Source organism: Hoplias malabaricus, chromosome 16, assembly GCF_029633855.1.
Source record: "Hoplias malabaricus isolate fHopMal1 chromosome 16, fHopMal1.hap1, whole genome shotgun sequence".
NCBI classification, from domain to species: Eukaryota; Metazoa; Chordata; class Actinopteri; order Characiformes; family Erythrinidae; genus Hoplias; species Hoplias malabaricus.
Genome location: NC_089815.1, coordinates 6,851,572 through 6,915,471, shown reverse-complemented (window position 1 = coordinate 6,915,471; position 63,900 = coordinate 6,851,572). Strand labels below are relative to the sequence as shown.

General features: G+C 41.5%; 3 protein-coding genes across 8 annotated transcripts; 2 read left to right on the top strand and 1 right to left on the bottom strand.

Moving 5' to 3' along the window:
- Nucleotides 1–4,345: 4,345 nt before the first annotated feature.
- On the bottom strand, nucleotides 4,346–10,723 carry dhcr7 (7-dehydrocholesterol reductase). 2 transcript variants are annotated; one of them, XM_066647456.1, is made up of 8 exons: nucleotides 10,640–10,723; nucleotides 9,491–9,605; nucleotides 8,675–8,897; nucleotides 8,421–8,511; nucleotides 7,987–8,200; nucleotides 7,475–7,679; nucleotides 6,939–7,070; nucleotides 4,346–6,859 (listed from the first exon to the last, which is right to left on the bottom strand). In XM_066647456.1, exons 2-8 carry the CDS (start codon nucleotides 9,601–9,603, stop codon nucleotides 6,395–6,397), a joined length of 1,443 nt encoding a protein of 480 aa, XP_066503553.1. In that variant the 5' UTR covers nucleotides 9,604–9,605; nucleotides 10,640–10,723; the 3' UTR covers nucleotides 4,346–6,394. The 2 variants fall into 2 exon arrangements, with proteins under 2 accessions (XP_066503553.1, XP_066503552.1); XM_066647455.1 differs by having other exon boundaries at nucleotides 9,491–9,609; nucleotides 10,640–10,719.
- A 728-nt stretch (nucleotides 10,724–11,451) lies between these two features.
- Nucleotides 11,452–27,273, top strand: nadsyn1 (NAD synthetase 1). The gene is made up of 21 exons (XM_066648078.1): nucleotides 11,452–11,611; nucleotides 11,996–12,056; nucleotides 12,709–12,825; nucleotides 13,393–13,446; nucleotides 13,558–13,647; nucleotides 13,783–13,834; nucleotides 14,434–14,522; nucleotides 14,992–15,109; nucleotides 16,255–16,386; nucleotides 17,095–17,166; nucleotides 17,443–17,567; nucleotides 18,145–18,193; nucleotides 19,305–19,407; nucleotides 19,642–19,810; nucleotides 21,281–21,416; nucleotides 22,453–22,559; nucleotides 23,349–23,480; nucleotides 24,973–25,042; nucleotides 25,439–25,567; nucleotides 26,562–26,738; nucleotides 27,131–27,273. The coding sequence occupies exons 1-21, from the start codon at nucleotides 11,527–11,529 to the stop codon at nucleotides 27,167–27,169; spliced, it is 2,106 nt and encodes a 701-aa protein (XP_066504175.1). The 5' UTR covers nucleotides 11,452–11,526; the 3' UTR covers nucleotides 27,170–27,273.
- A 1,453-nt stretch (nucleotides 27,274–28,726) lies between these two features.
- Nucleotides 28,727–49,619, top strand: tpcn2 (two pore segment channel 2). 5 transcript variants are annotated; one of them, XR_010795761.1, is made up of 27 exons: nucleotides 28,727–28,840; nucleotides 28,970–29,137; nucleotides 31,394–31,449; nucleotides 31,539–31,615; nucleotides 31,717–31,894; nucleotides 31,981–32,097; nucleotides 34,152–34,258; nucleotides 34,376–34,448; nucleotides 34,645–34,744; nucleotides 35,511–35,576; nucleotides 35,665–35,729; nucleotides 35,841–35,947; nucleotides 37,402–37,483; nucleotides 37,578–37,664; nucleotides 38,955–39,074; nucleotides 39,578–39,637; nucleotides 39,753–39,881; nucleotides 40,069–40,118; nucleotides 40,738–40,837; nucleotides 42,264–42,335; nucleotides 42,453–42,526; nucleotides 43,647–43,752; nucleotides 44,106–44,188; nucleotides 44,288–44,369; nucleotides 44,478–44,569; nucleotides 46,089–49,047; nucleotides 49,149–49,618. XR_010795761.1 is itself a non-coding variant. In XM_066647928.1 (26 exons), exons 2-26 carry the CDS (start codon nucleotides 28,993–28,995, stop codon nucleotides 46,165–46,167), a joined length of 2,307 nt encoding a protein of 768 aa, XP_066504025.1. In that variant the 5' UTR covers nucleotides 28,727–28,840; nucleotides 28,970–28,992; the 3' UTR covers nucleotides 46,168–49,619. The 5 variants fall into 5 exon arrangements, 2 of the variants coding, with proteins under 2 accessions (XP_066504025.1, XP_066504026.1); XR_010795762.1 differs by having other exon boundaries at nucleotides 46,089–48,279; nucleotides 48,926–49,604; XR_010795763.1 differs by having other exon boundaries at nucleotides 46,089–48,064; nucleotides 48,926–49,603.
- The last annotated feature ends 14,281 nt before the right edge of the window (nucleotides 49,620–63,900 follow it).

The following is a 63,900-nucleotide window of genomic DNA, read 5'->3' as shown; positions in this document are numbered from 1 at the left end:
GCAGCGTAGAGAGATGGATGTCGCACACTTACCATTAACTTTGTTAAAAAAAAACATAGGGACCAATCAATACATATTCTATTACCATGCGCCACTTAGGTCCATTATACTCAGTGTGAAGCATCTTATCAGTGGCCAGGGCCTGGACAGAATCTTACTTACAGGGCGTAATGGAGAGTTAAAACGTGTTCCTTAGCTGATCAAATGTAGTCATGGGTTCATGATTCTCCTCTCTCATCATTTAAATGACAAATAAAACGTGAAATTCAGTCAGTTACCTATAATAACTATGTAATTACACTGTCACTGTCACTGTCATGTCTCTCTCTCTCTCTCTCTCTCTCTCTCTCTCTCTCTCCTATAAACAGACGTGTTCAGTATCAGTTCTGTATGTTTGCTTAGTGAAGTGCTGATAAAAGAAGAGGAGGAAGTATTTAGAGAAAAAAACAACAGAGACCTTCGCAGTCGTCCACTGTGTTTCGGTGCTGTGTGAACAGTGTGTCAGTTAATAAGTTTACTTACACTGAAGCCACAGCCATTACCTGAAACTCTCTGAACTAACCAGAGGTTTGTGGACCTTTTGATCATCAGTGCCACAAGCTTCATTAACGTGTGCCCCTACACAAGGCTATGATCACCGTACCATGAGAGTACAGCCCCTCAGCACTGGGCATCATTGGGGATGACTTTGCCTTTGAATTCTACCAAACTCTCACAGCAATGTGGCTCACAGAGTCTTGATGAAACATGTCTCGGCTAAGCAAATGTACTTGCTGTGACCGCCGCGATCTTCGCTTTCACCGGACCCCCGTTCAAACCCAAATGAAGATACGCTTAATTAAGGCATTTGACCCTTTTCTTTCTCCCGTTTCATTCACATTCACTCAAAGGCCAGACAGCCTGTCTGCTGTAATGCAGCGTAGAGAGATGGATGTCGCACACTTACCATTAACTTTGTTAAAAAAAAACATAGGGACCAATCAATACATATTCTATTACATGCGCCACTTAGGTCCATTATACTCAGTGTGAAGCATCTTATCAGTGGCCAGGCCTGGACAGAATCTTACTTACAGGGCGTAATGGAGAGTTAAAACGTGTTCCTTAGCTGATCAAATGTAGTCATGGTTCATGATTCTCCTCTCTCATCATTTAAATACAAATAAAACGTGAAATTCAGTCAGTTACCTATAATAACTATGTAATTACACATTGAAGGGGGACTATTCTATCCATTTTCCCACAACTGAACGCAGTTCTGGGGTCAAAATACCACATGGATCCAACACAACAGAGGGGACTTTTTTAGCACCTGTTCCTTTAAATGTTAATGAGCCCTGGGTTAAATTTTTGCTCAGTTCTCTTTCATCTCTGTTCTCATTTTCCCAATATTTACTTAGTGCTCATATTTCTGCACTCGTTGTGTTTGTTTTGCTCTGTTTAACCTCGTCTTTGCACTCTCGCATAAACCCGTGTCCAGCGCTGTGATTGGAGAGATTCAGACAAAGAGGCGGGACAAGTCTAAAGGATAAGGACTGATATTATCCCATGATGTCTGAATTAGACCACCCGCAAAACACCGACTGGTGGTCTTATTTCAAACGTCCACTTAAACCTGGTCACATCACCACATCTCCAAACCTTTAACTGCCATAGTTCTAAAGCCTTCTTGCCCTCAATGACCTGCTTGAGCTTTACAAACCTCAGCACACCCTCAGATCCTCTTCTACATGACTCAACTTTCCCTCTGCAAACCTCCATAGCTTTGGTAATAGGACAGTCTCCATATCTTACTCCCCACTTCTTGGAACCACCCCTCCCATCACACGTCCAACAGTCAAACTCCCTGTCTTTGTTCAAAACATACCTTCTCTTGCCTTCTCTCCTGCCATGGCTCTGGAATCTGTTGTAACTCTGGTTCTTTCCTTCAACTCCCAAGTCCCCAGATGAATGCCAACACATGTTGGTTCCTTAATTGTGGGTATTTAACTTTACATTTTAACTTGGTAGAAACTTCAATCCAAAGCTGATTCATTATGACTCTGCCCTCTAAGCAATTTCCGTACCCACAGTACAATTGGGCCCATGATATGATGTGTGTCTAACAACTATGTAGTTACATATTAATAATACGCTTAACAACAATGTAATAACTGGTGATACATTCATTGTTAACGGATGGACAACACTAGTATAGCTCTTGTAAATACATGTGTATCAACTTCAAACTGGAATTGTATAATTACATGTAATAATATAGTATTGTGTGGTAAATTCCTGTTGCCTTAGAATTACGTGAAACACATTGATAGTCCATATTTAAACTGATGTTGCATGTGTTGTTAATGTGCTATTACACAGGTAATAGAGAGAAAATAAAACAGAGAGCTATCACAGTCAGAAAAGTCTTCAATTAATGCAAATTACATTATTATATAATGTTTATACATATTAAACATTAAGAATACCTGTTACAACAATGTAATTACTGATAATGAATATTTTATATATATAATGAATGGATAAAGGTGGCACCAGTGGCCTTAACTGAAGTGTAAATAATCACAAGTCCGACACACAACATGTCTTTGCTTCACTGGCGTTTGGGGATTGGGAATGTTGATAATGCAATGACTTTTTAGCAAACAATACACTGTCCATCACTGGAGCTTGGCAGTGCATCAGGGACCTACAGTAAGTGCTTCCACATTGTCTTAGAAAAGGCCTCAGCGTGAAAGTGCAGGCTGTTGATTTACGATCTGGTCGGTCATGCATTGTAGCGAGCACACACATGTTTATTTATGAGAAGAGGGAGAGGCGGAGTGTGTATTTATGTGTGGAGAGGGAGTTGTGGATCATGAACACTGTTTGTGTGATCGCCTAAGTGGTGCATTGTGTGAGCGCATGTCTGCATCGGTTGGAGAAATAGTTTGTTGTGTATTACTTAATGCTTATTGTATTTCTATGATAATATTTGCTCATGTGTTTGTGACTCGACCGAACAGTTTGACTTCCGTTGGGCTTTGGAGGCTAATAGCTACAGAGGGACAAGCATTAAGTAGAATGAGGATGCCAAGCTGAACGACTTCAATCAGTATGCTAATTTAAAACATTCACTAAAACATGAACAGAATCAGAAAGATTGTTGTTTATTCAGAACATTTTAGTTTGCGACATTGTAGAAAACGTTTTTACATTTTAAATACAGATTAGTGTATGTTTGGTGCAGTGTGATGGCATTTTGACCTCAGTGTGTCAATGCGTTATCAGTTTTCTCGCATTTAAACCACTGCCATTGCCTCAAAACTCCTGAACTGACCAGAGATTGTGGACAGTTTGGGTATGGTACACATTATATTGATTATTACATATAGATATATGTAGTGAGGTTGGAGTGAGTACTTAACAGCACCTGACCTCATTGATGCCTTTGTGACTGAATTAAATATCTGAATTCTCACTCAGTTCTCCCTGTGTCTGCGTGGGTTTCCTCCGGGTGCTTTGGTTTCCTCCCACAGTCCAAAAACACACGTTGGTAGGTGGATTGGGGACTCAAAGTGTCCGTAGGTGTGATTGTGTGAGTGAATGTGTGTGTTGCCCTGTGAAGGACTGGCGCCCTCTCCAGGGTGTATTCCCGCCTTGCGCCCAATGATTCCAGGTAGGCTCTGGACCCACCGCGACCCTGAACTGGATAAGGGTTACAGATAATGAATGAATGAATGAATTCTTACTCACATATCCAAAGCTTTGTATTAGAGATACCCTCTATACTATAGGCTTGAGGTCACTAAGGTCACCATGCTCAAAGCCAAGCATGTGAAGTCTGTCAATAATGGGCTGACAAATTGAATGCCGTCCTCTGGAGAATTGAGCACCATTTGGGACTAACATGGGCATGATGATGACCACTGAATAATTTTCAATCTATACTTAAGCTGGCAACATTTGCCAGGATGTTGCTATAGCTCCATACTGTCTTTATGCTCGCAGATGTTTTATTAGTTCAGTTGGAAACTTTTGGGAATAATTTATCTCATCACACGCAATGGCTAAGCCTTAAGAATTCATTCATTCATTGTCTGTAATCACATGTCCTCTTCTGGGTCGCGGTGGGTCTGGAGCCTACCCTATGGTTTAGGGAAAACTCTCCATATGTTCATATGCACCCTTACACATTTTCAGCACAGTGTTGATAAGAAAGCTCTATTTAAGTGACCTGAGGACTTTCTTTCCCCTTTTGTTCTAGCCAGACTGAGAAGATCATGGTTTAATCGTTGAACCCTCCTGCCACCTGCTGGCCACACCAGCCATATTCCAGTGAATAAATGAAAGAAACAACGACTGAGTAGGTTGATTTAATAAAGACATTGGAAACAGCTTATTGGATTTATAACAGAACAGAGTAGGCGTACGCAAAATGTTTACAGCGTAAAATGTGCCTGGAAACTCTATATTCAGCCACAAATAGCAACTACACCGTGTATAAAAATAAAGCATACATATAAAAGAAGCGGCTCAAGAAAATGCTGAGATCCCCTTCAACCAGGAAATTGAGAAAATCCATCCGACTCACAGTAGAAAAAGGCTGAATTAAAGTGAAGCCATCTGGTTACTTCTGTGTCTGTTTACAGTGTCATTACAAATGTTCTTATAAAATAGCAATTTAAGTGCCTTTCGTCATGTTGATAGCCGTGTATTAAAACACACATTATACCACAGTTAGTTCCGACCCTGCAATGTGATTGGCTGAGAGACGTTCCAGGAGTGCCAATATTAAACGATAATGGCATTCCGACCGAAGCTCTTCAGATATCACACAAAATTCATGTACCCTAGCAACGCTGGAGAGAACCAAAGTTCAGAAATTCTGGACGGGTCCACCATCGCACACATTAAAGATCCATAGTTCGTTGAAAAGATCAAAAAAGAATATTGTGGCGGAAGGGGACTATTTTACCTCGCGGAATGTTGATAAAACAAATTCTTTTTCACGGTGTTCTTTATCTTTAAAACTAATAATAAACGGCGATAACGAACTGTGGTATAATCACAATAATACACTCGAGGTACGTGCTATAACGTGAGATATCGGTACTAGTGTACCGAACTTCCGCACAAGGCCCTCTCTGGTATTATTGAGTAATGAGGAGGTGGTGCAAAAATAATGCTACCGAATATTATCACTGTTACTTGCCAAAACAAATTCAATGAGGTAGACAGCTTTAAATAAAACTGAACTAAATATTACACTTTAAAACTGATTTCCACCAAGTCATTTACACAAAGAAAGGCAGCGTTTGTACTTAACTGAATATTAGGTCAGTTTCTACACACCTTGGATGGCTCCTGTGTGCGTGTTGATACATATAGGTTCAGTTTTTTTTTTAAATGGCGATTTTAAACTAAAACATAAATTATATCACATTATTTTTCAGGATATAATGGCAGAGAAGCTAAAGATTTAAAGGTTGACTCATATCGAGTTTCTTGAGTTTGTACCTCAGCATATTCCTCATTTATGGTTTTACTCTTCCATGATTAAAACATGTCTTAATCGTGGCCTGTTTTGTGTCTGTCCTCTGGGTTTAAAGTGGTAGCTCATTTTGAATTGGCGCTAACATGAAGCTGAAAGAAGAAATTAATGACCCAAAGAGCCTGTGAAGAGAGTAATGAACCCTGTGTCGATTTCCCACTTTACGGCTGCTACTCTACTTGACACTACATGCTTTTAAGCTCTTGTTTCTAACACCTCCTCCTGAAATGTAAAAAAAAGGTGTATTTGTATGAGCTGCTGTTGGGAGTCAGATAAAAACAAACAAAACAAAACAAAAAAGCAGAGTCTAGTCGAGTGGAATGGGTACCATGAGGTGGAAAAGTGCCAATAGTTACACTTATAAAGTGCTTTTCTGGACAGTCTTAGAGCTTTACATTCTTTGAAACACTGGGGAGTCGCCTCAACCACCAGTGTGCCACATCTACACCTCCTTCGTAAGTTACATAGTGCAGTTTCTGCAGTGCTGAGCCTGGAGTAGCAAAGACAGAGGCTCTATTCTCCCAATTATAGCTCAGTGAAGCTTCACAGTGATATTGAAGCTGTAATTTTAAGGTAAAAATACTACCTAGTGTTACTTTAATGGGTGAATATGTGATGATCATGAGGTTAATGAGGCAGAGCACATACCAAATGTCAGTGTGAGCCGCAGTCAGATTTGGGTGATGTATTGCAGGGGGTCATATTTTACCTTGTGTCTTGGCCCATTAGAGGAGCTATAGATATTTCAGTATTGGTTCGCACATCCCTAATGTCTATAGCAATTTAAACAATAATAATATTTTCAGCAGGACCCATCCACCTATCTATCCCATCCTATACCTCTTTCCATATTCCCTGTTTCTAGAAGATCCCTGGAATGAGACGCTGTGGAACGGCATCTGTGTAGCGTTTCCAGTCCTTGCTGTACTTGTTGCTGCAGCGGTGTTCGTCCCGGATGCAGCGGTGGACCAGCAGGATGGTCATGTAAATGATGTAGAAGTAAGGCATCAGGTGCTGACCACCACAGGCCAGGCAGTAAGCCAGAGAGCCCATCAAATCCCCCGTATAGTTCATGTGGCGGGTCACACCCCAGAACCCTGAGGTCAGCAGCTTGCTCTTATGGACGGCACCGTCCCCCGAGCGGTAGGAACACTCGATATAGCAGGGCTTCCGGCCCCAGATCTTACAGTCGCCGTCTGTCCGGCGGAACAGATCCTTCTGATGGTTGGCAGAACGAAAGATGTAGTAGCCCATCAGTCCCAGGGTGAGGATCGCAGCACAGTGAGGGGTGGAGAGCTGGACGGGGTTGTAGACCAAATACAGACCCTGCAACACAAGAGTGAATTAGAGAAGCATGGGACAAGACAATGCTTCTCTAAACCCATGGGGCCTAGCAGAGAAATACCTGCAGTGTGTAGAGGAAAGGCAGCCAGACACAGTCGCCCCATCCCAGATACCAGCCAAAGTGATCATGGCAGATATCAATAGTCTTTAAATACCAGGCTTCATTCCAGAAGAAATCCAGAACGTAGATGGCCTGAGTACAGAAGAAAGATACACCACAAGAGTGAAGGCATGATGTATTTATATATTTATCTATTTTTCTGTTTCAGTTTTCCTATGTATTTATGACTTAATAACTTTACTTAATACAAATAAAAAATACGTAGAGTATCATCATTGTACAGCCGATGATTTTATCTGCCGCGTGTGACATCAAAATACTAACAAAATCATGACTAATTTATTATATTAGAAACAAATGCAATATTTTTGTATTTAATAACTTATTAATGACTTAATAAATTATTGAAAAACTATTATTACAATTAATTAATAAGAATACACTGAGAAAGCCAATGTAGTTTACTCAGTGGTGATTTGTAATGTGGGAACTCCTTAACCCAAGAAAACAAATAGCTCCATCTAGCGTCCACCCACCTGCAGCACATTGACCAGGATCATGGAGTTGGTCACATAGCCGTAGAGCTGCTGCTGCTTGGCTGCGTAAGACAGATTAATCAGTGTCCAGGCTATGATCCCAGGCCGGCCGTTGAAGAAGAGCTTAAAGTCGAACCATTTTCCGATCCGTGGATTGAACTCGATGCCCATCATGTAGTTGTAGAAGATGTTTCCTGTGAATTTGCTGGAAAATAAAACACAGAAATGTATTCCCTTTTTAAAGGTATTCCCTTTATTTTACATCTTAATGCATCTCAAACTACCAATTCCTGTAATAACAGCCTGCGTTAAACTCATCAGACGTTTGGTTCCTATCACGACCTTTGGAAAATTCAGACTCGGTAAGTTACTATTAAACAGAACAATGCCCATCAAACCACTTTCTATCTTAAGCACTTGGTAATTAAGAAACTCTGAAAAACTGGTGGAACTGCCCTTCAGCTGGTAGCTGGAGTGGACAAGCAATGGTTAATGAAATCATGAATTCTCACCAGTCTTCTGGGTTAGTGGGGAAGAGGTAGGCTTTGATGAAAGCGAAAGTGGACACAGAGTAGCCGAGGATGTTGGTGCACCACAGCAGCGGGATCCAGTTGTCAAAGATGATGGTTGGAGAAAACCAGTGGAAGTGGTAAGCGTTGGCCGCCCATAAGACATGAGTGATAATCCAGCACTGCAGACCGTTAATTTCGTATCTATTAATCAGACCTGTAAGAAAGCAGCAGAGGTGACGTAAGCTATTGGCAAAGTGAAGTGACCTTGCCTTGGGAGCCTTGTCTTGGGTGACATCTGTATTAAGGTGGACAGGATTTAACCAAACTACCACTTAAGCCCTTTAGGTCAGGTTTGGAAATCATCTAATGGTTGTTTGTAGAACAAATTTCACAACACTTCCACCTTTAGATCTTAAGAGTGTTGACCCCTTTACCTGCTGGTGTCCGTGCTCCATCCTGGACCCCGCCCACATAGCCTGGCAGGATATTGTGTGTAAAGTCTGGAATGCATATATACAGCACCACCTAGAGGAAAGAAGCCAGGCTCAATGTCAGTCACAACACTAAAGAATTGACTTATTACTCAAACACTCACCCGCTCACTTTTAGCAGGCTGTGAAATGTCCACTAGGGGGCAGCATTAGTAGTCAGTTATTAAAGTGTCAGAAGTTTTTTGAAGCTTCCTTACCTGGAAGGTAACCCAAGAGGCGTAGATTTTGGCAGCGGTCCAGGTGAAGGAAGGGGCTCGATTCCAGATGGTCAGCGGGGAAGTGTCTCCGTTGTATATGTCCAGGACCACGTGGCTGACTGAGCACTGGTACTGGTCACAGGTCACGATGAAGAAGAAAACGATGAGCGGGGCAAAGCACAGCAACAGTATCACTCCAGTCAGCGAGAACCAGTCCACCTCCCTGAACGTCAACAGAAGAGAAAAGGCACTTCAAACTTATACCCACAGGAATGCTGTTCCTTAGAAACACGCAGCAAGCGCCAGGTAAGTTTCAGCCACTGGACTGTGGGAGGAAACCGGAGCACCCGGAGGAAACCCACGCTGACACAGGGAGAACACACCAACTCAGTGCTCGTTAATATATGTACGGTATATGTATAAAATCGGTTATCGGCTACAGCCCAGCATTCCCATATCAGTGCATCCCTAATTTAAACTGCACTGATGTTACTGAAGCCATGTTTATACACTGTATGACCAGTAGTGAGGTCAGGTTCTGATGTTGCATGTTTAGTTCTGGATCACAAACACCACTCCAACCCATTCCTGAGACACTCTTAATTCACAGACCAATGCTGGGGGGACTGATAGCCCTCTTGCTGACATTTGGCACTGGTCATGGTGATTGTAGGCTCATGTGTAGCTGCTCCAGAGCGTCCCATTCCATTTGCCTGCTTTTCTTTGAAGTCTATACAAACTGTGCATGCATATAGTGCATTGGTAAATGTTGTAATTCTTGTAGCCTGTTTACCGAATCACTCAGAAGCGACTCACCATGCTCTTCCCCACTTGCCCAGCTCCTCTTTCTGCCCTTTTGTGCCAGATTCAGTGACTTTTTCATTCAACCTGGCCTTCTGTCGCTTCCGCACAGACTCTGCTGGTGCCATGGCTGTCTGACAGAGAAAGAGAGAGAGAGGCTTAGAGAGAGTTCCATTATCTGTCTGCAGTTACTTTCACAACACTCTCAGGGGCAAAGGGAAATCAAAGGGCATTGGGTGGACTGGAAAATGAAAGATAACGCCGAGCCCCTTGCAGTACTGTGTGGGTAAAGCAATTCGTAACGACTGGAATTAGAATTTGAAAATGCAATATAATTTGAAATGAATCTGAAGCAGTTTGAAAGTAAAGACAGCCCTGCAACATGAGACCTGCAGCTAAGACAAGCCAGAACACTTTTCAGCCCTACGACCCTTGATACACTTGTTGCTTGTTTCCACAGGTGATAGAACCTTGTACATTGTGCTGTTTTGTAGGTTTATGGCATCTGTCCATAATAAAACACAAGGATTTTAAAGTTATACTACTTCTTAATTAGGCCCCTTAGGTGCACTTCATATTTTAGCTCATATAATAACAACCTGACCGCTTTGCACTCTCTTCTTCTATGACCAGGACCCCCAGAGGTGCAGATATATATAATTTGGGTGGTGGCTCATTCTCAGCACTGAAGTGATGCTAACTTGGTGGTGGAGTGGATCAGACACAGCAGTCCTGCTGGAGTTTTTAAACACGGTGTCCATTCACTGTCCACTCTGTTACACCTACTTTGTTGGTCTATATTGGTTAGTGGACCTTTCTCTGCCCAGCAGTGACACGGAGGGGTTTATAGGCTCCAGCAGCACTGCTGTGTCTGATCCATTCGCACTGCAGCACTGAGAAAGATCAGAGTACTGGACTACTCTATAACTGACCCTGTAGTTATGAAGCAACCATTACTATCCATCAAAGGGGACATTTAATGTGGCCTCCGTTTATATTAATGGAACTGAACGTCGTGATACATTTGATAGTAAATAAATAGTGGCTGCTCTCACGCCCACTCTGCCCTCGGTTTTTGAATGGAGGATTTTTTTTATCTTCTAGATCAAAGCACTGCACCCAAGAGAGCGCTACAACAAGACTATAACAATAAAACAGCGTTACCTTTCAATATGAAAGTAATCGTAATTTTCTACGCGCAGTGATCGCAGCAGAAGCTCCTCCAATGTCAGCTCTGCCCAGATGTTGATGACGAAACGCAGACGAACGGGATTGGGTTTAAAATATAACTCCGCCCATTCAATGTAGGTAAATCCTATTCACCAACCAGAGCAAAGCGTTCGGAACATTACGTTCTCCGATTGGACAGCGACGATCTCAACCCACCAGCGCCCGATGAGGCTTCATCACCTCTCCCTCAAGAGGCGCATGTCTGCGCTACATCTGCGCAGACCCCTCCAAATTAAAGCACTACACTGACAGAATAAATAACTCTAAAATGTCTAATTAGCATTCAAACTGAGTTTATTCATGTGTGTATTACATTACATGTAACATACCCCACACAAACAAAAATTAGATATATACATATAACCAAAGGAAAAAAACCCATATATATTTATCATTTCTCAGACAGAGATATACCCATACTGTACACACCTATATAGTACAGCACACTACAATACATCGTGAAACTATATCATTAACACTTCACTAAACCGTAGGTTAATTATTACTATGTAGACTAAGCTTTTAATTATTTGAATTGTTTGACTATCTGAAGTAATGAAAGATTTACTAAACAATTTGGTCAACATTTGGTTTTGATAAATCATATTTATACAAACGCTGAGAATTTATCTCAAGAACAAATATTTCATAAATAAATAAATAATTAATTAAGTCTAAAATATAAAGCCCTGGGACTTTTATTTTGAAGCATGTATTTGTAGATCAGTTGTAAATGAGCCACTGAACTGCAGAAGTACGCTCTTTGCTCTTAATTTCATTCTCCGCTATTTGTGTTTTAGGGTGGTTTACAGTTGCAAACTATGGGGCGCAAAGTTACTTTAGCGACTTGCTCTTTGAACCAGTGGGCTTTAGATTTCGACGGCAATGAAATGAGAATTCTAAAAAGTGAGTTTTTAAGTTTTTCATTTTTAATGGAATACGTCTGTGCTGTGATTCTCTACGTTTACAAGGCGACATTAAATAAAGAGATGTGAAAATGACTGAGTATCAGTTACAGAGCCCTTATTTGGGCTTCGTCTCGAATGGCCCCATACTGCCTACATAGGGGACTTTTATTTTAGTTTTTTTAAACCCATATACAGTTTTATATATTGAAGAGGCGATTGTAAATCTTATTGGTTTATCTTAATTGCTCCCTATTTGAGATAGCAGTATTTGCGTTTAAAAGTTCTTATTTAATTAAAAATGTAAATGCCCTACGTAGGGAATAGGGAGCCATTTGGAATAAAATCCCCTGGTTAACCCTGACCTTGCTCCCCTCACACACAGGTATTGAAATAGCCAAAGCCAAAGGGGCCAAGTACAGACTGGGACCAGAACTGGAAATCTGGTAAGTCATTCTGCTCCAGAACATTGCAGTCAATATTTATTAAAGGTCAGGTTGTTATTATTAATCTAATATTATTAAACTCGATGTATCAGCAATTCTGCACTAAAACCATTTTGAAAATTAGATTTATAGTAAAGGGCGGCACGGTGGTGCAGCAGGTAGTGTCGCATTCACACAGCTCCAGGGACCTGGAGGTTGTGGGTTCGAGTCCCGCTCCGGGTGACTGTCTGTGAGGGGTTGGTGTGTTCTCCCTGTGTCAGCGTGGGTTTCCTCCAGGTGCTCCAGTTTCCTCCCACAGTCCAAAAACACACGCTGGTAGGTGGATCGGCGACTCCAAAGTGTCCGGAGTGTATGTGTGAGTGTGTGTTGCCCTGTGAAGGACTGGCGCCCCCTTCAGGGTGTACTCCCGTCTTGCGCCCAATGATTCCAGGTAGGCTCTGGACCCACTGTGACCCTGAATTGGATAAATGAATGAACGAATGATTTATAGTAAAATGTTAATGATAAATCATTAAGTATTTTTAAAAAGACATTATGTAATGTAATTAATTTATCTTATTTATCGATTTACATTATGTGGTGACAAATAATAACACCAGTCCTGTTTTGTTGAAGTTTGATGTTGCCCTTGTTCCCTCTTTAATTTTATTAGTGGATATGGATGTGCTGACCACTTCTATGAGTCAGACACACTTCTCCACAGCTTCCAGGTCCTTAAACAGCTACTGGAGTCTCCAGTGACCCAGGACATCATCTGTGATGTTGGCATGTGAGTGTCATAATCAACTAAAATATATCCAAATTTACATGATGTAAAGCTAAAGCTTTCTGTATCTTTTATATTAATATCCTATTTATAATTAGTACAGATTTGATTGATGAACTATTTAGTATTTTGTTAAATGATAAGTTTATTACGTGTTTTTGAGGAAAAAAAGACAAATAATTACTAATAATGTTTATCAATATGTTTTTTCATACATTAAATGCAGTTATAGGAGAAGAATGTGTTTCCTTTTTGTTAAAGTGGCAAGATAGATGCACAGATGTAGCATAACATGCATAACATATTAGCATAAAACTGGGTGTGTCCAGAATGTTCTGATCCTTTTGTAAAGAGCAGCAGTAGGACAATATAAACAGAATATGTTATTACTGTTTATTTTCACGCAACTGATCAATTTTAATGGTTATTTATGCACTGATCAGAATGAATATGACCTTTAATAATGCGCTAATTATACTTCTTATAATAGTTTGTAATGAACTAATTATTAATGCCTATGACACTTATTAATGCACTGATTATCATTGTGCTCATGTCTTCTCTTCACAGGCCTATTATGCACCACAATGTTCGCTATAACTGCAGAGTCCTTTTCCTCAACAAGTCAGTGTTGAGGAAACCCTCGATTTTTAATCTTTTTAAATATATCACTTTGAAGACTTCATTTACAACCTGCTACAGGCAAGTTTAACTGCTTTCTCTCTGCGGTTACAGGAAGATCTTATTGATCCGGCCAAAAATGCTTTTGGCCAATCATGGCAACAACCGGGAATTTCGCTGGTTTTCACCTTGGAGTCAGCCCAGGTTCATAAACACTGCACTCACTCATTACCTTTAAGCAGAGTTCATTTAAGGCATTAACAGAGGCCTAATTTACAGAAAGGACACAGGACTCTTGTGTAATTCTACAGCATTTGTGCCTATTCTTTATTCTCACAGACATGTCGAGGAGTATTTCTTGCCGAGAATGATCCAGGATGTGACTGGACAGGTAAGGTATGCCATTTCACTGTGTGGTAATGCAGCACATTGTGCAATTCATAACAGCAGAGCAGAAACATCTATCTAAGGACGCAGAGTTATGACTATCATTTATGGCCTCTATTTTCAAAAACCTTTAAAATGATTATTAATCTTTTGCCTAAAGTAGCTTCTGCTGCATTACATCTATATTATACACTACTATTGTTTATAAAAATATGTTCTTATTTACAATAAAATATGTGTATTGGATCTATATATTGTCCTGTGTGCATGTTTTGAAATAGATGGACCCCTAATCTGCTTGTGCTACCACAGTCCCAGGCCCCAAGGCATTCCCTCGCTTAAGGGCAAGGCCACCCTGTTCCTCCAGGTTGGTGATTTCCCGACATGGGGAATCTCGAGTTTGCGAATTTCAGATTTCTTCAGGGTGCAGTGGGACGTGTCTGTGGTAGCACGAGCAGACTTGGACATATAGAACCTCTCTAGCATCTCTGAAAAGCACAACACCCAAACAGAATGTGTAAAGCATTGCACTCTCTCTTTAAACAGAGTAATTAAGTTTTTTTTTTTTTTTTCAAAATTCTATGCATTAACCTCCTGCGTTAGGTGACAGTGCCGTTTGGAGATGCGGTTCTTTCCGCCCTAGACACCTGTATAGGAAGTGAGATCTGCGCCGAGTTGTGGAATGCCAGGAGGTACAGGAACTATTCTATACACAGCTTTGTAGATGCTTCATATAATTAACGAACAGTGGAAACTTGTGATCAGTTATTGACCACACAGCTTGAATAATCTCCAAATGAAATGAAATCTGCACATGCCTCTGTCACCATGCCCAAAACCAAGAGTGGGCTAGAGGGGTGTAAAGCCCCCAAAAAGTGGAACTATATTCTCTGGAGTACCATTAACATCAGTTTCCTGAGCTCAGTAATGACCTGAGGCTAAATCAAATCTAAGCTCAAACCTTTACAGCAGTGTTTGCAAAAAAAGGCAACTAAATGTTTACATTATGCCACGCACTGAAACAACAAACGCAAAAATGCAGTTATTAAGTTCTGTCTTGAGAGCGACTATTAAGCAAACAGTTCAAATGTTACAATGTCACAATGTATCACAGTGTAATGTTAGCAGTGTGTGTAGTGCTGAGCTCTGCATGTTTTTCAGTCCTCATGTTGACATGGGTCTAGATGGTGTAGAGATCTTCACAAACTCTTCAGCCAGCTACCACGAGCTTCGCAAGGCTGACCACAGGGTGAACTTGGTGAAATCGGCCACCACTAAGGTCAGTCACACAGGCTTGCAGTGCTTAAAGTGGTGTCTGCAGAAGTGACATAATCTTAAGTGTATTCGGTATGTCTGGTGTTCATTGCGAGGTTATGAGTAAGAGTGTTATCAAGACCCTTTAGCTTGTTTCTAGACTGAAAAATATCAGTCGTGAAAAAAACATAATGAACGCTATTTCATGACACAGGTCAAATGTTCTCCCAATGGAATTATTCATTCATTCATTATCTGTAACTGCTTATCCAATTCAGGGTCACGGTGGGTCCAGAGTCTACCTGGAATCATTGGGCGCAAGGCGGGAATACACCCTGGAGGGGGCGCCAGTCCTTCACAGGGCAACACAGACATACATACACACTCACACCTACGGACACTTTTTTGAGTCACCAATCCACCTGGACTGTGGGAGGAAACCGGAGCACCCGGAGGAAACCCACGTGGACACGGGGAGAACACACCAACTCAGGCAGTCACCTGGAGCGGGAATCGAACCCACAAGGTCCCTGGAGCTGTGTGACTGCGACACTACCTGCTGCACCACCGTGCCGCCCGCCAATGGAATTAGACTCTGTGATTTACTCTTTTGTCTGTAATCACTTTACCAGCTTACGTAGTGTAAATGGGCATGAGGCATGATCACACGCTCATATCTGTGACCATTCACAAAATACAATCCATCTACTAACGTGTGTCTGGATTATGTGAGAAAACTGCAGCATCCAGAGGAAACCCACACACACACAGGAAGAACACAGCAAACTCCTCACAGAACCGGGAGGAGGATGGAACCCAGAACCTCCAGATCCTGGAACTGTGTGGAAGTGACGTTAATTGTAGTACCACAATATGGCCCACATTTCCATGGCTAAAAACAAACAAACAAACAAATAAAATAAAATAATCTTATAATATACTTACAACAATTTTAGTGTGAGAAATATTATTATATTATATAAGGTATTATTAATAAAAGCATTTTTATATTCTTTTACTATTATATTGATTCAACTGGAGATAATTTCACTGGATATGGTGTTATTTACTGTGTAAAATGTCCTGTCACAGCTTTTATTACATTTTGAGATCTAGTTACTAGGGTTTGTTCCTCAGTGTTTGGCTTCTCAATGTTCTTTGTTGTCACAGAGTGGTGGGATCTATCTGTTTGCGAATCAGAAAGGCTGTGATGGAGATCGTCTCTACTACGACGGCTGCTCTATGATTGCCATAAATGGAGATCTCGTGGCTCAGGGTGCTCAGTTCTCTCTTGATGACGTGGTACGCTTTGATACTTTGGATAATTTGATTGGTACAGTGTTGCCTAACTGTGTTAATGTTATATTGACACATACTTTGACCAGCATGTTGGCAACATGGCGAAAATTCATCAATGCAGTACTTAAAGGGACAAGGCATAATTGCCACCAAAAGTGATTTATCCAAGAATATTTATGAAAGTGTATTATTTTGACATTTTGTTCTGTGTAGTACATTTAGATAGAGCCGCAGAGGCAATTTAGTTTGTAATTCCTGAAAGAACCAGTTAATGCTCCATAGTTTGGGTTCCCCACAAGGGGGCGGCCATGTTTAAAGTAAGTTTGTACATGATCTACATCCAGGCCACTAGATGTCAGCATAGTGGCTCCATGTAGCCTTTATAGTTTCATAAAATGAAGAAAATGATTGCTCTATTAACCACTGCTTTTTTATGATAAGTAATGTTTTGATTAATGTTTTGAAGGAGTTTTTAAAAAATGACATAAAACTATAATTATATGAGATTTTATTCAGCTTTTTAAATACTGCACATGCACTAAATCCAGTGAAACCGGACTGGTCAGTGTTGTTGATGTCCCCACAGTGGCACAACGTATATTCAGATGGTATCACGTTAATGATGAATAATAAATGTGGTTTAATTGCATAGCTCTATTTTGAGTCAAGGCTAGAACAAATAGCTGTTTGCATGTGTTTTATGTGTTTCAGGAGGTCATCTCAGCCACTCTTGACTTGGAGGATGTGCGGAGCTACAGAGGAGAGAGATGTCACCCACACATGGTGAGGCCCTGTGAGGAATGTTAAAGAGAACTCACACGTCGACACCAAATGCTCACCGTACAGTAATTCTGCTCCTTCTTTCTCTTTCAACTTGTGTCTTCTCTCTCTCTTTTTCTCTCCCCCTCTGACTTTTTTTGTATATTTCCTCCCTCTTCATCACCCTACCCTTTTTTCTCTTTCTCTTCCTTTTCTCTTTGTCATCCCATCCTACTCTCCTTCCTTTTCCTCACCCTATTGTCTGTCCTTCTGTCTCTCTCTCTCTCTCTCTCCCACCAGGATTATGAACACAAACCATATCAAAGGATCAAGGTTGATTTCTCTTTGTCAGACAGTAGAGACATCTACTTGCCCACTCATCAGCCTGTGGACTGGGTCTTCCACTCTCCTGAGGAAGAAATCAGGTGCGACTGTCCTCACTCTGTTATAGCTTCTTAATGCTGTCGTGCCGAAAATTGCCAAAAATCCCAAAATAGCAGCGAGAGTGTGTGATTCTCAAAATGAAAATACACGACAGGAACTGAAATTCAGGACATATTTTGATTGAAAGGGAAAAAAGCTAGTGATAATCCCACAAAAATATTCTAAACAATCTCTAATGGAACCATATTGAACGGTACATTTGTATTTGACATCAATGGTAAAATATCGATGTATTCTATAGATGTGTGATTTTATTTCTGCTTCTGTTTTGCTGTGTTCTGTGTATTTTGTGGGATGTTGTGTATAAATAAGTGTAAAGAAACCTAATTATACTAATGAAATCAGAACGAGTGGTAGATGAGCTAATGGCCAAACATTGTATGTGGTCTGTACGGTGTACTTCACTTTGCCTCCCCTTCTGTGGATTTTATGGGGCTGCCGTCAGAGAAGTAAACAAATATTAGAGGAGCATGACACAGGGGAAGTATCTTTTACAATGTTTCCATCAGTACAACGTATGCAACATTTTCAGGTTATTGTTCCATTGTTGTTTCTCAGTCTTGGTCCTGCATGCTGGTTATGGGACTATTTAAGGAGGAGTGGTCAGGTGAGTATGTTTTGTTTGTATTTTTCTGTTGAAAATCACATCTAAAAAAACAGCAGTGAAGCAGTTTATTTTCATATTTATTATGAGATTATATTAAATAATCAAAAAGGAGTTTCCAAGAGGTGTAAAGTAAATGGGACTCCTGGGGTAAGACCAGCAGCACCGGGCACTGGAGCAGTGGAGTTGTGAGTTTTCTCATGTGCGATGGAGCACCATCCAATGCCTTGATGAGGTGGAGTGAGGAACTAACCATTCAACAAGCATCAGTAACTGACCTCAGAAATGCTCCCAGGGCCTCAGGAAATCAAAGCTGCGTCCCAGTTTCACAATGAATCATAATCAATTAATAGTACCTAGTGTTTGAGTGTGTGGTGTGTAGTATAGATACTAGGGTCAAAGTTAAGCATACTAAGAAGTCCACAGTGCGTACTCAGAACCAGTCGATTTTTGAGTACGTTAATGATTGACACTATTGTCCCACAATCCAATTTGAAACAGAAGCTGGGGGGCTTCACACAGCTGAAAAGTGTAAAAAAATCTGTGTATTTTAAAATTTTAAATATTGCCCTACTCCCTACATAGTGCACTTCACTTATTATAAAACTAATACACACACTAAATGTAAAACAGGGAGATGTGAAACCCATTATTCTATGACCTACACTGTGCACTACATAGTGTGGAGGGCGATATTTGAGTTTCAGACTTTGGAAAAAAAATGGCAGACAGTGCTGCAGCTGCATGTTTGTTAATCATTTGTGTGCTAGCCTTCCAAACATACACTTTTAAGGTTAGTACATAGTATGTACTATATAGTGCTTGTGTGCAGTTCACAATTGGGATGCAGCCCTAATGTAAAGTCTTCCCAGAAGACTGGAGGCTGGTATTGAGCACAAAAACAAACAGGACAATATTCCTACTGATGCTGTATAGAATGTACAGAAACATTGTCTGTATGGACTCCATGAGTCAGAACCAACTGGACCGCACTTAAGGATGCTAATAATAATAGGTACAAGGTACACATCCACTTTTCAGAACTTCCCAGCGGTTGAGAGTCATGAAGTCTGCTGTATGTAGAGATAAATGCTTTCATTATCTGTTCTTTTAGGCTGGCTTCCTGCTTCCTCTAAGTGGTGGAGTAGACAGCTCTTCCTCAGCCTGCATTGTCTACTCCATGTGTGTACAGGTCTGTCAAGCGGTTAGAGACGGAAGTAAGTCTGAGATAAGCAATGTTTATACTTGGTTTAATCATATGTCTCTTGTGATCTGGTCAGGGAGGACGGTGAGATATAGACTTGCCTCCACTGTTCAGATGATAAGAGTTAACTCATTAATGGAATATGCATATATATGGAATATGTCCCTAATACTAATTCCCAGCAGTAATTGTAGCAACTTTTACTAAAAGTAAGTGCTTTCACCCATCTCTTCTCGGACCTGTACAGACGTGCAGGTATTGGAGGATGTCCAGCGGCTGGTGTATGATCCGTCGTACCGACCAGAAGATCCTAGGGAGCTGTGTGGGCGGCTCTTCACTACCTGTTACATGGCAAGTGAGAACTCCTCTGTGGACACCCGCAATCGTGCCAAAGATCTGGCCACCCAAATTGGAAGGTCAGTGCAGTGGAACTGTTTGGGATGGATCACGCTCCACTGGACGACTTCTCATTATAGAAACAATAAGTCATTTTTACCACAAAACATGGCAAACTATACTCATTATAAGTGTTATATAAATAAAGCAAATTGCTCTGTAGTTTCTTAAGTGAACCGTTTCATGCCTCATAAACCTCATAAAGTGGGCTCCCCATAGGGATTTCCAAGTGGCCAGCTATAGGGACTCATGAGTGCTCCCCATAGTGCCATAGGGTCTTCTGAGTGGCCCGTGGTATAAATGATCACCTGTCATTGGTATATCATCGATTCAGACTCAGGTTCAATCTCCATCCAAGGCTGGGCTCACCGTCCCTGTGCTGAAGGCAGCGTATGTGAAAGCGGGAGTTAAGCTAATAGCGTATGGAGTGTAATGGGAGATGACTAAAGATTTGGTGAATACATATGTATTTTTTTTTTAAAAGTGTGGTCTCTGCTACATCCAGGCCACTGGGTGTCAGTATATGACACAACAGACGTATCTTTCGTGGCCCTTAGTTACCCACAATTTTCTGTGCATGTACAGCGCGTTCATTCATTCAATATCTGTAAGCGCTTATCCAGTTCAGGGTCGCGGTGGGTCCAGAGCCTACCTGGAATCATTGGGCGCAAGGCAGGAATACACCCTGGAGGGGTGCCAGTCCTTCACAGGGCAACACACACTCACACATTCAAACCTACAGACACTTTTGTTTTTTTGAGTCGCCAATCCACCTACCAACGTGTGTTTTTGGACTGTGGGAGGAAACCCGGAGGAAACCCACGCGGACACGGGGAGAACACACCAACTCCTCACAGACAGTCACCCGGAGCGGGAATCGAACCCACAACCTCCAGGTCCCTGGAGCTATGTGACTGCGACACTACCTGCTGCACCACCGTGCCACCCATGTACAGCATGTTGTAGAAAATAAACAAAACATGGCCAAAAACTGACCTACAGAGTTCGTTTACCTTTTAAAGTGTAAAATAACGTATCAAGTAAATTATTTGTCTCCATATACCATATTTAATCAATACGCTTATTGGCAAATTACAGTACCACAGTGTGTTATATTTAATCCCAGTGAAATGGTTTAAAGATGATGTTTGAGTGTTTATAGGTTGAAGTATGAGTCCTAATTAGACAGTCCTAATAAGCAAATACTTATTTTAACTTACAGTCATGTTAAGTTTAACTTCATCTTTCAAATGTAGTGCTTCAAGGCAGATAAGACCTATCCGTTGACGTCACGATGAAGCCTACTTAGACCATTTCATTTGTGTGAATGAGTTACTAAGAAGGAGTCTTCAGAGGAGAGTCCTACTGAGGACACGTCCTACCTCGGCTGCAGCCTTGGCTTTGGGACGCAGCTGCCGTTTTGTCATGATGCTAAGTGATGATGTAGGTTGTAGAGGTAAAGACCTGCATATTTTTGTTCATCCTTACAGCAATCATCTGAACATCAACATCGACATGGCAGTGAAAGGCTTGTTGGGAATCTTCTGCATGGTGATGGGGAAGATGCCGAAATTCTGTGTGAATGGAGGGAGCAGCCGAGAGAACCTGGCTCTGCAGAATGTGCAGGTGGGCTTAAGATATATAAGCCACTTTAAGGCCCAATGTTTGTGGGGCTCCGTTTATATTAAGGGAATTTTAACTGCTTTAAGGTGCACCCACTCTGGTTATGGGTGTTGTTGCACCCACACACACACAGCTTGTGGTCAGTACCAAGTGTTGAAATTGGGTTGTTCAGCTGTGGAATTGAATGGTCTGAAGACATGGGGCACCACAGAGTTCTACATAATAGTCATTTAATCATGAAGACCACCATACCTCTTTCTCTGAAACAGAGAAATCCTTTAAGCCAATCTTAGCGTTTAAATGGCCTATCAGATGTACTCATTGACCTGGTGTGGTTGACCCCACTGGACTGGCTTATCTGACTGCTTATCTGACTCATCCCATCAGAAAAGCCCGGGCAAATTGTGCTGAGTGATTGTTTCACCTCAAGATGTTTGCTTACAGAGTAACACAGCCTTACCACAGCATTCACACAGATGCTGGTCCGTTTGACGCTCTTCACCCCAGAGATTTGGGTGTCCGAGAGAAGCTTCTTCATTTGCACGTTCATAGTTTGTTTAACAGTGCCCACCACACATCTGTTCTGCTCAGCAGTATTTGAATGCACGTGCTTTGAGTGCATATAACGAGATTGTCCTAGCTGTTTCTAAAAGTCTTGGACATAGAATGTACGCATATCTCTTTTACAGTTCACACTATATATATAAACCTTGGTTGAAACCTTTTATATATTTCAGATACTGAATGTATTTAAGGTGCTCCCACTATGGACACATTCTGATGTTCAATATTACACATAGAAAATTCTCCATAGAAAAACATGAATTGAAATGGGACACTCCAGAGCAGATACATTTCAGCCTGGAGTCGCCATGCTCAGAGTTGACGAGAGGGGTATAAAAGCCTTCAGAGCTGTTGAGCTAAGAGTGAAGGCTCTTCCCAGAAGTGCAGAAGCTGTTACTGCAGCAGCTGAGGTGAGCAACCTCAATCCAAACCTGTCAGATTCAGTATGTGTGTGTGTTTTTTTTTTAACTCCCAGGCTCGTGTGAGGATGATTTTGGCCTACCTCTTTGCTCAGCTCTGTCTGTGGGCTCGAGGGAGGCCTGGTGGCCTGCTGGTGCTAGGCTCAGCCAATGTGGATGAAAGGTTTGTACTGTAAAGACATAGTTTTCCAATGCCTTTCCTTTATTTTCTGAAACAGACATTATACTGTCACCTAGTGGCCTGGAGGCATTAGAATCCCTACACTAATCTAATCTTATCTAAGCCTTTTTTTCACAAATTAAAATAGTTTTCTTGGGTCTTACAGAAACATCTGTGACATGCTTTGGTCAAAATACCAAAAGGATCAAACACCACAGCAGTTTTCTCCCCCCTGTCTAAACACCCCAGTTCAGAATGAGAGGATTCAGTGCTTGTTCTTTTAAATAAGAATGAGGATCTGTTTTCCCTGACCCATGTGCACAGCAGTGAGAAGTGGGCGAGCATTTTTGCCATTTTTGCTCAGTGCTCTTATTTCTCCACGCTTGGTGTGTGTTTTGCTGCTTTTAACCTGGCCTTTGTGCTCTCACATAAACCCAGTACTCAAGCCTCTAAAATAGACGTCAGAAACTGAGACTTACTGGGTTAATGGTCTTGTTTCACAGTTTGTGGGTTGGTACTAAAATGAATTTGCATATGCACTGAAAAGGTGATTTTATATTTATAATATATCCCCTTATAAACATGGCTTCCTCGTGTGATCGACCCGCTCTGTGGAGCATAAACTTGTTCAGGCAGGGACTACAAATTGAATTTTAATGTTTAATGCCTTTTAAATGAGAATATAGCCTATTGTTCCTTTAACTAAAACACAGTTTCATTTTGAGTAAGTGTGATTTCACAGTTACCCATAATGATGAGTAATATATAAGTAAACCACCCTTGTCTTCTCAGTTTGACTGGCTATTTCACCAAGTACGACTGCTCCAGTGCTGATATAAACCCCATTGGCGGCGTCAGTAAAATGGACCTTAAGCGCTTTCTACAGTACTGCATGGAACACTTTCAGCTCACTGCATTGCAGAGGTATATACACATACACAGACATCCCACCTCTCCCCAAGGTTACAGCAACAACATTTAACTAAGGACTCCCTGAGGCCTGGAAATTACACAAATTCTCCCAGAAATCAACTGTATTTTGAGATGCAAGTGAGACACACACATGTTGTTTGCACCATACATGCTTGGACTTTCCATAGACAGACCCTAACCCTAACTTCAACTGAAATTACCAATAGGAACATTTTTTTCCCACTATTATTGGAATAAAAATTAACAATAACTTAACATTGACCTGGAAAGTGAGTGTAATTGCTGGAATTTTGTCTTCACATTTAATGTAAATCAACAAACAAACATGCACACACAGTGATACAGTGACGAGCACCCTGATTGGTCTCTCTCATGCTTATTAGAGTATAAAGTTTCTCTGTGGTTGGGGATTTACAGTCCAACACTTTTTCCCTTGCCAGCAGTTTAGAGTCATGCAGCGCTATGACAGAGGAATAGGGCTGTCCGGATTGTTATCAGCGCAAAGTTTAAAAGCCAGCATCTCTGATGGTTTGGGGGTGTGTTAGTGCCCATGGCATGGGTAACTTGCACATCTGTGAAGGCACCATTAATGCTGAAAGGCACATACAGGTTCTGAAGCAACGTATGCTGCCATCTAAACAACGTCTTTTTCAGGGACGTCCCTGCTTATTTCAACAAGACAATGCCAAGCCACATTCTGCATGCGTCTTACAAACAAAATCACCATGTTTATTGACACAGGTTGCTGTGAGTTTGAGACGTCTGGCGAAATCTCATCTTCTTACAACCTCATCTTAGTACAAGGAGCATTTGCAAAAAAATAGAATAACCGTTAGCATTGAGACTGCCAAACAAAAAATAATAAAAGGATATATATTTATAAGTGTGTAAATAATCTCAAATGAGTTTTTGTACGGTGGGATGTCTGCATACACCACATGCACATGTATCAGACACCACTACATTATTAGCAGAGTTACTATTACTAGACATTGCCCCAGTGCTTACCATTGATCTGCACATTTTTGTATTTTGTCAAACGTAAACTTTACATTAGCTGTAGGAACATTCCTTCCACAGGAACATTATCCAGGCATCCCTAATTTATGAATTTGGTTACTTTAATCTACACACATTACTTTGGTCAATGCTTTTCCAAAGTGTTGATCAAAACAAAGCGAAAGGGTTGTAAAAACCCCCAGCGTTGAGCTGTGAGCCTGTAGAGATATGTCCTTTTGAAGTGATGGATCACCATCTAATAGATTTGGAATGAGCTGGGCTCATATCAGATCCTGATCTCACTAATGCTCTCATGGGTGATTTCAAACAATCATCACAGCATTCCTGTAGCCTTTCTGTTACTGCAGCAGAGTGGGGACATTTGATAAGGCTTTATTGTGCTGTATACCACAAAATGATATTGCTATGTTCATTCATTACTTATTTCTTTTATCAATTATGTCTGATTCTCTGCCAATTTCAGCATCCTGGCTGCTCCTCCCACTGCAGAGCTGGAGCCTCTCACTGAGGGTCAAGTGTCTCAAACAGATGAGGTAATTAGAAAGAGAGAAGAAGAATAACGGCTTTTAAAGCAGCAATAAAGGAATAGACAGGATTTCAAAATAGAACATTTTCTAATATAGCATTTGTTTTAAGGAACTTTCCAAAATTACAGAACTACGTATATAAATTGTGCTTTTTGGATGGCATTACAATGGCCAAATAATTCACTAGCCAATTATTCTGTTACTTCAGGTTTGTACGGTCAGTTCTCTTTTTATTAAATATGACTTTCCTCTTTCCCACACCTTGATAAAGAGGTTTGTATCGCTTCCCTGTTCCTCTTTAGGTACACACAGAGGCTAATATACATGTGGTGTGTGGTATGAAATTTTTATCATGTAATACAACCTCTTCCTTGTTTACAATTTCCTCGAATATCTTCCCAGGGTGATATGGGGATGACCTATTCGGAGCTATCTGTGATCGGCAGACTCAGGAAAATCTCCAAGTGTGGTCCGTACAGCATGTTCTGCAAGCTCATTCACTCTTGGAAAGAGACCTTCTCCCCTTTACAGGTCAGGCTAGCTCTACCCAAGTCTGGGATACACTACATGTGCAGGAGTGTGAATACATCCCTTAGAATGAGTATATACACATTGGAGACACATTGCTTGCACAGCTTGTGTGATCTTCATAGGAAAGCAGAAAAAAAACCAGGCTAATCTAGAGCAACCGCACATGAGGTTAAGTATTCTACGCCCAAATGCCAACCACCAGCAGGAGGGGTATAAATGTGGTATTATCTAATATCAGTACCTGCACTCATTCATGTAGTTTTGACTGAAATAAACTGTTTAATGGTCTGATGAGAAAGTCGCCAACTTATGTATTAATAATTCAAACTCAGTATTCCAGGTAGTTGCTAGGGTGTTGTATTTTTTTACACAACTGGTGGCCATTGTTTTCCAGGAGATTGCAAGGTTGTTACTGTGTGGTTGGTAAGCTACTTTGAGTGGTTGCTTTGTTCACATGTTATCCCAGGTGGATGTTAGGTTAATTCAGATCAAATTATATACTTGATTTAAACATGGGTGGCATGGTGGCACTGCGAGTAGTGTTGTAGTCACACAGCTCCAGGGTCCTGGGCTTGTGGGTTCTAATCCCGCTCCCGGTGATTGTCTGTGAGGAGTTTGGTGTGTTCTCCCTGTGTCTGTGTGGGTTTCCTCCAGGTGCTCCGGTTTCCTCTCATGGTCCAAAAACCCATGTTTGTAGGTGGATTGGCGAGGCAGAAGTGTCCATAGGTGTGAGTGAGTGTGTATCGCTATGCGAAGGACTGGCGCCCCCTCCAGGGTGTGTTCCAGTGATTTCAGAACTGCATAAGCGGTTACAATGAATGATTGATTTAAACATTTATACTTACTCTATTGTTAAGCTTATTTGGTATATCACCATAGTCTTGTGGTTTATGTTATTGAGTCATGTATAGCTTCAAGTTTTAAATGAATTTTTTTTTAATTTATTATAAATCCGTACACATCTGTTTTATATTCTCTGTCTCTGTGTAATCAGGTGGCGTTCAAAGTGAAGCACTTTTTCAGGATGTATTCAGTGAACAGGCACAAGATGACCACAGTGACACCGTCCTACCACGCTGAGAGCTACGGCCCTGACGACAACCGCTTTGACCTCCGTCCATTTCTTTACAACACACGCTGGTCCTGGCAGTTCCGTTGCATTGACCATGAGGTTAGACTTGCCACATTTAATCTGGTCTGAGTGCTGCTATTCAGCCTTGAACAGCAGTTTCACACCATTGTTATAAGACTAACTGACTTTTAGAACCAGAGTTATGATGACGTAAACCTATATAAAAGAGGTTGTGTATTCATTTTTGCACATTTTAACCATTGTGTTGGCTTGCAAACATAACCTCCCATTACCATAACACTTTTGGTGTTATCGCTTACCTTACACAGGGATGTATTAAGAAAGTGGCAAAATCTGAACAACTGAATATGTTAATTATATTTTCACTGTATTTTGAGAATGTTGTTTATTAAGATTACAGTTACATTGGTATTGTTTATTTATATATTCATGGTATAAATGGTTCCTGAGTTATGTTCTCTCTTCCACAGGTTTCCAAGATGGAGGGGGCGCATGCACAGTGTATCTAAGATTCAACTTTCCAAAACAGAGCTTTTGTCATTGAACTATTTACTGTAATTCATTTCATATCTTACAATGTTGTGAAATATTATGAACTGTTTAAAATAAAATAAAAGCCAAACACACCAGACGTGGGGAAGGTAGTTCTGTGAAGATTTGTTTGTAAGGGTCAGTAATGAACCAGATTAATACAACGTTCGTGAGAAAGGGATATTTAACGTTAATTAGTAATCACGTTTTAGTTGTTGTTGTGAGTTATTACATCATAAAAATTACTCTTACCACATTTCATCCTCAATATGATCCACATGTATGAATAAGAGTGAATGTTGGAAGTCTTCCATCTGCTCAACAAGTCCAAGACCCTGACAAAAGAGCTGCATAAGAAACACAGGGTACAGTGCTTATTTACTCATCACTGACCTTTGCAGGGCATAATGCACTTTCAAAAAAGCTGCAAGGTGTGTGGATTTGTGCGAATGTGCTCAGGATGTGGATGATTTTGTGGCTTTAAAAGTGACTTCCTTCACAAAGAAGTGTGACTGAGTCAGACCCCCAGACATTCAGCCTGTGAACGTCACACCATTGTCTTACTATGCTTTCTTACTTTCTTTTTATGCTTGCCTGAAATTAATTCAAATCATTCTGCTGTACAGACCCATTAGTTAAATTATAGTGTATTAAGTTAAATTATATTAAAGTTTAATTATTTTACAAAATCATAACATTTCCAAACCCACAGCAATTTTAGCACAATTTTATAATATATACAGATGCATATGCATTTTTATATGCATTTTATTTGTAATTATTTTAACAATACTTATTTACTGCAATACTGTGCCAGGTGGTTGCTATTCAGATGCTTTTGTGGTTGCTATGACTTCCCATATCAACCACAAAGGAACTAGATGGTTACTTTTGCTCTGGATACTTGCCCAATTCTACAAAGACTATCACCAGACTATCACTGGGCAGGTATTTGGGTAGGGGAGCACCTCCATGACATTGACACATATGTGGAAGGACAGTTTGTTGCTCTGATTGGATCAAACAGCAATGCTCCTTGAGATTTTAAACACCGCACTGTCACTGCTGCACAGAGAATAGTCAACCAACAACTAATATCCAGTCAACAGTGTCCTGTGATGGACTAGAATATGACCAACACAAACTGTTCTTTGTCTGATTTACAGACCGGTAAGGTAGGTGTCTCAGAGAGTGGAGACTGTGTTTAAACACTCCAGCAACAGAGATTATATAATGGTCAGTGAAGCTGATAAAATCAGTGTAAAATGAGGTCATTGCACTATTTCGATAGATCAGTGTAAATGCAACACAGTTTCAGGCATGAAGTAGCTTATGACCTTGTCTGTTTTCCTATCACGTATACACAGTCAGCTACTGATATTATTATGACTAGTATGACCATGTATTGCTTACTAATGACCTTAAGTCACGCGGGGGTGTATAAAGAAACAGCAGTCAGATTTCTCAACTCTCTAAGAACTGGGCGAACGACAAGAGGACAAGCCAACACAAACGCCAAAACGTGACAGAGGAGGAGAAGATGGGCGGAGTTGTCCAAACAGCCCTCCTCCTCTTGTCGTCGTGAACAGAAAGTTGGAGTCAACAAGGTGTGAGAGAGATAGTTTGACGAGTTTGAGGCGTTTTCTTCGGTGAGGGGCCCATGTTGACTTGTTCTACTTTGATATTGAGGGAACACTGTCGCGAGGACTACAGTTTCCCGCTCTTTTGACACTATACGTCAATCAGCAACTTCACTCGCAGTTTTTTTACATTTCCAGGGGCTCCGAAGTTCCGCGGGTTCATGGAGACGGAGCCGCTGTTGTCCGGGAATATTAACCGGGGTTCCGTAGATTATGGCTCCCGGCACAACAGCAGTCATTCGGACCCGGAGTCCGCGGAGTCTTCGAGAACAAGAACCCCTACCTATTCAGCCAGTGACCAAGAGCGTAAGTTCACTTTTAAGCGTCTCACTTACAGCGTAATGTTAGCCAATTTAGACTAGTAATAACATACAAACAGCTAAGCTGCTCCCACAACAACGACAACGACATTCAACACACCCTTCAGTGTGAAAGTAAACAGTAAACCAAATATTTGTTCTTGTTCACCGTTCTTTTGGGCTCCTTTTAAAAACCAACACTACTCTGTATGGAAGCTTCCGCCCATTGGGAAAAATAGTTACCCAGTAAGTCATTATTATGAGATGGTCAGTTAAAAGACTGAGAATATTTAATTATGAGGTGGTATGTCGTAATTGTTATACTGTACGTAAATTAAAAGGTGGTAACTCATGAATAAGTATTAGTATCTCGTAATTATGATTGTGACTTAGTCCAGTGGTGGAAACAGGCTTCCAAACACAAACCTGCACTGAAAATCAACTCCAACCCTACAGTTTCTTTCTGCTTCAAAGTGTCCAGCCTTAAAGCCGAATTCCAATGCTTTTCCAAAATTTCCAAATGCTTAAGATAAAGCAGTCATTCAGAGTTCTTTGGCCTGAAGACTGATGGACAGTGGGGGGACATCTGAATTATGGACATCTCTAGAGCAAGGATCTGTTTTAGACAAATGACCCCAAAGACTTTAAGAATGTTCCGCAACCCCAAGTTTGCGGAGTGTCTAATTTTCTATTTCAGATTTACAACTAAGGACTATTTTAACTTAAACATTGTGTCGTTTATCTCACACATGCACAAGAAAAATGACAGCTAACAGACAATGGAAACGTATTTTGCGCTGATATTCTCAAATGGATAAAACAAATATTAGTGTATTATCATTTCTGTCATGACCCCATTTTTAAATCACACACTATGCGAATTGCCAGGCACTCATTTGGGGACCACTATTCTAAAAACTTGAAAGCTGTTACATAAATAAATTACGAATGAATAACAGATGTTTCACATCTCAATCAGTGTGTGATACAGTCATCTAGAGAAATCAGACGTTTCTTTTAAGGTGTGGAACTATAGTATTATCAGTTTAATAATAGGATTATGTTCTCAGTATATAGAGGGACTAGTAGGGACCTGTTAGGGAGAACACCCATTTCAATGTGGAAGTGTCTGTTCTGTCAGCAGTAGTGTTTCCAGTGTGTATCTGATGGAAAATTGTGACTCATGTAGTGAGACTAGGACAAAGTCTGTGTTAAACTGCAGGCAACCCTTCTGATAATTGTGATGACCATTGAAGAAGTAAAGAGGGAACCTAAGGTCATGCACATAATTTGTATACACGACTTCCAGCTTCAAGGTCTTCTATGTGGCAGCGCTTTAAAAGGGTAGCGTTTAGCTCAACAGTTATGATTCTTGCTGCTGCGGCACTGAGACTATGGTGCTGTGTTTTACGAATTCTCACTCAGGCAGATAGGCCTTTGTTTTCTCCCAGGCAGGGATCGGCTTGTTCTGCAGGTAACTCACTTTCATTTTGAAAGTAGCGTACGCTTCAACTTTGGCACGTTTGTCACACGCACTGTTAGCTGAGCATCACAATTCAGTTGGGCGTGCAATTCACAGAAATACCTACTCTACTCACATATCGCTTACACTACAGTAAGATTGAACATACGTTGTTTCTCTTTTTTCAGATTCTTAAGGAGACGTAATGTCAGGGGTACTTCCTGGTTTTTAAAACCTAATTTTATATTCAGCAAGAGCTTTAAGTCTACATGCTTATCCTTTATGATCTATGGTATCATATTCAGAAGGTTGGACATACCTGTAAGCCCTCTAATGGTTAATACTAGAATTTCAGGCTTGGTGTTAGATCAAAGAGAAGTCAATGCCTATTGAGGCGAGGATGCAAATTTACAACAGTTATCAATAATACTACGGTATATTATGTGTTACATTTTTATCGCCTTTGTCCTTAAAGAGTGATGAAGGTTACGGCTATGCACATGCACACGGAAAGAAAATAATGCTGACTATTTTTCCGAAGGGAAGTGAATTGTTTTTGTGTGTTTGTAACGGCAGAACACACGCACAAGCTTTTATAAGGCACGTTCTGACCTGTGAGTTTTCTAGTTCTCAGCATTATATAGTTTCCACAAAACAACCCCGTGATCCCACTGTACGCACGTTGTTTGTGTGGGGTGTTTAGATGCACAAAGTACAATAAAAGTACATCACAGGAATATTTCTATCAATGATATTTTCAGATGTTAATTGATATGTTTCTTTTGGTCCTCCCTTGAACAGATGATGGAGATCTCTACGTACAGCAAGCAGTTGTGTTCATTGAGGATGCCATTCATGTAAATATTCATGAATAAAATGTTGCTACTAATTGTGCATTGTTTACTTTGTTGTTTCTTGTGTTTATTTTGTGCATTTGCCTTCACAGTATCGGTCCATTAATCATAAGGTGGATTCCGAGTCTTTAAGGATATACAGATGGTACTACTCAAGGTTATGTCGGTGGTAAGTAAGCAGGGAAAGAAACGCAAGCAAGAAAATGTATTCCACGCAAACTGCATATGTGTTGATCAAATTAACCCATGTCCTCTGTGTGTGTGATAAAGGGGTCTCGGTTTCACAATTGCAGTCATCTTGGCTCTGGCCTTTGTGGAGAAACCCTCCTCCATCACTTACACATCAGACCCTCGCTTCAGACCTGCCCCGTGGGAGCCCCCATGTGGGCTAACAGAAGCTATAGAGATAGTCTGCCTCATAATATTCATCACAGATGTTTCTGTCAAGGTATGTTTATTAAAGTTGTAAAAGACAAAGAAGTAACAAATTAGTTGTATGGCATACGTTATATTTGATTATATTTATTTCCACAGGGTTATCTCATCGGATGGGAGGAGTTCCGCTTGAATAAATGGCTGATTGGCTACGTGCTAATAATAGCAGCGTCAGTGGTCGACTGGTCTATAACTGTCGCTATGCTGTGTAATGAGGTAAGTCTAGATTATTGCGGTAATAACAGTAGTTTAGATTGTGAATGAATGAGATTCTCTATGTATTTTGATGCATTTCTACATATGATTCTACATATGAAGGTTTTCTGCTGCTGAGACATGCTTTTTTTATTCTAACAGTTTTAACAGTTCACACATTTTTCAGTGAGTCATGGAAGAGACTTGAAAGACGTTTTTACGCATGCACTAATCCCCCTTCTGGAAAACAATTAAAATGCAGTACATGCTATTAGCGAAGTTGCTCTGGAATTCACCTATTGTTGCTTATGGAAAACCATGGAGTGCTTTTTTAACAGCACAATTCTGAGCCCTTGTTGTTTGCTGTATGGAAAATACAGAGCATTTTCCTCAGAAATGATGTTTAATGCTTGGAAACTCCCAGCATGTTTTTACATTGTGGGCTGGAGATAGTTTATAATTAAGTCAATTTAAATGTAATTATAACTCTAAATTATACTGAATTTACCTGGTAACGGTTTATTATCTCACTACAATGATTGTTACTAAAGATATTTAACAGTGTACAAACCCCTTTTCCAGAAAAAATGCAATAACACTGGAATCTGTAATTTGTTCAATTACTTGAAATTTAATAGAAAAAAGGCAATGAAAAATATTTCAGTGTTTTTCATGATGAGCTTAAATCTGTTAGTTACATATAATAAATTTATACATTTCTGCATGCAACACACTTAAAAAAGATGGGACAGAGCTGCTCAAGAATATGTGGTCGCTGTTGTCTGATGTCCCTCCATGATGTGGTATACGTCTTCAGTAGGAGACAGATTTGGACTGCAGGCAGGGCAGTCAAGCACACACTGTCTCTAGGAGGCCACACTGTTGTAAGTTGTGCATAACAAGGCCTGACATTTCCCTGCTGAAATAGACACGGAGTTACTGGGAAATTACGTCTTGATGGCAGCATACGTCTCTCCAAAATACCAGTATAAGCCTCAGATGCTGTTTTTTCACTTTTTGTTGGTAACAGTCTGGATGGTTTTTTCGTGCCAAAGATGGAAAACACCAATGTTAGTTTTTCCTAAGAACAAGCTGAAAACTGGATACATCTGAACACACACATATCCATGTTCTTTCAGTCAGTCTCAGATGACTTTAGGCCCATGAACTCACCAGTGTTCCTGCACTAAACAGATATATTGCTTCATTTTATAATACAGTTTCAGGTTGCGTTTCTTAATGCAGCGGTGGACTGTTTTAAGTGACAATGATTTTCCAAGGTCCTCATGAGCCCATGTCAATCTGGCATCAAAAATGTTCTGTTTCAACGGGTTGTGGATTCTCTCACTATTTTTTTGGCAATAAATTATGAGCAACTCTTTACTCATTTTATATTTTTCATATTCACCTGTTTATAGTAATGCTTCAGAACATTGCGGCATGAATTTTCTATGCATTTTTCATGTTTATTTTGCTCTGTTCCCAACACTTTTTGGGGTGTGTTGCAGGCATTAAATTGTAAATCTGGGCATGAATCACAGAAAGCCAACCAGCATTAGGAAATGAGTCTTTGTGAATCAACTGAGACAATTGGGATGCGTCTAAGAATGGATTGTTTTCTTACCTTTATTTTAAAAATGAAAATCCTTGTATTTCACTGGGGCGGCACGGTGGTGCAGCAGGTGGTGTCGCAGTCACACAGCTCCGGAATCCACAAGGAGGTTGTGGATTCGAGTCCCGCTCCGGGTGACTGTCTGTGAGGAGTGTGGTGTGTTCTCCCCGTGTCACTGGGTGCTCCGGTTTCCTCCCACAGTCCAAAAACACAAAATTGGCGACTCAAAAGTGTCCGTATGTGTGAGTGAATGTGTGTGTCTGTGTCGCCCTGTGAAGGACTGGCGCCCCCTCCAGGGTGTATTCCCGCCTTGCGCCCAATGATTCCAGGTAGGCTCTGGACCCACCGTGACCCTGAACTGGATAAGGGTTACAGACAATGAATGAATTTCACAACATATCTCTTCCAGAAATTAAATCCTGATTTTTTTTTTTTTGTTTTGTTTTCTTTTATTAACCTGCAGACCATACGAGTCAGAAGATTGATTCGGCCCTTTTTCCTTTTACAAAACTCCTCCTTAATGAAGAAAACTCTAAAATGTATCAAGAGGACACTTCCAGAGATTGCAAGGTGAAAGCAGTAACACAAACAGAACTGCCTGTGTCTGACTACTTCATTTTGAAAATGACATTCAAAACCTTTCAATGCAAATCCAGCTCATTTCAAATTCACATTTCCCCTTTGTAGTGTGATCCTGCTCCTGGCGCTCCACCTGTGTTTATTCACCATGATCGGAATGCTGATCTTTCCCAAATCAGAGGTAGTTGTTTACCCTGTTCTCTAACACATGAAATTACAGCAGCTGGGCTCAGCTCAGTTGAATGGTGTCATAGAGACAAAAATGTCGCTACAAATACGTATAGCAAAGATGGCGTTTCTGTCATTTGAAAGTTAGAACACTAGCTACGTTTGTGAGGAAAAGTTATGAACACTAACCACAGACCTTTCTAACGTAGGATGCAAAGGAGAATGGAGAATGGGAGACTTATTTCAGGAGCCTTCCCCAAGCCTTGTCTTCTCTGCTTGTGCTGCTCACAACAGCTAATAATCCAGATGGTAAGATTGGACTAACGTTTCATGATTATCATTTCAGCTGGTAATTGTACACCATGTGGTCAGATGTTTGAACACTCTTTTTTAGCATTTAACATTGAACATTAAACAAATGAACTGGATTCTGTTGACGTTGGATGGAACACAGTTCCTCTGCTCTATTAATGGAGGCCTTTCCCCCGTCTTGTCAATGCTTGGCACTGGGTATAAATCCCTTAGATGAAGCAATTCCTATACATCCTGAGAAAACCTCTGTGTGTAGAACAATTTCACTTATTATAACGTGTCTACAAACTTTTGGTAACACAATGTGTCATCTGTAGTGCCATAGAAACTGTTACTTCAGTCATGTGCAGAAGCGAGACTGGCAGGTTTGTCTCAGAGTTTTATACATAGCTATGAAAAGCGGAAAGTTTTATATGTGAAGCGTGTCAAAATGTGCCATTCAGTAACCATGAGTTCAGAGGGGAAGACAGTGCAGTTCCTCTGGAATACAAGCGATGCCTTGTTTATTGAGTGTTTCCTCCTGAAACTATTATTTACCAGCACTAGATACCGCTTTGAATGCCTTAATATTTATTTATATTAATAATTAATATTAAAACTAATACTTAATATTTATGGTGTTATATATATATATATATATATATATATATATATATATATATATATATATACTCTGTTATTTCTTTAACCTCAGGTGTATTTTTATTTATTGTTTTACTGCAGTTAATGGACATGCCTCTTGTTTTTTTCTCTCTCTCTACAGTGATGGTGCCAGCGTACTCTTTGAACCGGGGTTATGCACTATTTTTTATACTTTTCAGTGTGTGTGGTAAGTTTTGTAGACTTTTACATACATTTGCTCCTAATTTAATGCTCATTAATTAATCATATTGACAAGGTGCGTTTGTGTATTCCAGGAACATATATCCTGATGAACTTGCTCACTGCTATTATATACAACCAGTTCAGAGGGTACCTTCTGGTGAGTGACTGGTTCTGTTTAAGCAGTTTTCATTCTCACTTACAGTGAATATGTTCTTTTAAACGTGTTACTTGATACCAACATTGCTATCTCCATCTTTTTCTCTTTCAGATGTCAGTGCAGGCGTCTATATTAAGGAGGCAATTGGGAATCCGTGCTGCCTTTGAGGTGCTGTGCTGCCAGGGCCAAGGTCATGGTGATGACTCTGAAGGGCATGTGTAAGTCTCACTACACAAACTCACTCAACCAACCACCCACCCATTCACTCAACCAACCACCCACCCATTCACTCAACCAACCACCCACCCATTCACTCAACCAACCACCCACCCATTCACTCAACCAACCACCCACCCATTCACGCAACCAACCACCCACCCATTCACCCAACCAACCACCCACCCACCCATTCACTCAACCACCCATTCATCCATTCACCCACCCACCCATTCACCTAACCAACCACCCACCCATTCACCCAACCACCCATTCACCCAACCAACCACCCACCCATTCACCCAACCAACCACCCACCCACCCATTCACCCATTCACCCACCCACCCATTCACCTAACCAACCACCCACCCATTCACCCACCCACCCATTCACCTAACCAACCACCCACCCATTCACCCAACCACCCATTCACCCAACCAACCAACCACCCACCCATTCACCCAACCAACCACCCACCCACCCATTCACCCAACCACCCATTCACCCATTCACCCACCCACCCATTCACCTAACCAACCACCCACCCATTCACCCAACCAACCAACCAACCACTCACCCATTCACCCAATCAACCAACCACCCACCCATTCACCCACCCACCCATTCACCTAACCAACCACCCACCCATTCACCTAACCAACCACCCACCCATTCACCCAACCAACCACCCACCCATTCACCCAACCAACCACCCACCCATTCACCCAACCACCCATTCACCCAACCACCCATTCACCCAACCAACCAACCACCCACCCATTCACCCAACCACCCACCCATTCACTCAACCAACCACCCACCCATTCACCCATTCAACCACCCATCCATTCACCCAACCAACCAACCACCCACCCATTCACAGAGAGCCATCCTGGTCACCAGCAATCATTCAGTTTATTTGCCACAGTTTTAACATAATACATCAAGTCCAAATAATGAAATAAATAGCTGTACTTCATGCAACGTTACATACAGGACTTCTGCTAATGCATAGTGTACAGCAGGCATTACATGCAAGAACATTGCAGTTCTTGTTTTTCCATGCCCATGCCCCATAGCTTGCATGTTTAGGCTCTCATGCTTATTTGGTACATGACACGCAGTATGTTTCCTGTTTGTGCCTCAAATGGGGGAAAAGTCTTTGGACGGTGAAGTGTACATATACGTGTTTAAGCGTTTGAGTGTAACGTATAACTGTAGTTCAGGATTCAACTCCTCTCCTGTTGTTTTGAAATGTTATGGTAATTGTTGGGTAGTGTTAAAATGTGTTAATTTTATGAGTTCCGTCAAGAAAAAGACCTACAAAAGCATGTGCATTGATTTGTTCTTTTCTTGTGGATAAAACTGACATAAAATGAAAGTCACATTCATTCACGGTCTAAAACCGCTGATACCAGTAAGTAATGTGTAAATATGTGTTCTGTCTCTGCTTAGAGGGAAGGTGCGAGTGCACAAAGTGCTGGAGGTGATGAGTAGAGTTCAGATGAAGTCTTTTTATAGGGAGGCTGTAATTAAGGTGAGTCCAGGAGTTTAGTCTAGATTTAAGAATCTGTTTGTGCTTGGACTCAGCTGCTCAGGAGTGGACTTTGTAATTTTCGTCTCGTTTTCAGGCTGCTCAGCAGATCCCTGATGGTTTTGTTGATGGCGAAGCTTTCCAGAGGCTTTTTGATGAACTGGACAAGGATCGTATTAAAGAGGTAGGTCTATAAGCATTCAAATCTGTGCTGAAATGGAATATCAGTGGTGGTCTGCCTGAATGGCAAATTTAATGGGTAAGAATTATTGAATTAGAATTTTGTGCTGAAACTTGCGCGAATGCTTGGGAAATTTAAATTCACACTAGGATTATATTGCCATTGTTCATATTACACTTTCATTTTAATTTTGATACCGATAGGCTTCCATAATAACGAACATCTCTTTTCATATTCATTTACTCAAAACTGCACTGGGGAAAATGGAATTGAACATTTCTGGATTGCATTTTTATGTCCGCTGTCTCGAAAAATACCTCAGGAACATGGCACTGAAGAGTTTACAGTTATCCATCCATCCATTCATTATCTGTAAGCGCTTATCCAGTTCAGGGTCACAGTGGGTCCAGATCCTACCTGGAATCATTGGGCGCAAGGCAGGAATACACCCTGGAGGGGGCGCCAGTCCTTCACAGGGCAACACACACACTCACACATTCACTCACACCTACCAACATGAGTGTTTTTGGACTGTGGGAGGATGAAACCCACACACAGACACAGGGAGAACACACCAACTTCTCACAGATAGTCACCCGGAGCGGGAATCGAACCCACAACCTCCAGGTCCCTGGAGCTGTGTGACTGCGACACTACCTGCTGTGCCACTGTGCCGCCCACTGAGATGCGGAAGTGGATATTTTGCTTCATTTCATGCCGTTCTGTCTAACAGCAGCTGAAAACTTTCAGTGCCGTGTTCTTGAGGTCTTTTCGAGATGAAGCCCTGCCCTGATACGTTGGATGAAGACTGCGGACATGAAAATGCAATCCATAATATATTTTTAATTCCGATTTGATGCAGAGAAAGCAAAGTAGTTGTGAATAAATGAAGATTCAGAGAGAGGGGGCACAGCGTCCACTTTGTACACTCACACACGTTGTACTTCATTGGAGTTTGAAAATGGATGTTAAAATATATTTAAACCTATGTTTAAGTCTAAAAAATAAGGGGATATATATTTAAAGTAATAACCTATTAAATTATTATAGTTGCTTAAGAATATGAAAATGTTCATTCAGTTTAGGAAATGCATTTTTATTTAAATATTGACACAGAGAAAGTGTCTGACTCTGTGTAAATACAAATGTACTGCTGTTTCACCAGATTGCAAAATGCTCAAAGGTTAATCGAAATTTAATTTTACCAACTATTTACCAACTTTTTAGAGTGATATTTTGTTGATATCATGCACCTCCTCTGGGAAATGACCAGGTTTTCTTTTTGCCCCCCAGCACCCACCAAATCCACAATACAGCTCTCCAGTTCTGCAGTGGATCCAGAACACATGCAGTCAGTACTACCTCTCTCTGGTGGGAAATGTGGTGGCCATGACCAACGTCATCTGTATCTGTGTGAGAAGCTTTGGGTTATTTTATGTTTGAATGTTATCAGATGTCTTCGGGTGTCGTTGCACAGAAAAGAGAATAATTCAGATGTAATGGAGTACTGCGACACCTAGTGGTTCAAACATGGAACTACACACTTCAAGGTCCTAAGTTTAAGCATTTTATTGTATGACAGTGACCACGTTGCTAGGCTCTTCTAAATTGTGTGTGTGTTCGTAAGTATTCGATTCGGTTGAACGACTTTGGATCCATTCGCAGTTTTGCCGAATAATATTGTGATTACAAATAAATACAGTTGATTCCTTTATTATAATTGGACGCTGTATTAGACTTAATTGTTCTTCTTGAAGACTGTTGATTACTAGTGCACAGTGTGGGTCACAGTCTTCTAAATTGCAATTTAAATGATTAATTTAATTCTATGATTAATGCCTCATCTGTCAGGTCTAGATCTTCACTGGTATTTTATTGGCAGTTCTTTGTGTGTAATCCGATGTTGTGCTTTGCAGACGGTTTTGGTTCTGGATTCAGAAAAGACTGTATCTGAGAGGAACGACTCTTACATGGAGGTAACTATATAATAATGGCTTCCTGTATGTTGTGATGTCATTTCCTGATATAGAATTGTGTAGACATAAAGTAAACATCTGGTGATAAAGTTAATGTTGTTGTTGTTTTTTTTAGATCATCAACTGTGCTTTCATCTTATACTACCTACTAGAGATGGCACTCAAGCTGATCTCCTTGGGTTGGAAAGGTTACCTCTCTTACAAAAACAACATCTTTGATGGGGTGTTTACTGTCCTACTGCTGGTATGTATTTGTTTGTTTGTTTTTCAGTGTTGTAACTGCCTAATGATAGGTTTGAGAATGGACTGTTAGAATGAGAGGAACTAGAAGTTGCTCTAACACATATACACTCACAAAAATAATCCATACATTTTACTAGAGAATAATTGTAGGTCTAATTTCAAAATTACTTTTTTTTTTAAACAAACAGGGTCTACAGATTACTATTTTTGTCACATACAAGATTCCGTATCAGAAACCGTGAGTACAAATTTTTTGTTGTTGTTTTTCTTCTTTAAAAGATGTGTCCAAACTACAGATGGACATTTCAGTCAGCCTTGATACTTAGTTTTTCACTGCTTTAACTGATTAATGATCTGTCTGGTTAGCTAAGATATATTTTATAGTGTTTGTCAATTTTACAGCGCCCTCTGCTGGGGGATACGTTAAAAACCAATTACGTTAAAAAAGGGAAGCGTAGAAATGCTAGTTTTAACTGTTTTCATTTACTTTTTCATTTTCAAAATGTACTAAATTATTGGGTAAATTATTCATGCCCATCCCAAGTGCACAGACTATTGTATAGTAAAATAATTACTAAATAAACTACAATACGTTAGAGCAGAGTTGCACATGCACATTTACGAAGAAAACACAATGTTGTTTTCAATTTACATCAAATATTTTGTTATTAGCTTAATTTCAAAACCTATAGAAACATTATACTCTTATAGTACTCTACTATACAGCCACCTTCTATGATATGTTTTTATTTATTTATTTAGTGAAGTGATACAGTAAATAGTAGCAGTATCTAGTACAGTTGATCTGTATGTTGATTTTAAGATTAAGTCAGTTTTAAATTAGTGACTGTCCTCAGGATCCCAGCTCAGCGAGGCATGATGTCTATGTGGGAGATGGTGCGACTCGCCAACATGCTGATTGTCTTCCGCTTCCTTCGCATCATTCCAGAAATTAAGGTCTGCAGACCTTCAAATGTATGACCTAATCATATTTGTATTGGCAGTAGGGCTGCAACAACTAATCAGTTAAATCAATAAAAATATCGACTAGAAATATAATTGGCAATGAATTCTGTTATCGATTAGTTGGTCTGTTGTTTATTCGTAGTAACGTGTGTAAATGTTTTATTAGTTTGTTGCTCTGGTTATGTGCCGCTGCTTTGACATTTTAGTCAATATATGCAAATATTCATTAATTTATTGTTTGCCTGTAACGGCTTTATCCAGTGCAGGGTTGAGGTGGGTCCGGAGCCTGCCTAGAATCAACACGCACAAGGCAGGAACACACCCTGGTGTACAGGGCACCAGTCTGTCACAGGGCATCACCCACTCACACATTCACACCTGTGGACACTCTTGAATTGTCAAACCCACCAACTAACGTGTTATTGGACTGTGTGAGGAAACCCAGGCAGACACTTGGAGAACACACCAGACTCATACAGTGACCAGGAGCAGGGTTTAAACCCTCAACCCCAGGAACCTGGAGCTGTGTGAAAGCGACCCTCTCTGTTTCCCATGTTTGTATATATGCTGTGTTTAAGTGTTGGCTAACGCAGAACATCCCATTACGTCATTCACACTGAGTGCCATTTTGTATTTTATGTTTAGTAGTCATTCATTCATTATCTGTAAGCGCTTATCCAGTGGGTCCAGAGCCTACCTGGAATCATTGGGCGCAAGGCGGGAATACACCCTGGAGGGGGCGCCAGTCCTTCACAGGGCAACACACACTCACCCCTACAGACACATTTGAGTCAACAATCCACCTACAAACGTGTGTTTTTGGACTGTGGGAGGAAACCAGGGCAAACCGGAGGATAGGTTTTTACATTTAATCGAATGTCAGTTTAAGTATTGTGTCTTTATATTTATTTTGAATTATACCAACTAATCGATTAATTGGAAAAAAATGAATAACAGATTAATCAATTATAAAGGTAATTGTTGCAGCCCTAATTGGCAAGAGGTAAGAACATGTGGGACCTTTTTGTCTCCACCTTGTGGTAAAAACTGCATATTGTAAATACACTGAACAAACACAGCTTTTAATAAAAATGCTTAGACATTTTCATGCTGTTTGTTATAGAATATCTTGCTATCATTAAAATCATAATGCATGATATGTTCATTTAATTCTGGATCTCATCACTGTCGGGGATTATTATTATAATATTCATATTTTTGTTTGAACTGAGTCAACATTAAGATTAATGGATCAGTAGAAATGGTGTAACCTTCTCAACCAATGAGATATTGTTCCCGCAGTGATGATATATTTTGGTAATCTGCATAATACTATTAATTTTAATATTTTAGTAGTTATGAAAGTGTTTTCATTTTTTATGATAATTTATATATTCATTTTTCCCTTGATTTGTAGCTGATGGCTCTGGTGGCCAGTACTCTCGTGGACCTTGTGAAAAACCTGCGAGCGTTTGCTGGTATCCTGGTGGTGAGTGACCTCAGATAACATTATCAGTGCTTTAATGCAGTGAAGTGTCAACAGTGACTGAAGTTCCAGCCTTCACACTTGTGAACTCCGCTCTCCCCCCTCTGTCCTGTGCTGCAGGTGGTGTACTATGTGTATGCTGTTATTGGTATCTGGCTTTTCCATGGAGCTATTCCTCCTCCAGGAAGCCCAAGGTATATTGCAGTTCCTGTGTCACATGTTATGAAAGATACATATAACAACATTTTTGTAGTTCTCCTTTAGATCTTGAAGAGAAATCCCACCATTTATTTATTTATTTATTTTTTCATTTATTGTATTTATTCCTCGTTCATTCATTCATTATCTGTAAGCGCTTATCCAGTTCAGGGTCGCGGTGGGTCCAGAGCCTACCTGGAATCACTGGGCACAAGGTGGGAATACACCCTGGAGGGGGCACCAGTCCTTCACAGGGCAACACACACACTCACACATTCACACATACAGACAGTTTTGAGTCGCCAATCCACCGACCAACGTGTGTTTTTGGACTGTGGGAGGAAACCGGAGCACCCAGAGGAAACCCACGCAGACACAGGGAGAACACACCAACTCCTCACAGACAGTCACCCGGAGCGGGAATCAAACCCACAACCTCCAGGTTCCTGGAGCCGTGTGACTGTGACACTACCTGCTGCGCCACCGTGCCGCACTTTATTGTATTTATTTATTTTTTAATCAGAATTTTAAATGAATGAATGATTATTAAACGTATATGCTAGTGGTGCAGCAGGTAGTGTCGCAGTCACACAGCTCCAGGGACCTGGAGGTTGTGGGTTTGATTCCCGCTCCGGATGACTGTCTGTGAGGTGTGTGGTGTGTTCTCCCTGTGTCTGCGTGGGTTTCCTCCAGGTGCTCTGGTTTCCTCCCACAGTCCAAAAACACACGATGGTAGGTGGATTGGTGACTCAAAACTGTCTGTATGTGTGAATGTGTGAGTGTGTCTGTGTTGCCGTGTGAAGGACTGGCGCCCCCTCCAGGGTGTATTCCCGTCTTGCACCCAATGATTCCAGGTAGGCTCTGGACCCACCGCGACCCTGAACTAGATAAGAGCTTACAGATAATGAATGAATGAATATTGACATAGGAAATATCTGTCTAAATTATCTGGACATTTTTGAATGTACTCACTTTATATAAAAGGAAATATTTTTATGTTCATTCTATACATTTTATGAGCACTGATATTTAAAAAAGCTTGCTGTATTATTGTATGTATGTATTATATTGAATCCTAGATCCATATAAATGACAGTTTTGGCTGTTCTCTTGTAGTATGGATTCCAGTGTCAATGCTGAGAACAGTACATCCAACTTCACTATGGAATGTGGCTCCTATGAACAGCTGGAGTATTGGCCGAACAACTTTGATGACTTTGCTGTACGTATTCACCATTATCCAAATGAAACCAAGCTAACGAACTAATTTAGGTTGATACAGTAAGGGCAGGGGAGGGGCATTGTGGTGCACCAGATAGTGTCGCTGTCACACAGTTCTAGGCTCACGGGATCCGGGGTTTGATCCTCGTTTGTAAGGAGGTGTGTCTTCACCATGTTTGTGTCGGTTTCCTGTGGGCGATCCGGTATTCACCCGCAATCTAAAAACACGGGGGTAGGTGGATTGGCCGTGTGAAAATGTCCCCAGAGTAAAAGTAGTGTGAGTGACTGTGTTTTTATATATATTCTGGAATTTTAATGTGTCTGTTTATTTAGCCTTTTCTGTTTTTTCATCAGTCGTCTCTGGTCCTGCTGTATGACGTCATGGTGGTGAATAACTGGCAGGTCTTCATGGACGCTTACACTAGATACACCACTGAGTAAGGCGAACAAGTTCAGAAACATCGTAGTTTTACTTTTCTTAAGTTCTGTGTTCTGTATGTTGCCTCTGCTCACCCTACCATCTTCTTCTGTTGTAGGTGGTCAAAGGTGTATTTTGTGTCGTGGTGGCTCACCTCTTCAGTCATGTGGGTCAATCTGTTTGTAGCGCTCATTTTGGAGGTAGGACACTATTCAAAGCTCTCAGCGTTATTGTAGTGAGAATGAATTTTTAATAAATATTTTTATAAAGTAAGTAGAGGATTGATTCTTACATTTTTTTTGTTCCAGAACTTTACGTACAAATGGGACAAGAGTCACACGTTAAGTGTGTCAGATGTGGAAAGAACACGCTATGAGACCTCAGTACAGCAGATGTTCAGGTGGGTTCTGAGGGTTCTGTTTAGCTGCATCTTTCGTCTCATTTCTGTTCATTTAACACAAAATTCAACTCCTAGGTGTATTAGCAAGACCTTCAGGTTGAATTCACTTATTTCTGCAAAGCTGTGACCTGAAAGCACTGTCCTTTGAGACCCTTGCTTTATATAAACTTTGATCTGTTTCAATTCATTTCTCTTGAAATGTGCACACCTCCCTTCCTTTAGATTTTTTGAACGTGCTGCTTTGAGGCGCATAGCAGACCCTCGGCTAATACAGAGTTAATGCTTTGTGGAAGGATGATGTGCTTGATAATGATTCAGTTTTTCATGCATGACTAAAGGAAGACATTTTTAGTATCATTCAGAGAATTTCAGTAAGGTGCAAAGGCACATGTAAATATAGGAATAACATAGTGATTGTGGGCGGCACGGTGGTGCAGCAGGTAGTGTTACAGTCACACAGCTCCAGGGACCCGGAGGTTGTGGGTTCGATTCTGTGAGGAGTTGGTGTGTTCTCCCTGTGTCTGTGAGGGTTTCCTCCAGGTGCTCTGGTTTCCTCCCACAGTCCACAAACACACGTTGGTAGGTGGATTGACGACTCAAAAGTGTCCGTAGGTGTGAGTGTGTGTTGCCCTGTGAAGGACTGGCGCCTCCTCCAGGGTGTATTCCCGCCTTGCACCCAATGCTTCCAGGTAGGCTCTGGACTCACCGCGACCCTGAAGTGGATAAGCGCTTACAGATAATGAATGGATGGATGGATGGATGAATAGTGATTGTGCTTTTTTTAAATAGTGAAATGAAGAGGGTAAATAAAAAAGGAAAAACACAGTATGCAATGCATTTATATGACAATGGTGATGTTCACAAAAATTAAAAATCCATCAAAACTTAAATACAAACTTTAATTTTCCTGGATAGATGTAAAATTAAAATAGCTTGACATTGCAGTTACAGCTGGATATATATTGTTTTTTGTTTTATCTCACATTTTGTTTTTTGAAAGAAAAAAAAAAGCTGCTAATTGCTTTCTGAAACTTTTCTAATAAAAATAGTAATTTAAATAATCTGCAAATATTTTTACTATAATTTCCACTGAAAAAACCTTCCCTTCCCTGTGAAGTTACTACAATGAAGATACAAGATTTTATACCGATACATTTATATTTGCATCAAGTGTAATCCATGTTTCCCAAATATTCTGCATTAAACACGTCTTTCAAATCATTTAGTTCCGTCTTGGTATCAGTGGCTGAAGTGGAATGACTTGCTTATATCCTGCACTTTCACTGCCATCTGCTTCCCCTCTTCACTGGCTTGTTTTTATGAATTACAGCATTGGTCCTGCATTCTTGGACTGATTATGAGCTATGCTTAGTGTGTTGTAGTGTGCCCAACATGTAATCACACAAGCCTAACACCCTTTCATCGACTCTGTTGTCTCTTGCCGTTGTTGAAGCCTTGTCCTTTATCATCCAGTGATATATTCATCTTTATAATCTTTCACTTCACTCTTCCTCTTCAGACAGCACATCCAAGAGCCCACAGAGGAAGAGTTACTGGTCCAGCTTCAGCAACACCGCCATCTCCAACTCTCCCGATGACCCTGGACACCCCCCACCACACACACACAACACCACTAAGTTTGCCAAACACACCTGCTCTCCACTGTCTCTCTCATGAATGCTCGTTTACATTTCAGTTGGGTCTGTGTGATAAATGGGGAAGTGTAGTGTTTGGACCCATTGTGGTTGAAATCGTCTTGTGGGTTTTTATCTTAAGGGGCATTCTTAACTTGATCAAGTGGCTTTAGCCTCCGAGACGATGCCGTATGCTGCTGGGTTGTTGTGTTCCTGGACACCCTGAAACTGTGAAAGATTCTAGAGCTATACTCATGAGTTATTTCAGCCCAAAAGCCCCGTATATTTTATTATTATTTATTTACTTTTCAGTGCCTTTAATACAGAATATATTTGACCAATTTTCTTTTTACTTCGCTTTCAGAGCCAGTTTTCGAAGTGAAGAGCGATTTTTAATATTCTTATATGTCACGTAGCTTAAGAGTCACTTTAAAATGGTGCAATCCAGGGTGGTCCCTCTTAGGAAAGAAAGTTTAAGGTCATACCATTAGTGTTATTAGTGCTTTTAACTCAGAGCAACTTTTAAAGCAAGGAATAACTTTTTTTTTAGATGATTACACGATCAGCTTGAGTTTCAGTGCTGATGATAATAAAGGGACTCTTGTGTAAAAATATATATTTTCACTTTCTTAACCAAATCTTGCCTCGTCAAACAAGTGCCTTAAGAAGAGAAAGAACAAAAAACCGTATTAACGTTCAGGGTTCAATTCGATTATGGACCATTTCTGTTGGTCTGGTCATTTATTTGTGTTTGGATTCGGTTTTAAATGTTTGCTTGTATTTTCAATTTTTACGTGAAAAAGGGAAAAATCCTCAAAATGGAGGTTTAGTGTAGGTTCCAGTGTAGGTTCCAGTGATCAGAACTCATGGCCGTGCTTTAGCCTGAGTCATGTGCTTCACTAAGGTATTATTACAATGCTGTAATAGAAGTGTCCCCTTGTAAAACAGTGTGTGAAATGTTTGTTTCTAATCTGTTAGCTTTTACGTCCTGCAGAAGTGAGGGGTGTGCTGATGTTCCTCATAATCCCTCCTCAGATAATGATAAACGGTATGAAGGTATTGTGCCGTGTACTAAATACTTATGAGGAGTGGGTTTCATGAGACAGTTCAAACTCAGCTGTTAATTGCAGTTAAGTTATTAAATACTTTTAATTCACTGTTATTGCTCTGTAGCTAGGGATGAATGTTAGAACTTATGTAATAACTGTAATAGATTTCAGTTCAGGGAAAAGAAAAGGACCACTGTAAGAGATATGACGTATGTAATATGTCAGTGTAGATTTTGTTTACAGAGGAGCCCATTACACAATCTAAACACGTGGAGCAATATTAACAAACAGCTGGCCCTGGATTAACTATTGTGCTTCCACAGGTCGGGCTTAGGATGTCTGGTGTAAAGGGACAAGGTTTACTGTGTTTCTACAGATGTGCCAGTAGCATGTTAATGAGTTTTAATAGTAGCTGGAAGTGGATAATGGAGGGACTGATACAAATAGTTGTTTCTTTGAAAGCTGTAATATGTCTGGTGTGTTTCTGTCACCATTAAATGGTTGTTCTGAGATCTTTGAACTAAAAAATGATGGCTATTAGAATGCTATAACTGTCATGTGTCCCTTTCTCTATCTCTGTCTCCCCGGCTATGTTTTTCTGTCTAACCGACATATTTTATCCACTTTTCCGCAAGTATACCCAGCTCTCTGGGGTCTTAATGAAACATCTGTGACCTACTTCGATCAAAATATCACAAGAATCAAATCACTCTGTCGACACAGCCCGGTTCAGAAAGGTTTCAGCACCTCTTCCTTTAAATGAGAACGAGCCTTGGTTCTGTTCAGTCCACAGCCCAGGAGTGAGGAGTGAGGTGTAGAATCTCTGGTGTTCACTTTGTTCTCTCTTTTCCTTTTCTCTGGTAGCAGGTAGTGTCGCAGTCTCACAGCTCCAGGGACCTGGAGGTTGTGGGTTCGATTCCCACTCCGGGTGACTGTCTGTGAGGAGTTGGTGTGTTCTCCCTGTGTCTGCGTGGGTTTCCTCCGGGTGCTTCGGTTTCCTCCCACAGTCCAAAAAAAACACACGTTGGTAGGTGGATTGGCGACTCAAAATGGCCGTAGGTGTGAGTGAATGTGTGTGTCCGTGTTGCCCTGTGAAGGACTGGCGCCCCCTCCAGGGTGTATTCCCGCCTTGTGCCCAGTGATTCCAGGTAGGCTCCGGACCCACCGCGACCCTGAACTGGATAAGCGCTTACAGATAATGAATGAATGAATGAATAGTTGAATTAACTTGTGCTTAGTAGACATACACCACTTACTGTTTTTATATCTGTTATTAAAGTAATCAATATCATAGTAGGGTTTATTAAATTTGTTTCACTCTGATTTACTTCAAAAAGGAGGAATATAAAGACGATCTCATTTGTAGTTCTCTAATTTTGATCATTCTTTAACATTCTGTAACCACTTCAGCCTGGTCCGGGTCAGAACCCACGGGGAGCCACTCCCTCACAGATAAACTAACAAAAATAAATGACTAAATATTAATTTATTACTAATATTTGAATTATTAGAATTAGCTATTACTGTTATATTAGAGTTATGTCATGTATAGTTTATTGTCATCTGCAAAGTAGAAAATATTGACAGCAGTTGTAGCATATATTTAATATCAATAGTGTAATCAGTTTAACCATATTATTGTTGTGATATATATTTATTTTTTTCTCCTACAGATAGGAGATTGGGGAATGTTGTATGTTTGTACTGAAAACAAATTTGGGCCAGCAGCATGTTCCAAACTGTTGATAACAAAACAATTTAATCAACACCTAATATTGTGGCTGAAGATCATTCAGTAAGCTTTTGAAAATTATATCAAATATTTCTTGTAATTTCCAAACCGTTTCTCATAATGAAGTCCACCTCTCTGCCCACTCCCACCCTTTTTCATTACAGTTGACTCAGAGGGTTAAACACACAAACACACCCTCTCGCACGGGGCACGTTTACCCAAAACAGTCTGTGGTCGACGGCCTGACATCTTGAAGGACACACATCAAAGTGGCAGCCCCCACTATGAGCCCTAAGCACATGCAGAGTGATTCATGCTCTCCCCCTCCGTACACAAACACAAACATACTCCACTGTTTGTTTGCTTTTTCTCTTGATTCGGCATGGAATGGCTCTCAAACTCAAACAACTGTGACTCAACCATCATTGAATTGAATTCCTTTTCCATTACGTCTCAGCTTTATTTGTTTATTTATTTGTTTGTTTATGAATAAACAACCTTGTATACAACCATTAACCCAGGCATTAGAATCTCTCTGTGGATGCCGTATGCTGGTGGCATTAGAACATACAAATAAAAATAAATAAATAAATAAAACAGAGAAATATAATTTGCTTTAGAAATATATTTTCCGCAACATATTTAAATGTTTACCCCTTTGGTATATGACCTCTTCTTGGGAACGGAAACCAACTGCTGTAGTTTTTGTAAGTGAAATCACTTACAATTCTTGTCTGATACAGGATTTCATCTGCTCCGCTGTGTCCTTCGTCATACGTTCAGTTTCATGTCACCAACTTAATACATTGGGCACCTGGCCTTTTTTATTTATATATATATTGGACTCATGCAGTTACAGAAAGTGCAAAATGTGGTTCGGCAATATCTTGTTGAAATGGCATTAAAAAATTAAAAAAGAAAGGCCTTCCTTGAAAAAGACGTTACTTAGATGGCAGTAAAATTCGCTCCAACAGCTTATATTCAGCGTTATCATTCAGCATTAATGATGCCTTCACAGATGTGCAAGTCTGTCAAGTGCACTGATATATCCCTATACTTTAATGGACGCTGGCTTTTATGAAAAGCTCAGCCTCTCTGGGATGCTCTTTGTATATCCACTCCTAAGCCTGTACTGTTTCTGATTCCCATGTTACCCATTTATTGATCCTAAATATATTACAATCCACATCCATAAAGGATTTTAGGGATTGTTGCTGTTTGTTGATGTATGTTCCGGCCAGACACATGTCAACCTGCCTGTTTACCACTGTCATACACTGGAATGTAGACTATACTAGTGATGACAGCTGTACTATGCCCGCTATGTGAATTGTTCTTAGCTCTCCCATGCTTATCTGGCCTCTGTCCTGCAGCTCTTTGATGACTGAGATGTTTCCCATCACTGCCTCTACAGAGGTGTTCACCCGAGGAATTCGGAGCCTGTAAGGCCTTGCCTCCCACAGCATTCTTTACTGAGAGAATTATAACTGTTGGGAAGTATTTGAAAAAACTCTGGTTGGACCAGCTTTGTTTTTATGAATTTATATAGACAGATTGTAGTATGTATACTGTCTCTTTATAAGAAACACACTGTGTAATAATTAAAATGTATAAAGTGTAATTAGGAAAGGACCCACTTGAAAATTTAAATAGCCCAGTATTAAACTGCCATCCAATTCTTCATTAATATGATCAAATGTCATGCATTTATTTGTAGTGTGCCCAGAAATATAAGTATGCCTCTGACATTTTTGCCAAATTTGACTAGTTTAAACTAGGCCTAAAACATAACAAACTAAGACTACTGAAATTATTTTAAAATATAAAAAAAATCCATAATTATAACCTATGTCTGCCATTGAGATTTTAAGCTGTCCAGAAAATGCAAGTTTCCACAGAATATATGTCACACTTTGGGTAGCCCTTCGGCACAGAGAGCGGACGTTGTTAAAATAACTTGTTCAAACTTGTGTCTGTTTGCTGTTGATCTAAGGAGGCTACAGTTATGAAATCTTAGTTGACAGGTGGCAGGGCCGACATTCCTGAGGCTCACCTGTTGTTTGCGGCTGCTTATCAAACTTTTCCTTATTAGGCCTTCCTTCCCCTTCCTTCACCTGCCTGTAAATGTCTTTGCCCTGGCTTTTATCTGGCCCTCTCCCCACCAATCTTTCACCACAGCATTATCTGCATGCATCGCTCTCATTGTCTTTAATTTGCCCTTTTGTTGCACTAGTGAACTTTTCCCTTTGTGCAGGATTAAGCCACATCTATTGTCACTAGGACCACACAATGCACACAAATAGGCCTACGGTTGTTAATGATTATCTTTGCATTGGCCTTTGCAGGATTGATATTACAGAAGAGTTCATCCTATGAATGAGATCAACAAAATGCGAATGTTTTATTGCGAGCTTTTGAGCATTCTGAGGCCCCTCAGGCTGATTCAGAGGAGGGTCTTCTGACACTTCGAGGGATTGAAGCATTCAAGTGGTGAAAATGAAGTTGGGCTTACACATATGTTGCAATTTATTCGGAAGTATTTCTCAATTGCACAAGTAGGCTTGTGAGGTTATGCAACATACTTTTATATTAAAGAAACAAAAACAATAAAAGAAATGTAAAAAGATTTACAAGTTTTGAGAGTCTGCCCTGAACTTAAAAGACTGCAAATCCTCTTTATTCATATCCTTGACTTTCTTAAGTAACCTGTTGCAACATGGCAATTTATGTGTTAAAAGTAATGATAAACCTGTGTAAGTCTGGAAATATTTGAGTTGAGTTAAACAGTTGAGACTTGTAAACTAACACTGTGCTTGTTTATGGTTTTGTGTAGTTATGTAGTAATTAGTAATAAAATTAATTAATTCATCATCTGTAACTGATTCATATTCTTCAGGGCCGCAGTGGGTCCAGGGCCTACACAGAATCATCATTTGCACGTCCTAGACAGGGCACTAGTACATCACAGGGTACCACACACTCAAACAGTCACACGCATCCGTGGACACGTTCATGCACTCACCCAGTCACTCACAACATTCACAAATGTGGACAATTTCACACACACTTACACAGTCACTCACATTCACACCTGTGGACAATTTCACACACACACATTCACACCTGTGGACAATTTCACACACACTTACACAGTCACTCACGTTCACAACTGTGCACAATTTCACACACACAGTCACTCACGTTCACAACTGTGCACAATTTCACACACACTTACACAGTCACTCACGTTCACAACTGTGCACAATTTCACACACACTTACACAGTCACTCAGATTCACAACTGTGGACAATTTCACACACACAGTCACTCACATTCACAACTGTGCACAATTTCACACACACACATTCACGTTCACAACTGTGGACAATTTCACACACTTACACAGTCACTCACGTTCACAACTGTGCACAATTTCACACACTTACACAGTCACACCTGTGGACAATTTCACACACACATTCACAACTGTGGACAATTTCACACACACACATTCACAACTGTGCACAATTTCACACACACTTACACAGTCACTCAGATTCACAACTGTGGACAATTTCACACACACACAGTCACTCACATTCACAACTGTGCACAATTTCACACACACACAGTCACTCACATTCACAACTGTGCACAATTTCACACACACTTACACAGTCACTCAAATTCACAACTGTGCACAGTTTCACACACACTTACACAGTCACTCACATTCACAACTGTGCACAATTTCACACACACTTACACAGTCACTCACATTCACAACTGTGGACAATTTCACACACACACAGTCACGTTCACAACTGTGGACAATTTCACACATACAGTCACTCACGTTCACAACTGTGCACAATTTCACACACACAGTCACTCACGTTCACAACTGTGCACAATTTCACACACACAGTCACTCACGTTCACAACTGTGCACAATTTCACACACACAGCTACTCACGTTCACAACCGTGGACAATTTCACACACTTACACAGTCACTCACGTTCACAACCGTGCACAATTTCACACACACTTACACAGTCACTCACGTTCACAACCGTGCACAATTTCACACACACTTACACAGTCACTCACGTTCACAACTGTGCACAATTTCACACACTTACACAGTCACACCTGTGGACAATTTCACACACACACATTCACAACTGTGCACAATTTCACACACACTTACACAGTCACTCAGATTCACAACTGTGGACAATTTCACACACACACAGTCACTCACATTCACAACTGTGCACAATTTCACACACACACAGTCACTCACATTCACAACTGTGCACAATTTCACACACACACAGTCACTCACATTCACAACTGTGCACAGTTTCACACACACTTACACAGTCACTCACATTCACAACTGTGCATAATTTCACACACACTTACACAGTCACTCACATTCACAACTGTGGACAATTTCACACACACACAGTCACGTTCACAACTGTGGACAATTTCACACACACAGTCACTCACGTTCACAACTGTGCACAATTTCCACACACACAGTCACTCACGTTCACAACTGTGCACAATTTCACACACACAGTCACTCACGTTCACAACTGTGCACAATTTCACACACACAGCTACTCACGTTCACAACCGTGGACAATTTCACACACTTACACAGTCACTCACGTTCACAACCGTGCACAATTTCACACACACTTACACAGTCACTCACGTTCACAACCGTGCACAATTTCACACACACTTACACAGTCACTCACGTTCACAACTGTGCACAATTTCACACACACAGTCACTCATTCACAACTGTGCACAATTTTACACACACTTACACAGTCACTCACATTCACAACTGTGGACAATTTCACACACACTTACACAGTCACTCACGTTCACAACTGTGCACAATTTCACACACACAGTCACTCACGTTCACAACTGTGCACAATTTCACACACACAGTCACTCACGTTCACAACTGTGCACAATTTCACACACTTACACAGTCACTCACGTTCACAACTCTGCACAATTTCACACACACTTACACAGTCACTCACATTCACAACTGTGGACAATTTCACACACACACAGTCACATTCACAACTGTGGACAATTTCACACACACTTACACAGTCACTCACGTTCACAACTGTGCACAATTTCACACACACACAGTCACGTTCACAACTGTGGACAATTTCACACACACTTACACAGTCACTCACGTTCACAACTGTGCACAATTTCACACACTTACACAGTCACACCTGTGGACAATTTCACACACACATTCACAACTTTGGACAATTTCACACACACACATTCACAACTGTGCACAATTTCACACACACTTACACAGTCACTCAGATTCACAACTGTGGACAATTTCACACACACACAGTCCCTCACATTCACAACTGTGCACAATTTCACACACACACAGTCACTCACATTCACAACTGTGCACAGTTTCACACAAACTTACACAGTCACTCACATTCACAACTGTGCACAATTTCACACACACTTACACAGTCACTCACATTCACAACTGTGGACAATTTCACACACACACAGTCACGTTCACAACTGTGCACAATTTCACACACACAGTCACTCACGTTCACAACTGTGCACAATTTCACACACACAGTCACTCACGTTCACAACTGTGCACAATTTCACACACACAGTCACTCACGTTCACAACTGTGCACAATTTCACACACACAGCTACTCACGTTCACAACCGTGGACAATTTCACACACTTACACAGTCACTCACGTTCACAACCGTGCACAATTTCACACACACTTACACAGTCACTCACGTTCACAACCGTGCACAATTTCACACACACTTACACAGTCACTCACGTTCACAACTGTGCACAATTTCACACTCACTTACACAGTCACTCACGTTCACAACTGTGCACAATTTCACACACACAGTCACTCATTCACAACTGTGCACAATTTTACACACACTTACACAGTCACTCACATTCACAACCATGCACAATTTTACACACACTCACACAGTCACTCATTCACAACTGTGGACAATTTCACACACACACAGTCAATCACATTCACAACTGTGGACAATTTCACACACACTTACACTGTCATTAATACATTCACATATGTGGACAATTTCATATATCCATCTAGTCACTTACTAACGCGACACTTTCACACACTCACCCAGTCCACACAGGATCCCCTGGACGAGACCCACTCAGACACAGAGAGAACACACTAAACACCAGACAGTGTCCCGATGTGAGTTACACATTGAACAGTTAAATGCTGTACATATTCCACTAAAGCAGAAAAGGCCAAAAGTTTAGGTTTGATTGATCTTGACACATCTTTGACCTTTGGACACCTTTAAGGTACCGATCCCAAAGTTGTTCAGTTCTGTGGAGGGAAACCGATCCTGAAACAGCTGTTGTGGTGCACTTTTGCTGCTCTTGTGTGTTCTTTTGAGGGGTGTCAGCTAACTACCTGTTTAGGCACTAATGATACCTCCTGCTCTTACCTCCTTCTCTGTTTGTCAGGCCTGCTTTCTCCTATCCAGCCCTTTGAAGCGCATGCACCTGGCCCCGATCCCTAAACCCTGTTCTTTGCACAGAGTGGGCTTGCGCTGTTTTCAGGCTGTAATTAAAGAAAGCGAGAGCCAGCTTTAACACTGAAAGAGACTGCCGTCCTCACCCTCTGGTGGGGCATGGCCGAAGAAAAGGGAGCTGTCACAGCACCCACATGAACGTAGCTAGGCCGGGGGGTTGGGGGGAGATTCAAGGAGGGCCCTGGATTGATGTGTGGAAACTGGACCATCAAGCCCTTTTACTCCACCTCCCTTCTATTCTCCAACTCCAACTCCACCTCCACCACTGCAATTCAAAGCCCTTTCCACATGCCTCCCTTACTGTAATTATGTGGGCAACCCTTCCTGCCATCCTTTTTGACTGCACTGTGCCCCTGCTCCGGCAGATGCACCTGTCTGCTGAGGCACTGCCCCTCCTGTCCCTCCTCTACTCAGGTGAGCGGGGACGTTAATCCGGTGACCCCAGCAGCCTCTCCCAAACACCTGTCGGCCAGGTGCCGCTCTGTCACCTTGCCGCGCCCTGCTCTCGCCTGCTGTTTTGTTCCAGGGACAAGAAGGGTGGTTAAATAATGAGACACTGAGAGAAAGTTCAGCTCTCTCCAGCTCTAGTTCTGCCCATACTTTTCTTTCTTGGTCTGGCCCTTTGTATGCAGCAGCTGCTGCAGTGTGTGTGGTTGTGTGTGGGTGTGTGTGTGTGTTTGTGTGTGAACACCAGCACCGGCATACAGATAAGAGGTGCTCTTTTGAAAGAGGATGTCAGCATTGCGATGTAACGCCAGACACTTTCAAAGAACTCCAAACCTGGTTAGTTCTCAGAATTGAATGTCTGAACTTAGGGCTGGGATCCAGTCTCCTGCATCATCCCAACATTTCCATGAAATCTCTCTCTACTTCAACTGTCAAAATGTATTACCTCTACTTCTAAAACTTAGATTTAACCGTCACTAACATTGCTTGAACAGTTTAAAAACGTGTTTCAAGTCTAGTTCGGTTCTTGCCATCCTTCTCTGCCTTTTACACTCACACAATTGCACTACATTCTCACTCTTCCTCACTTAATCTCTCCCTCTCGCTCTAGTATTGCGCCCTTCACTCCTTCCCTCAGGTTGCCTGCATTCTCTGTGAATGACCACTCTTTGCAGGAGGAAAATAGCCTGGTTTCAAAGCGCTGTACTCCGACCGAGTGAATGCACTGAAAAGGATCTTTAACAAACATCCCCTGTGCGCTGGGCCCTCCAAACCCTCCAGTAATAAATTAACTTGTGGCCAAAGTGCGGCGAACATTCTGCTGCGGCGGAAGCAAGCTGCTGCTATCTCACCCTACCTCTCCCAGATTAATAAAACAGAATGCTGGCCCATTTGCATACAGGTGAGAAGAAGAAAAACCCCAAAGAAGCAGGCCTATAGAAAGGAAAGGGACGGGGTGATGAGCTTTCAATGGCGAAAGAGGGATACTTTCGAGCAGAAGGGAAAAAGAGTTAGAGAGGTAAAGTGATTTTTTTTTTTCGCCTCCCTCCCTTCTATCCCCCAAAGGCTGGGGTCAGTGTTGGCATTTGATGGGACTGCCCAGCAGCTGTCTACATTGCTCCATCATTAGCTGCAAAAGGAGCCATTAGTCCTTGTCATCACTGCTGTCCGTTAGCCTCCCAGAGGCACGGTCAGAGATTAGACTTAAGCTGCCGCTAGATGTCAGTATGGACCATCCCAGAAGCAACATGTGGGTCTCAGTGGTGGCCTTCCCGTGCTCTTTGTGTTGGGGAGAAACAGAAGGCCTTAGTGCTGAGGCTCTTGATTAATTGAGCAAGGTTTACATGTCCAAAGACCATGAAACTCTTCTTGACTTCTCTTTCCCACAAAGCGGTTTTCAAAACCTCTTTTCATTTTGCAAGTGTGCGCCCTATGAGGTAAGAACATATCAGTGCAAATTATGCGTTCTTGCTTTGGTTTCCAGCGAACGAGAGGTCGCACAGTCACGCTGGTCTGGAATTACAAGTCGGGATGGTTGCTAAAGGCAAGGCTTGGTTATCTTACTTCACACCGTTGTGATTATGCTGACCTTTTGTTTGTGATTCCTCTGCTATCTCCCGATCAGTGGAAGCTTATCATCCTCCTTGCTGAGAGTGTACATAGACCATGCAGAGGGAGAGAGTGGATTAAATCTTCCCACCTTACTGTCTGCGATGGGTCAAGTGATCAAGGGGTAAAGGCCAGGTACCCTCCATCGATTGTGTGTATGTTTGTGAGAGGGGTTGGATTGCCTGGGTGCTGGGGAGATATGAGTGCCAGATGCATGTTCCTGTGACAAACGTGAGAAGGGTCATTGATACAGAATCTTAAGTTTCTTGGTAATCGCCCTTGAAGGAAGTATTGCAAGTTTCCCACAGAGATGGGACAATGAGCCCAGTCTTGAGCAGTGAAACACACCTACCTTCTCTCTCTCTGTCTCTCTCTCTCTCTCTCCTGGCAATCCCAGCTCTCAGAGCATGTGGAATGCATATATAGCCTCAGATTCGGCAGGCACTCTCTCACTGTCACATGAGTTGCATGAAACCCTTTGAGCCAATTTTCATTGAGGGTGTAAATCTGTGCTAGCCAATGGAGATATGAGGGAATGGATTCCTTGTTATTAAAGTTAATATCTTACTGGTTTGTTCATGAACAGTCACGGAACTGGCATCAAAGCCTTCAGATACCGACTTATATGGCATTGCATTCCAAAGATAACGTAAGACAAACGCCTTCATAGGTTGATTGCTATTAGGGATTGATCGGCAGCATCTATAGTGTCAAACTCTCTCCTGAACACCCGAGAAGTATTAACCTAATCAAGTGGTAAAACTGAGTTTGGAATGATTGTAAGCTGTAATTTTGCTGTATTTGGTTTTTGCCCATTTTCTTAGTCTTCTGCTAATTTTTACCCATTAGCAAAATCTTCCTCACCACATGATACACCAAGGCTGCGAGGGAGACAGGAGTTCTAACGGCTCCTAACACAACATTTGGGTAGGATCTTAGTCAATAGGTGCAGTGCTTGGACATTGCAGTCATATGTATAGGTGCCTTTCTTGCTAACTCACACGCACACTTTTTTTTTTTTCCCGGTATGTTGTGTACTCTGACCAACTGGTATTTGTATAGGTGTGGTTTCCAGATGTGTTGAAGCACACGGAGCCTGCTACAAGAAAGGATTATTCCGTTTAAAGCCCATGTCAGTGCTGTTTAAGGCTGTTAGCGGTTTAGGTGCGGTCTAGTAAACTCACACCGTAACCATCGGCCTTATCTAAGCTCATTACTGTGGTTTGGGACACATTGCAGTGGCCAGTGGTCAAGCCTAGTGACCCTGAAGGGTCACTGGTTCATTGCGATTGGGTCAGAGGAAGGCCCTGCGGCCGTGATGAACGTGAGGCATTAGAGAATGTCTAGTCTTCCTGTTATTTGGAAGGCTTCCGCTCTGATGGTGGTGGTTGGAGATGAGTGAGAATCTCTCTGTGGGCCTTAGTGCCTGACAAATCCAGGGCGTGCCTTACAAATGATATAGTACTGAGTGATTTAAACTGAATTCCCACTATCTGGATGATGCTGTTATGGGATGGTACCCCTTTCGTTTCTGTGGTGGTGTCTTCCAGGTTAGATTTTCAGTATCTGTGGTAGGGGAATCTATCTGTAATACAGTTCCTAGGCCAGTTGAATCAAGTACATAGGCAGTCGATATACAGGCCTTAGACATGTCTGCTCAGGGTGTCATGCCACACAGTCCTGTGGTCCTGGGTTAGATCCTTGCCTCAGGTCACTGTTTGTGAAGACTATGTTCTCCCTTTGTCTGCGTTGGTTTCCTCCGGATAATCAAGGGGTGGAGGGGGAAAAGCAAAACATTTTCCATTGGATTCCCAATCATGGATGACGGTTAACTCCTAATTTTTAATGTATTACTGTCTCTCTTTGTATCTCCTTGACTTATTTGTTAAGTTCACACAGCCATTTATTTGCAAATTTACCTTAATTACATAAAAATATACCAGTATTCCTAACTGTTTAGCGTTAATGCATATTGTATGAAATGTACCAGTTGTTTTATCTAGAAGATTCATTCATTCTGTAGACAATCAACCTATCAGCATGTGTTTTTGGACTACGGGAGGAAACCAGAGCACCTGGAGGAAACCCATGCGGACACGGGGAGAACACACCAAACCCGCAGGATTGGAACCCACAACCTCCAGGTCCCTAGAGCTGTGTGACTGTGACAATTACCTGCTGTGCCACAGTGCTGCCTCCAGTGAGAAGAGAGTCAATAATTGGACCTTGACCAAACTTGACCAAACCTTAACCAGGTGCATTGCTGCTTTGGCCATGGTGACCCTGAACAGGCAGCAGTACTATAGATCCAAAATGGAGGTCATGCTAACTGTAGCCGTGTGCAAACACAACATTTTTTGCAATATGGTGCAAGCAAATTATAAAATGCAAGGTGGTCTGGTACACAGTTAGGAGGTTAGATTCGTTAGTATATATGTTCACTGTGTGTTGTTTGTGAGTAAGCAAGTTTGTTAGCTAACTGCAACCAGAATGGACTTTGAGTTGCCAGTCTTCCAGGAATGCTTGGGCCCAGTCTATTTTGCAGAGCAATGAGAACTGTATCATAAGTTTAAAACTCCTTTTATTACAATACACCTACTGCAACTTCTACTATAACTACTGCTTCTACAGTAGCAGCCTTGGCCTTAAAGGGGACATCTACGATTGCAGGGAACTGCAGTTTGTTTACATTCCAAAGCTCCCCATCTTTTAAGGTGGAATGGTAAGTTTGAGAAGAAAATTGTTTGAATGCGTCTGTCGTTTAGATTTTCTGTACATTTTTATTCACTGTTTGAACTACCACAGAAACTCTTTTATAAATCAAGATGCGGCACTTTCGGTAATGCAGTTAGACGTCTCCTGAGTTTGGAGATATTTCCACCTTAAGTGATCCGAAACACCACAAATATGTCAATATTACGCACCTATGGAACAGGAATAGAGCAATATCTTTATCTCAGTTCGTGCTTTGGAATGTTTGGGGATCAATAAAGGTGACTTCTACTGCTACTACTACTACTACTAATAATAATAATATGAATAGGGCTGGACAGTAGTTCTATATCAATTTACTGTATATCGCAATATAAAACATTTAAATACCAGTGGTATGATTTTTTTTTTAAACACATTTTTTCAGTATTTTAGTACGCGTTATTTACAGCATCTCTTACTGACTGACGGTCATTACAGGGCACTGCCCAGTTCACTGCCAATAATTTTAATGTTAGTTTAAAAATATTAACATTGACAAAGCAGCGTCGCAGTCACACAGCTCCAGGGACCTGGAGGTTGTGGGTTTGAGTCCCGCTCCGGGTGACTGTCTGTGAGGAGTGTGGTGTGTTCTCCCTGTGTCTGTGTGGGTTTCCTCCAGGTGACTGTCTGTGAGGAGTGTGGTGTGTTTTCCCTGTGTCCATGTGGGTTTCCTCCGGGTGACTGTCTGTGAGGAGTGTGGTGTGTTTTCCCTGTGTCCGTGTGGGTTTCCTCTGGGTGACTGACTGTGAGGAGTGTGGTGTGTTTTCCCTGTGTCTGCGTGGGTTTCCTCCTGGTGCACCGGTTTCCTCTCGCAGTCCAAAAACACACGTTGGTAGGTGGATTGGCGACTCAAAAGTGTCCGTAGGTGTGTGTGTTGCCCTGTGAAGGACACCTTGCGCCCAATGATTCCAGGTAGGCTCTGGACCCACCGCGACCCTGAACTGGATACGCGCTTACAGATAATGAATGAATGAACATTGACAAAGCCAAAAGGGTTATGTTTGAGGGTGATGTTTGTTTTTGGAAGTTTTTCAGTGGTTTTTATACTGTTGATATCGATATCGGATTTATATCGTATCGACTGAAATTAAGACAAATTGTGAAAATTTGGCCGTACCGTCAAGCCCTAAATATTCATTCATTCGTTCATTGTAAGCATTTATCCAGTTCCGGGTCGTGGTGGGTCCAGAGTCTATCTGGACTCATTGGGCGCAAGGCAGGAACACACCCTGGAGGGGGCGCTAGTCCGTCACAGGGCAACACACACACATTCACACTTGTTGAGTCGCCAATCCACCTACCAACATGTGATTTTGGTCTGTGGGAGCAAACTGGAGCACCCAGAGGACACAGGGAGAACACACCAAACTCCTCACAGACAGTCACCATGGGCAGGAGTTGAACCCACAACCTCAGGGCCCTGGAGCTGTGTGACTGCGCCACCGTGCCGCCACAACACTAAAAATGAATATGAATAATAATACAGTGACTTTCAGAATATATTGCTGATTAAAGTTTTCTGCAAGGCCTTTCTGACCTGCCAGTGTTCTTCATTGTGTTGGGAAATTAGTGAAAACTTGTTGGTCAGCATATTTTTGGCGTCTTCCCACTCATTCACCCTTGCATTAATTCACTGATCATTTATCAGTGTTCTCAGCCAGTCAGGCCCATCTTCATCATCCTGTCATTCATTGGGCTGTATGCCATTGAGTCGGCACAGTAGGCCCGGCTGTGTGCCGTGCTGGTCTGCCTTCCTTGAACTTTGACCCATTTTGGCCTCCCAAAAACTGGCCTCCGCCGCGAGAGCAGCGGCGTCTGCGTATTGTGAAGCTGGAGAAGCGGGCCGAGGTGGCTGCGAGGATATGCAGATGAGGATAAAGCCCTGTAATAAAAGATGTGAGAATGGAAAGAAAGTAATGCTAGTGAAACAAATGGGCAAAGCAAATAAGAGAGAAGAAAGAGAAATAATCTCATGGAAAGCAGCAGCCCCTCACTGGGCTTTGAGAGAGAGAAGGAGTAAGCATTTTTTTTTTTTATTCTTTTTTTTTTCCCGCTCACTCGCTCCATTAGCATGACGCCCACCCTCCACCTCCCCCTGACATGCATACCTCACACAGTTGCCATCGTTAGCAGCGACTGCAGCCTGTCAGGGGCTGCAGCGTTTGGGCCGGGCCGGGCCTTTGTCCCTGGGCCTGAGAGGAGGAGGTGTGGACAGGGGGGCTTGTGGTGGTGGAGGGGGCCACAGCCTCGCAGGGCCTTGCAGCTGTCGCGAGGGTCGGGCCACGGACGCCTGTGATCAGCCAGCCGTGAAATCTGCCCTGAACAGCTTGGTATTCAGAGCCTGACCCTCTCTCACACACACATACACACACTCACACACTCTCCAACACTATGCTCTCTTTGGCGCTAAATCTTCCCTGGGCTCGCGGAGCTCGTCTGGCGCCAGCTATTCGTTGCGCCCTGCCTGTCGATAACCCTCGCTTCCCTAGTAGCCCCCCTCCATAACCCACCTCCACCATCCACTACCCACCTCCATCCCTGTCTTCCCTCCCACTCCACACTCTCTTCTTCCATTTTCCTCCTGTTCTCCAAGCGTCAAGGAAATAGTTATAAAGTACTGTACATCTCCATGTATTTGGTGTTGCACATACTTTAAAAACAGAACCATTTTTTAAAGTGTTTTGTTTGTTTTTAAAATGTATTTATTGATTTATTTGTAACATAATTGTAATTCAAAGTAAACCCATTATTTTGTCGTTTTATGGCAACTGTTGCATAGTATTACGAATGACAATTGCTTTTTTTATTTAATGAACATCACCTAAAAACCATGGAAATGGCAAGCGAGAAGCATTTGTTCGTAACTGCGTACGTTCAGCGAAGAAAAAATGCTACAAGGTCATTTGTTCTGTTCTTGGGTTCAGATGTTTTAAGGATGTTTGTAGCGTATTAAAACTTTATTGGGTGGCACGGCGGCGCAGCAGGTAGTTGTCGCAGTCACACAGCTCCAGGGGCCTGGAGGTTATGTGTTCGATTCCCACTCCGGGTGACTGTCTGTGAGGAGTGTGGTGTGTTCTCCCTGTGTCTGTGTGGGTTTCCTCCGGGTGACTGTCTGTGAGGAGTGTGGTGTGTTCTCCCTGTGTCCGCGTGGGTTTCCTCCGGGTGCTCCGGTTTCCTCCCACAGTCCAAAAACACACGTTGGTAGGTGGATTGGCGACTCCAAAGTGTCTGTAGGTGTGAGTGTGTGAGTGAATGTGTGAGTGTGTGTTGCCCTGTGAAGGACTGGCGCCCCCTCCAGGGTGTATTCCCGCCTTGCGCCCAATGATTCCAGGTAGACTCTGGACCCACCGCGACCCTGAACTGGATAAGTGTTACAGATAATGAATGAATGAATAAAACTTTATTTATTTACTTTTTTAAAATAAAATGGCAGTTTTAATGCTGCGTTGTTT

Excerpts from the sequence above, each read along its gene's own strand:
- dhcr7 (XM_066647456.1), bottom strand. The coding sequence starts at position 9,603 with ATGGCACCAGCAGAGTCTGTGCGGAAGCGACAGAAGGCCAGGTTGAAT. Across the intron at positions 8,512-8,674 it reads CCTCTTGGGTTACCTTCCAG|GTGGTGCTGTATATATGCAT; the intron begins GTAAGGAAGCTT and ends TCTTTCCTCTAG. Across the intron at positions 6,860-6,938 it reads CTTTCCTCTACACACTGCAG|GGTCTGTATTTGGTCTACAA; the intron begins GTATTTCTCTGC and ends CTTGTGTTGCAG.
- nadsyn1 (XM_066648078.1), top strand. The coding sequence starts at position 11,527 with ATGGGGCGCAAAGTTACTTTAGCGACTTGCTCTTTGAACCAGTGGGCT. Across the intron at positions 13,648-13,782 it reads TCACCTTGGAGTCAGCCCAG|ACATGTCGAGGAGTATTTCT; the intron begins GTTCATAAACAC and ends TTATTCTCACAG. Across the intron at positions 15,110-16,254 it reads TGAAATCGGCCACCACTAAG|AGTGGTGGGATCTATCTGTT; the intron begins GTCAGTCACACA and ends TTGTTGTCACAG.
- tpcn2 (XM_066647928.1), top strand. The coding sequence starts at position 28,993 with ATGGAGACGGAGCCGCTGTTGTCCGGGAATATTAACCGGGGTTCCGTA. Across the intron at positions 31,616-31,716 it reads TACTCAAGGTTATGTCGGTG|GGGTCTCGGTTTCACAATTG; the intron begins GTAAGTAAGCAG and ends TGTGTGATAAAG. Across the intron at positions 39,882-40,068 it reads TGTTTACTGTCCTACTGCTG|GGTCTACAGATTACTATTTT; the intron begins GTATGTATTTGT and ends TTAAACAAACAG.